This window comes from Clytia hemisphaerica, unplaced genomic scaffold (assembly GCF_902728285.1).
Source record: "Clytia hemisphaerica strain Z4C2 unplaced genomic scaffold, Clytia hemisphaerica genome assembly, whole genome shotgun sequence".
Classification (NCBI taxonomy): Eukaryota; Metazoa; Cnidaria; class Hydrozoa; order Leptothecata; family Clytiidae; genus Clytia; species Clytia hemisphaerica.
The window spans coordinates 789,971-851,037 of NW_027104594.1; the positions used below are offsets into that span (position 1 = coordinate 789,971).

The window sequence follows — 61,067 nt, forward strand, 5'->3', positions numbered from 1 at the left end:
TTATCCAACCCTTTGGGACAAGCGTGCAAAATTTAATCCTGCATAACACAAATGTAGACTTATTTGCTTTAAGCAATTATTACCCGTGTGTAGAAACGAGAGCTTGGCTAATAAATTTCACCTTTAGAATCATTGACCTTCATTGACTTTTTTTCAAGTGGAAAAAAACATTAAGTGAGAACCACAGAGAAACACTTTAAATTTTCTCTTTTAAACACAGGCATTTTCTATATTGTTTACATTTTTGTATATTCTCGAGTAGCCATCGCTTCACTGTTCACTGTCAAGAAAAGTTAATACCAACTACAATTGACGCACTCTAAGTCGATTTTCAAGGGGTATTAGATTTTCAAGGGGCATTGGATTTTCAAGGGGCATTGGATTTTCAAGGAATATGTGTAATAGAGCGTCGTTTAAGAGAGTTTCTTGCTGAACTTGGTTCACAGAGAAACGGGATGAGCTGGAGTTTTTACAAGATACTTCACTAATTGGTCATTTAAAGTGATAGAGATGATGCGTTCTTTAGAAAAAGTAATAAGATTCTTTTATTACATCTTAACGACCAACCAAATCAAATAAGAGCTTGTAAAAACTCCAGCTTGTCCCAGAGAAACCTGGTATATAGGAGTACTGAGTCCGAGTGTTATTATCATAAAAATTTCTTCTCAGCATTTCAGATATAAAAGAATCAAAAAATATGTATAAGATATTGACATTTATATTACTGGCTTTGGAAATTAGTTGTCAATGGATACCAGTGGAGAAAAACGAAGATTCGCCTTGCTACAACTATAAATGTCCTTTCGGTCAACGTTGCGTCATTATTAATAATCAACCTATTTGCAAGTGCAACCACAACTGTGATAAATCAGAGAAAACTGGACCAGTTTGTACGAAGAGTGGTCGCACTTACCCTAATTTGTGTAAATTAAAACAAGATGAATGCAAGAGAGGCGATTACATAATGGTAGACCATTTCGGTGCTTGCAAAACCGGAGGTTAGAAATTAAATTAAATTGTCACGCTTTAGCCTTTGACGCGCCCTAGCCTGCCCTTTGTGTGAGAAAAATTGATTAAATCTTTATCAGTTGAGCCAAGCCAAACAACTTTAAGTTAGAATTTGCCTCATATTATTCATCGTTAGTTAGTTTGGGTAGTCACTATCTTCTTTTTTCTTTCGGGTTAGAATTCCTCGTTTAACTTTACAAATGATATATTGGTTTTAACTTCGAAAGAAAGAATGGAATTTGATGTTTCTTGATGCTTTTTCTATGATGTGAAATTTCATCAAAAGGATTACAAAAGTGTAAGCCAAATAAGTATTTAAAACGCATTTAAAGCACTGTTTACATTGAACATAGATAATAATCAAGGGATGATCTCCTGAAAGTATAGTCAAAACATCGGTTGCAAAGAGAGGTATCACTAAATCACTAAGCAACGAGTTACGAAGCGAGTTTAAGATTATAATCAACAAAAGAAGAAAGTCTTTACACCATTTTTGGTCCAGTGATTCGAAATAGAAGGCCAAAAAAAAGCGGAATGAGGTCACAAAGAGACTTATAGTTATAATAACCAATAAGTTACAAGCTAAAAGATGTAGAATTTACGATTAGAATTAACGAAAGAAGAAAGCTTTTTTTACGCCTTTTGTGTTCCACAATTTGAAATGAAAGCCAACATAGTGGTATGAGTTCGAAATGAGAGCTACTGCTAAGCGTAAAAATAATTGAAAATAATGAAATAATTGGTGAAAGCACTTTTCATTCTGTTTATTTCAGCCGTCCGTTGTTATGACAACAAGAAAGAGAGTGAGTTGGGATTGTGTAAACAATGGAAAGAACACGGGGCATGTACCAAACACACCAATTTAATGAAACGGTTCTGTAGAGCAACGTGCGACATGTGTGGTAAGCCTTACTATTTGCTTTATTCGGGAAATAGTCCGTACCCCTATGTTGAGGAGGTGTGACGTACAGGGTAGTATGGAAAGTAAAAATTCTAGGGGCTCAGGTTTTTCACTTTTTCGTGTAAAAATTTACGATGGTCAATAAAATGAGATTTTAAATCCAGGCTAGTCAACAAAACGAGGTAGAAAATCAATGGTGGTCCAAAAATGAGAAAAGAATCATGGGGCTGCTAAAAAATTGAAAAATAAGTCCATGGGGTTCTCCTCAACAGGAGTACAAATATTTTCTGGAATAGCCCAATTTTTCTGATATCGTCCAAACAAAAACGAGATTTCAAGCATAAAAAATTTGCCGAATCATCAAATTTTTGAAACTTACTATATATGTCTTTTGTCTTTTTTCTATTCATTAGACGTGAAAGCATTGCCAGCTGCTTGCATGGAATCCAAGTTCGGATGTTGTCCTGGTAATAAAATACAAGCTTTAGGTCCTCGAAATAAAGGCTGTTTTAATGGTAAGTCAGCAAAATCCGTTTCGATCCCATTAATTTCCCATAATGCTTCTTGTTCTTTTTGTGAAAGCATCATTGGCACAAAAATAAAAACTTTTTAGAAAAGCAAATTATACCAAACTCTTGCGTTATCTGATATTCAGATGGCGGATTGGCGGCCGCCCTAGGCTAAAGCCGTAAAGGAGCGGGGCAATTTCCCATCAGAGAGGAATGATTGTCAACCTTTGATTTGCCGCATCCCCAGTCGGGTTCAACTACCCTTGCGCATAAAAATAAAAATCTTTCGGTTGGACCCGCCAATCCCCGAAAACGAGGGCTGGGTTGTCAGGCCTCCCACACAGATTTATAAAGCCCGAATGGCTAGATGTCGTGCTTTAAGCTATCGCAGGCAAAAAAAGTTAATATCGCAAGAAATATTGTTTCTATTGTTTCTGGAAATCCTCTAAGCTTCTGATTGGTCAAGCACTGAAATTCTATTATAATGTCACGTTACCTAGGTAGAATTTCCTACCTAACCACGGCACACTTTTCATCCAAAGCACAAAATCTAGCCCTTCGGGCTTTCTAATCTGTGCCTCCCTCTGCAAAATCATTGACGCGGTCTTTAAAAATTCCGTAAAGTAAACCTTCCAGATGTTGTAAATTTTCCCGACCTTCAGAGCTTTAGCGTGTCGGAATGAAAATTTCTGCATCTAAGTGCCACATAAACTCTTGCGTCAAGCCTGATGAGTTGCAAGAATACTCGGGTGAAACAAGGCATGTCCCAAATATATTTTGCGTGACGCACACCGCTTCCCATTATTCATTAACTTTCATATATAGCTCAAAAGAATCGTATCAACGAGAGGATTTCGAAAAGTGCTGGGTCAAAAATTTACATCAAGCCAATCTCAAGATATCGGCCAAAAACTGATTTTGACGTTATAAAATACATCGAAAAAACACGTCAAAAAGACAATTTAAATGACGTCATTATTGAAAAAAGGCGATAATTCCGATTTGCTTACTACAATCAAATCAAAATTTTGACTGCAGATGTAAATTAACGATTCTAAAATATTTCATGAAAAAAAAAATTGAAAATTCATGATGACGTCAGCATTTTTTGACGTATTTTAATTTTTCCCAACAACAAATGACGACATTCAAATTTTCTGAAAATTTTTGAACAAATATTTCAGAATCATTATTTTACAACTCCAGTCAAAATTTGGTGTTGATTGCATTAATAAAATTGAAGTTATCACTGTTTTTCAATAATGACGTCATTTGAATCTTACTTATGACGTGTTTTTTCGATGTATTTTATAACGTCAAAATTAATTTTTGACCGATATCTTGAGATTGGCTTAATGTAAATTTTTGACCCAGCACTTTTCGAAATTCGCTCGTTGATATGATTCTTTTGAGCTATATATGAACGTTAAGGAATAATTGGAAGCGGTGCGCGTCACGCAAAATATATTTGGGACATGCCTTGTTTCACCCGAGTATATGTATGCAAAGAAAAATGTTTTCATTCACCTTCTTGTTTGTTTGCATACGACAGGTTGCCGAGATGGTCGCTTGTGCCCATTCTTCCCAAACTTCTGTGGTGATGAAGCCAATAAAGAAACAATGAAGAAATTTTGTCCATACACATGTCGATATTGCGGTGAGTATGATAGTTCCCAACCACTCTGGAAAGAAAAAGGAAACTTACAATTAATAGATGATCTATAGAGAGCCAAGATGTTACTGAATACCTGAATAACCTTGCAATGTTTCATGAATGTTCTTAAATATTGAAGGCTTCGAAACCTCGTGTTGTTCTTGTAGAGCTAAAACATGCATTTGATGTCACATCCATATCAATAGCAATACCTGCCATAACGATTTATCCCCCGGGGAGGGGGGGGGTACTTAGGCAAATTGAGGGTACCGTATGTGTCATCCTTAAGGGTACCTTTTGTGGATTTCCAAAGTCCCGCTAAGGGTCGGAAGAATCAGAAAATCAAATTTTAGTCCTACTAAGGGTCGGTAAATTGGAAAACTTCAACTTTTTACCCCCCGGAAAAATAGAAATTTGGTTAAAATTGGTCAAATTTGTCCCAATAATTCACAAAATTTTCCTTTGTTTTCTCTTTTTTAGTCCCGGCAAGGGTCCAAGGGTCGAAAGTCGTGCGGCACCCCCCCACCCCCGTCAGCTCGCAGCCCTAGTACCCCCTCGTCTGGGGATTTATCTAAACTGAGCCCGACCCTGATTTGAACCCAAACAAATTAATTTCTAATTCCGTAGTACACTTCCTTTCCGGTCATAATTTATATTGGAAATGTCTTCCTCTGTTATAGTACCTGAAGGTAACGAGCGTGTGGAGATTCTAACTGAAGACAACTTGTAAACAAGCGATTATAAAAAAAGCACACAAAGAGACACGTTGGTTTGCTGGCTTAACCAACAATGATTACCTGTCTACCATCTTTAAAGGGAGATGGTTCTTCCTAAAGCAATACTTCGAAACAACCAAAACTAAATAAAGCTTTTTATTTCAAGTGAGGGGATATAGTGTTAATTATAAAAACTTTCTGAAACAGGAAAAGACTTTTTAAGATTCTAATTGAGGTATGTCATTAGAAATCCTTTCATATCTCAATCATCACATTGAAATACCGGGTGCACCAAAAAAAAGTATACAACTTTGTCGAGATATTGTAAGCTTCAAGATTTAAATTTTTTTTTGTTCATTCTTTTTTTATTGTATAGAGAATGCTCTAACTTGAATTTTGAGCTATCATACATTAAGTTTGAAAAAGTAGTTATTTCCAAAAAGCTGACTTTTGTCGAAATTTCAAAAAAGTACAACTTGAAATTTTGCACAAAGACAGTCTGTTAGTTTATGTTTCCCTAGTATAAAAATTTTAATAATTCAATGTCAATCATTTTTGGAAATTTGTATTAAAAATTTCCATTTTAGCGAGATTGTATACATACGTATGTTGTGTCAAAGTATAGCTTTAAGGAGAACATTCTCCCTTTAAAGAAAAGCAGCTAAGAAAATAATTGACAGCTCATGTTATGTTACAGCTAGCTTGCTTACACGTTTTTTTTTTTAAGAAACACACTTTTAAGAAACATGAGGCTCAGAATGCCTAAAAACTAAGAAACATCTAAGAAACATGCTGAGGCTGAGAATGAGAAAATAACATTTTTAACTCCGTTTTTTAGAACCTTCCAATCTTTGCATGAAAAATAGGCTGATTATTTCAAAAAGTTTAGAAACATCTAAGAAACATTTAAGGCTCAAAAGGCCAATCTTTTAAGAAACATTGAGGCTGCTTGGTAAAACTAGTTTCTTAAAAAAAAAAAACGTGTATTCGACTTTCCAATTGAGAACACATCTTTCCCACAGAATTTTTAGAAGTCGAAACAATTTGCTTTGGAGAACTTTGATCTGGTGTAGAAAATGCTGTAGTCGTGAAAATTCATGACTGTGTATGTTATACGGAGCGAAGATTTGGATGAAAAATAGAAGAACTACAATTTAATACAAAACAAATCGATATCAAGTAAAATAGGTAGCTTTGATATATTTTGTAAAATAATGATTTTATATAATTTTACCAAAAAAAAGTTGTTACAAAGTCAGTACAATAGTGAGAAAATCCGATTTTTACGGACAAAAATTTTTTTTCCGGGCATTGCAATTTTGTATCATTGTGCAAAAACTTAGATAAAACTGATGAGCAAATCCCAAGAGAAAAGCTGGTAACAGCAGACGAACGGACAAACATCGGTTAATTCATAGGACCTCCGGGGAAGGTCTTTCAAGGTGGGTGATATTCTTTGCTTCACAGATGTAAAAGGTGTACTCTTAGACCATGTTCAGACGTTACAGTTCCGTTTCGCTCCGATGTGATTTTCGTTACGGATCGAGAGTATTCATATTAGTTTCGGAACGTTTCGGAGAGAGAAAACAGAGCAGTTCCGTTCCGATGAAAAATAGTGGAGCGAAACCGTTTCGATCTGTTTTGCTTTGTAACGTCTTCTTTTTTGACGTTTCGAATTTTTACGTTCACACTTGTTTCGGAACCGTTTCGTTTCTGAACATGGTCTTAGGTTCCAAATAACCACCCCTGATTGTTAATTTTCGAAAATTTTTTGGAACCAAAGAGTATTTGTAATCTTTATAAACTCTTCACTTACTCTAAAAAGACGACGAAAACGCGATGCGTCCAAAATATCCAAAGGCGAAGTCAATCTAAGAGTAAGGTCAAGTAATTACTGTAATTACCATCGATCATTTAGGTTTAAATGGAGGTCTTAAATTGAAAAGTTGATTAAAGACGATAAATAATTCGATCGACTAATGCAAGGCTCCACCCATAAATACCATTTCTTCGAAATGGATAGTCTGTTTCAAATGTAGTTTACACTATTTACCGAGTATAAGATCAATTCATTACAAATCTTATTGCAACACTATCATTCGTAGTTATGTTCAATAAGACATGTTCAAATGCTGACTGATTGCCCACACTTGAAGATATATCCCTAAGTGGTCTTTTAAATGAATCTTTCCATCTACCTCCTTCATCTGTACTTCTTATCACAGTTTGAGCAATTTCAACTCCATTAAATATTAAAGTGAAAGTCAACGATTTCCAAGGCATTGGCCATTCTAGAGTTTCGTCATGAGGACTCACCTCATTCCTAAAGAAAACTGACACATAAGTGTTTTTGTTGTCTTGAATGGTCAGGGGAAACCTGGAGGAAATACATCCTTTATAACCATGCTTAGTAAAAAACATTGGCGAATTATAAAAAGACCATTTAGGAGCGTCAAAATTCTCTTTGAATTTTTCGATGGTCCATGTATAGTTACAAAGTGATGGTGGGCAGATAGTCGAATTTAATTCCTCTTTTACAGCGAAACCTCTAGCTGGTGCTTTAAAAAGGTCGTCTTTTTGATGCCGTTCTTTGACTTTTTCAACTTCCTGCTTAGTCAGCATAAATTCTTCTTTCAAATCAAAAAGAGATTCATCGGTTGTTTTCAACTTCGTCAACAATTTTTTCTCCAAGGACTTGATGGCGGTTTGGTTCATCTGAACTTTAATTTCCATTTCGTCGACCCCTTTCAATTTCTCTTCTGCAATTTTTAATCTCTCCGCTAATGCTTGAATCATTTTGTCTTTTACTTTCAAGTCTCCATCAAGTTTTACCCGGACTTTTCCGATTTCGTTATCCCTCATTTTCAACTGTTCAGTGAATTCATTTTCCATTTGTTGAGCTTCAAAATCTTTCGCTGTTAACTTTTGATCGAATTCTTTTTTCATTTTGAAAATCCCACTTTTCATTTCAAAAGACAAATGCATGTTGGCCGATTGCGCCATATGATTGTCCAGTTGTAATTTGGTGCCCTGAAACCCAACAATTTAGAAACTGTGTTAGCTTTTCAAACAATGTATCTGGCTTATTACCTATATACTTTACTGTACTTACTTAGATGACAAAAAACTGGATAGTGCTGCCGTACAGCTACTTTGAAAAATAAGACAAAATAAAGATACTGTAGCACATTATTCACGAAAGACTCAGTTAGCCAGCTTAGAAATTTTCATTTCATATTCCTTTGCAAATTGAAAAAAGCAGCTTCAACATAAGAAAAATTTACCTTAAAGTAGCATCCTGAGTCTTTGTATTCACAAGAGGAGACCATTGGACATACGGTATCCACGTGATTTGTTATCTAAAGAAGAATCCATAAGCTAAAATAATATGTCTACAATTGTAGAAGGAGAGTGCGTTGTGCACGTTCGACTGTTTTCAAAAACATACACCAAAAAGACTGGGTTAAAAGATTCCAGAAAACAAATTTTCATAACTCATATTTTCATAACAACCGAGTTAACTAACTCGAACGATCAAGGTAACCACAAACAAATCGAGTTATTATCATAAATCAAGTTATCTTCTAAAATGACGTCATTTCTCTCAAGTTATGACGTCACAAATAGGTAACTAGGGTTTGCCGAACTCCGGTTTTCAGGGCCTCACAAAAAGTTATCCCGAGTGTTTTCATGGTTTGTATTCACATATCGAGGTCTGAAACACCCGAGTTAAGAAAACCCGGGTTATGACGTCATAGCCTTTTTGAGGTCTTTTAACTCGTGTTTTCCAGGCCTCTCTGATATCTTACAAATGATAACAAATCGTTCTTACGTTTTTACGGAGGACGAATTCTCCACAATCTAATTCACAAGAAACGGTCACAAAACCGCAAGTTTTCAAGTGAACCTAAAACAATGATAAAGGATTGTTATTATTCATTGCAAAATGAAATTGACTCCCTAAATAAGAAAATTGGCCTAAAGCTTAGGTACGGAAGGGGGTTGCTCTTCCCCTTTTTAAAATTTTATTATAAATCAAAACCATTATAAATATCATCATGAACATATAAAAAACTGGACGTCTATCTTTTATTGTCTCTTTGAAGCGAGCCTCGTTGCCGTCTGTATTTCAAAATTGGTATGAAAAATCCGACAATATTCCGTCATAATTTTATTTCCTTGAATTATTTAGGTAAAAGGATTGATAGAGCTTGAACGTTACTCCTAATGTACAAAAAAATTATTTTCGAATTTTTTCACAAGTTTGCAATATATTTTATTAACATTTTCAACTCTAAAATGCAGAATTTCAACTGCGTGTATACTTTTGTATCCCTTTTGTCACTCAAATAATTTATTTTATGACTTGAAAAAAATAGCTTGCCAAAGTTGAGAGCCTGTTTCATAAGAAAATAGAAATTAGAATGTGACACTCTCTGAAATTATTAGACACTTTTAAGTCAAAATTTAGAAATATTAGTCGGAGTTTTGACAAGCTGACGATGATTTTGCCTCTGTTATCTTCGTTATGATATAGATAAACGACTTGAGAAGAGTAGAACAACAGAGACTTTTGTCGAAGTTTTGACGTTGTTAGCAAGGTATTCCCAAGCGGTATATCATCAAAATCTATTGTTTCATTTTATGCTTTTAACGAGGCGGCAACGAAGCTAACGGCCTTTTCTACAAAAAGACAAAAGAGATGGATGTCCAGTCGTTTACAGGGTGTCCCTAATTAAAGTATCGAGTTTGAACATGCGATTGAGTAGAAAGTTTTATGTGCGTGTTCACAAAATTGTATTTTAAGCTCTCCCTCTTTTTTCTTTGTCATTACGATTAATTTATATGTTGTAACCATTGAGTTTCAAGCCCGAAGGGCTAGAGGTCAATCTCCTTGGTAGGATTTGAAGCCAACAAATCCTACCAAAGTTGCGCGGCCTTGAGCGACCCGCCTGGTTTTTACACAAATGACAGATTGAAACCAAAATTTACCGCTTCATTTTGAAAAATATATCACTCGAAAACAAAGGAAGTGCTAGATTCAATCCGTCATCAAAAATACGGCGCATATTTTAAAGCTTCAATTTTTCTTGCCTGAGAAAGGTTAGAGATTGACCTCTAGCCCTTCGGGCTTGAAACTCAATGGTTGTAACTACCTTTTGTAATAAGCCTGTGTGATGGAGAACGTTCTTATATTTTAGCGATAACACACACAAACTTTTCTACTCAATCGCATGTTCAAACTCGATACTTTAATTAGGGACACCCTGTATATGTTGGTTTAACTACATAAATTGGCCCTAATGAGAGCCTGACTTAAAGTATCCAATTTAGTAAAATTTTGCGTAAAGTGGAGGGTCTTTAGGATTTTAACACAGCGCCAGATCACAAAATTGGAATTTGGAAAGAAAGATTAAATTACTACAGTGGAACCTCTAATTAGCGGACACCATCGGGGAAAGGGGATAGTGTCCGCTAATTAGAAGTGTCCGCCTTTTAGAAACTTTTGATCTCGGAGCTCCAAGTTTGAAATTAGGCCATCCCAGGGTGTCGAAAATACAAAATTGGGGTCTAAAGTACTTATCTGCAGACACTAGGCCATAGAAGAACAAGAGAAAGGTTATTAAAACGCAACAATTTAGTTTTTAACAAATAAAAGAAAATCTAGAAATATAACACCAAAATTGAAAATACAATTCGTTGAATGGGTCAAGGGAAAACTGGAAATTTGTAGAAATAATTTGAATAATAAGACTAATAAGTACTTGAAATAAAAATATCTAAAAAATCTTTTTTTGATTTTGGACGTCTGTGACCCGTTTGATATTCAATGTCCGCTAATTGGAGAGCTAAAATAGGGGTTTTGGCCATTTCATGCGAAAAAATTTGTCCGCTAATCAGAGGGTCCGCTAATTGAGTGTCCGCCTTTTAGAAACTTTTTTATGAGGAATTGACTAGGAAACGGCCGGGGAAAATGAAATTGTCCGCTAATCAGAGGTGTCCGCCTTTTAGAGTGTCCGTTAATTAGAGGTTTTACTGTATCCCCACCTTTGAAAACTTCTTCTTTCTGCGTACAGATGATCAAATGAAATAACGCCTACAAACCTCTTTCTCTCTGAGCTCATTTTGCCACGTACATCCATCAACAAAATTCAATTCCCTAAACAGGTTTAACAAGATCGAACGAACGAAACATTCGAAAATTCAGAGATTTGTAAACAAATATTAGAAAGTTTGAATGACTGTGTGTGGTCGGTGGTGTGTTGTGTCGTTTGTAAAATGTAAATTGATAATATTTTTGATAAAGATCTTGTGTATTTGAACATGTTTTTTAAAAGAATGTATTTGCAATATGATCGCGTATTGCACCACGATTTTGATCGTCTCCATCATAAGGTTCTGCCTCAAAGTCGTCTGGGTCTTCTTCATCGTCAAATGGGTCTTCATTTAACATAATAGCAATGTTATGAAGGATAAAGCATGTACCAATTATTTGACATGCTTTTATAGGGTCGACTCTCAAACCAAATCGTAACGCAGGAAATCGTGTTTTTAACAAACCAAAGCTTCTTTCGACTGAACTTCTAGCTCTCTTTTGGCATCGGTTGAATCGTCTTTCTCGTGGTGTTACAGGGTTATCATAGGGGGTCAAAAGGTAGCGTGATAAAGCATATCCAGAGTCTCCAATAACCAAGCCATCGTCTATCGAGTTGTTGTTATTATCCAAGTGATTTTTGACTGCAGAAACACGAAAAATAAAACTATCATGTGTGGACCCCGGCCATCTTACATCAACATCGAGGAAACGATAACTTGAACATTTATAGAATGATAATTTTTTCTGTTTACAAAGTCTTTTTCATCTTCATGGGGGCAAGAAATTCTTACATGTGTGCAATCGATACAAGCAATTGTGCTTGGAAAGCCAGCCATTCTATAAAAACCTTGCTTGATCTCTGTCTTTTGTTGGGCAGTGGTAGGGAATACAATGAATTGGTTTTTCTTGCGATTGAGAGCTTGACAAAATTGGGGAACAATCCTTGAAACAGTTGATTTATCCACAAAGAAGCATCTATCTCGTAAATTTTACTGGAAATTACTTTTAGAAGATCTTGTCTGAGAAGATTGGTTAAAAACACAATGCCTTGTCGTGAAAAGCGAAAGCGCATCCGAATGTCCTCATCTGAAAAAGTGTTGTTATGCATAAAATCTTTCAGTCTGTATGTTCTTGGACGTCTTCTTTGCAAATTTCCATATAAAATCATGTTCATCGCGGCCATTTCTCACTTTGTTTTAAGCTTAATCTTTCCTTAATCCACCTCCCGAGCAGGATTAAGTTTTGGGGTGTTTAAGTCTAAGTTAATCTCTTTTTTAATCGTGATATTATTTGAACAACAGACAAATTTTCGTTAATCGGCGCTAATCGCTATTTAATCCGGACTTAAGCTAATCGGCCGCTAATCCACTTTTGAACAACCGGGCCCTGATTAATTCATTGATGGAGGGTTTCTTCTCTATCGAAACCATACTGTACATCATCTGCATTTTGAATTATCAATCTAGAAACTTTCAAATACATCTCTAAAAAATCTGCAACTCTTCAAAACAAAACTTCTGGATCGAAAATGATCGAAAAATGTTTCTCTATTTGTTTTGTGTGAATATTTTTAGCGGGAAGTTATCGAATGTTATTTTGTTCGAATCTAACGTTCGAATTAGATTTTCGAATAAAAACATTCGAAAGTACACAGAAGCAGAAGAAGGCGGAAGTAAGTTTAAAAACAAAAAGAGGACAATTTTTTTGAGTCGACAATAAATTAGTTATCACATGACTTCTCGTGCAATACTCGATATTTTACTCGTTCCGAGATTTTACCGATATTTTTCCTCGCCTAAAGGCTCGGAAAAATATTACGGAAAAATCTCGGAACTCGTAAAATATTTCTCGTATTGCACTCGAAGTCATGCGATAACTAGTACAAAGTCAAGTAATTACCATCGATCATTCTGGTCTAAATTGAAAAGTTGATTAAATACGATAAAAATTCGATCGACTAATCCAAGGCTCCACCCATAAATACAATTTCTTCGAAATGGATAGTCCTTTTCAAATGTAGTTTACACCATTTACTGAGTATAAGATCAATTCATTACAAATCTTATTGCAACACTATCATTCATAGTTATGTCCTTGAATAATCCATGTTCAAATGCTGACGGGTTTCCCACATAGAAAGATGTATACGCAAGTGGTCTTTTAAATGAATCTTTCCATCTACCTCCTTCATCTGTACTTCTTCTCACAGTTTGAGCAATTTCAACTCCATTTAAGATTAGAGTGAAAGTCAACGATTTCCAAGGCATTGGCCATTCTAAAGTATCGTCATGAGGTCCCTCCTCATTCTTAAAGAAAACTGACACATAAGTGTTTTTGTTGTCTCGATTGGTCTCGCGAAAGCTGGAGAAAATAAATCCTTTATAACCATGCTTAGTAAAAAACATTGGTGAATCATAGCGTGTCAATTTCCAAGCAGTGTCAAATTTCCCTTTGAAATTTTCGATGGTCCATGTATAGTTACATAGTGATGGTGCGCAGATAGCCAAATTTAATTCCTCTTTTACAGCTCTACCCGATGCTTTAATAAGATCGTCTTTTTGATTCCGTTCTTTGACTTTTTCAACTTCCTGCTTAGTCAGCATAAATTCTTCTTTCAAATCAAAAAGAGATTTATCGGTTGTCTTCAACTTTGTCAGCAATTTTTTCTCCAACGACTTGATGGCGGTTTGGTTCATCTGAACTTTGATTTCCATTTCTTCGACCCCTTTCAATTTCTCTTCTGCAATTTTTAACCGCTCCGCTAATGCTTGATTCATTTTGTCTTTTGCTTTCAAGTCTCGATCAAGATCCAACCGGACTTTTCCGATTTCGTTATCCCTCATTTTCAACTGTTCAGCAAATTCATTTTTCATTTGTTGAGCTTCAAGACCTTTCGCTGTTAACCTTTGATCGAATTCTTTTTTCATTTTGAAAATCTCACTTTTCATTTCAAGAGACAAATGCATGTTGGCCGATTGTGCCATATGATTGTCCAGTTGTAATTTGGTGCCCTGAAACCAAACAGTTTAGAGACTCTTAGCTTTTTAAATAATATAACAGTTTTTTTACCTCCATACTTTACCGTACTTACTTAAAACAATCCAAATGTTCCCTGAACACTCAAACGCGCCAAAATGACAAAAATCCGGATAGTGCTGCGATACAGCTACTTTGAAAAATAAGACAAAATAAAGCTAGCACTTTATCCACGAAAGACTCCTTGCAGAGTCCTTTTTAGCCGTCCAGCTTAGTTCGTCTCTCGAATTATTCGGAAATTTTCATTTCATTCCTTTGGAAATTTAAAAAAGCAGCTTCAACATAAGAAAAATGTACCTTAAAGTAACATCCTGAGTCTTTGTATTCACAAGAGGAGATCATTGGACATACGGTATCCACGTGATTTGTTATCTAAAGAAGAATCCATAAACTAAAATATTAGTACTAGTAATAACATGGTTTAGAGGGTGATTTGGGATTAATAACCCCGAGGTTCATTGAAAACATTTCAAAATAGCCCAAACGTAGTGAGGGCTATTTTGAAGTGTTTTCAATGAAACGAGGGTTATTAATCCAAAGTCACCCGAGAATACCATGTTATTCCGCGTTAATTATATGGTCAAAAATAGAATTGAAGAACACTCAATCGCTATTCTTTTCGAAACTTATAAAAATATTCGAAACTATAAAAAAACATTCGACTGACACTCTTATTTTGATTGGCTTAAAAATTTCGTACAATATTTTGTTAACCAATCAAAATATCGTACGATACTTTTCTTTCAACCAATAGAAATTTTTGTTTACATCAGGGCGATTACAATCGTCCTTTACAAATCTAAGCTAAATGTAATCAACCATATAATTATGTCTGCAATTGTAGAATTATAAGATGTTATAAGATGGGATTTAATCCAAAAAATCCCTTGAAATACTAATCTTGTATCACGAATAGACGTCTCCCCCCCCCCGCTAATTGTTAAAAGAAAAAAAATCCATCCCCACGCTCTTATTGAGACCCCCCCCCCCCCCGCTAATTTAAATTCGAATAATTCAATATTTTATTACAGTGTAGATAGACCTTAAACTTAATAAAATTTTCCTTTTTGTTAGTAAGTTGGTTCTTATTTACGTGTTCATTTGTTAAAGTTTCTTTTTTGTTTTTGAAATTGATATCAGTTAAACAAAATTCAAATTAACCCCCTCTTATTCTCTTATTAGAATTTAGAAAATTTTCCTACCCCCTGCTTATTCGGACCCCTCCTCTGTCTATTCGGGAGACAAGAGTAAGTTATTTCCACTGTTGTCGTTATTGAAGCAAATGTTCGATTTGCGTAAGGGGTCACCTTTACAGATTTGTACTAAAATTCCCTCTTAGTAAGATATTTCGAGTTTTTCAACCTCGGGTCTTTCGGGCATCTTAAAAATCGGAGTCAATAACTCGAAGAAAAAAAATCATACACCAAAAAAACCAAGTTAAAAGATTCCAAAAAATAAATTTCATAACTAAAATTTTTTTTAGTTTCATAAATTTAATAAAACTTTCATAAACAAAAATACGAAAAATTAAGGGGCGCCTTAAAAATAAGAGTTTGCTAATTAGAAAAATTAAGCTTCATCATAATCAAACGAATTAATTAACTCGAACGATTAAGGTAACCACAAAAAAATCGAATTTTTATAAATCTTCTAAAATGACGTCATACCTCTCAAGTTAAGACGTCACAAATAGGTAACTAGGGTTTGCCGAACTCGGGTTTTTCTAACTCTAGTTTTCAGGGCCTCACAAAAAGTTATCCCGAAAGTTTTAATGGTTTGTATTCAAGGCCTAAAAATCCCGAGTTAAGAAAACCCGAGTTACGACGTCATAACTTTAAGGTTTTTTAAGGTCTTTTAACTCGTGTTTTCCAGGCCTCTCTGATATCTTACAAATGATAACAAATCGTTCTTACGTTTTTACGGAGCACGAATTCTCCACAATCTAATTCACAAGGAACGGTCACAAAACCGCAAGTTTTCAGGTGAACCTAAAACGATGATAAAGGATTGTTATTAAATCTATTGCAAAATGAAATTGAAAGGGGTTTACTACCTCAATTATAGATCAACCTCCTCTACCTCTAGGCTCTTCCCCTTTTTAAAATTTATTATAAATCAAAATTATTATGAATATCATCAAGTAGATTCTTCCCCCCTCCAAGGCGATATGGTTTCACTACATAAATTGGCCCTAATGAGAGCCTGACTTAAAGTATCCAATTTAGTAAAAGTTTGCGTAAAGTGGAGGGTCTTATGATTTTAACACAGTGCCAGATCCCAAAATTAGAATTTGGAAAGAAAGATTCAAAGTACTATCCCCCCACTTTTGAAAACTTCTTTATTCTGCGTACAGATGATATCAAATGAAAAAATGCCTACAAACCTCTTTCTCTCTGAGCTCATTTTGCCACGTACATCCATCAACAAAATTCGGACATCGAATTTTCAAACTGAGTATTTCTCTTTTTTTTCCCACATCTGGAAAAACTTGAATCTCTTGCCAATCTTTGGGGCATTTCCCCGGACTAGAATAAAATGATTAACATAAAAGATTCTCCAATGCAATTAATTTGAGTGCAGTAGATTCTTTGCTTAACGAAAAAATTCATAGAACACAAGAAAATGACGACTAACAAAAATATAGAAAATTTCGACGTGAACTGGCTACTGTTCACACTTACTTCTGAAGATGAAATTCCCCAATACATTTTTCACAAAATCGATGCCCGCATTTCACGGCTTGCACTGGTTCTCGCAAAACCAAAAGACATATTGCACAAGTGATATCGTCTCTGTTGATTTCTTTGGCGTTCTGTACAGAATTTTCTTCTGTTGTTTGAGATATTTCAGATTTTTCGTCTTCCCAAATGAACGTCACATCAAAACCATAGTCTTCTGGTTTACAAGCTGCCATATTTTTTAAAAATCTAACTTTAAGCGACCAAGATCGAGCTTTTCACAAATTATTACAGGATCAGATTAAAAAGAAATTTCCGTTTCTCTTCCCTCTCCAAAACTATAGCTTGCTACAGTAAGCTCATATCTCGATACTATCACTTTCAAAATACCTCTTGAACAAAAAATCTATCAAAAACAGATATAGACAAATCAATGGCCTTGACATTTAATGACACAGCATTCCTTAGAAAAATGAAACTACTTTGGTAAGATAGTTCTTTTTTTGGTTAGCATAATAACACTGTAGAACCTTTCGCCCTAAAAACACACGTTCTCTTCTCAAGAATTATCCTATAATACGGTATCATTTAGATCAGCAATTTGAGCATAAAATCGAAAAATCAGGAAACCATCATGTTTATTCCCTTAAGTTCTTTTTTGCGAATTGTTGATTCATTGTTCTTATGTACAGTTTCAAGAAGTTATTGTAATAAAATAGTGTAATTCAATCTTTTCATGTAACACAAGTGTTTGCATTCTATGTTGCCATGAAATGTTGCATGTTTGGTAAGTAAACAAGCAAGAACAAGCCTGTACAATGTTAACCTTTAGCAGCCGAGAGACGTACCACGTACGTCATATATACAGGCCGAGAGACGTACCACGTACGTTTTGATACTGGGGTCCTTTCAAAGTTTAATAAAATAAAGACCAGTTTGAATTTTTCTATTCTGTAAAATTTAGCAGACAGGATAGGGGTGAAGGTTCATTCATTCAAAATTTTACGGGTCCTGCTTTTATACATCTCGAGATATCGGAACTCAATGTCGGTGTATTTTTCAAATGTCAACAAAACATCGTTTTAGTGGTGGACAGAGGGTGTTTGATGGATTTTTGGACTGAAAAGTCATGTTTATGTCTGGTTTTTTCTTGGTTTCAGCATATGAATATCATTATATGAGATAGAGAACCTTTATTGGCAGTTTCTATGTGGTTTGAAGGGGTTTTAGGGGGTATTCCTGACATAACATGCCTATCTTATTTCCACATATACATATGCTTTTTTTTGATGTTTGGTTTTTTTCCCTTTTTTTTTTTTTTTTTTTTTTTTTTTTTTTTTTAAACTGCAGGGCTGTTTTGCCTCAGTTTTTCCACTATTCTGGTGTTTTATTGCTTGAATTTACATGATAGAGAGTCTGTTATGATTATTGTAGTAATTTTACAGGCTTAGGGTAAGTGCAGGGCCAATTTTAGAGCAACGGGACCACTTAATTTACCTGTTGTGGCCAGAGTGTCGATTTTGGTTGAAAAGTGTGCTTCACCGAAACTTAGATTCTGAGATGAAATGAGCTTCTTCAGCCCTGAAATTTCACACAATAGTGGCTTATAACATAAACTAAAACAAAATAATTTTTCTGGGACCAATCTTTACCTTGTACCCACTTTTTTCATTCAATTTGTCAAAAAAAAGAAAAAAAGTGAAAAAATCGTAAACATGGAATTTTTACTGTTTTGATTTGAGGCTGTGTAGTCAGGTTTAAAAGGGTGATGAGACCTCTTTTTGGTATTATCTGAAAAAATAGATCCTTAGCTTTTCAAAATGGGTTTACTTTTTACTTAAGCTTTAGCGGTTCAGATTTTATGACATTTTCCGCGAAACCTCCATTTTCATGAAAAAAACAGCGGCAGCAGCGCGCGCTGTTTTTAAAAACAGCGGTGTCTAAAGGTTAAGGATTTTCATTTTCCTTAACGATTCTCATCCAATATTTGACTGTGCCTTATTTTCCCTAATGTAAATTTCCAAGACTTTTTTCAAGCATTCTGGTGAGCTATTCAAAAAATATCATTTTGAGGAAGAAAAAAAACTTTTACTTTGCTTTCTTATTGCTGGAGTGCGTTTCATCGGACTCAGATGTTTATCGCGATTTCCATATTCCTTCACCATGTATTTGCCATATTTCCGAAAAACTTTCTTCGTTGAAATATCTATCAACTACGGGAATTTGGATTCTCTTCTAATGATTTCCAAACAGCAATGCTTTCCATGCTTCCGTCTACAAGTGCTCACGTATGCACGTCTCTATATCTCCACGTTCTTCTCCCATCATAAACTGTTATTGATATTTTTTCTCGTACTTTTTATTTTCAACTGAAATGAAAACAATTACAGTAAATTGTGAATAAAGTAAATGCAGCTGAAAACAGTTGAGAATTAGAAAAAGATTCATATTACAGGGTGTATTTCATACGTGCATCATAGCAATACAACGACTTCTTTTTTTCTTTGGTCATTGAATGAAAATTTATAATTATGAAAGCAACAACACAATGATTTTTTTTTCTTTGATTGGATGTGACGAAATTATGTAAATCCATGCATGGTTGCCCAAAATTTGGGATAACTCTCGGACGGGAATTTCATACACGATACGCATCCCCTATATCAAAATCAATTCTGGGGATGCGCACAGCCTAGATGTTGACCAGTTAGTGGTTACTAGAGTGAAAAAAAACTAAACTGAATATGGTCATTGCAGAGGAGGGGTCACGTAACGAGAGGCTCATTTTTGACTGGATACCACCAGTAGGCCCTAGGAGCACCATGAAGTATGCACCAAATAGTAGCACCAATAGAATCACCGACTGTGGTTGACGTTTTCTTTGAATGGCCTAAAACCATAGATTTATAAAGCTCGAAGGGCTAGATGACGTGCTTTAAGCTCTTCCCAGCAAAAAAAAGTGAATATGGTAAAAAATATTGCTGCTATTGTTTTCGAAAACCCGCGAAGCTTCTGATTGGTCAAGCGCTGAAATTCTATTGTAATGTCATGTGACTTAGGTAGGATTTCCTAAAACTCGTTTTTAGGGTGATTCTAGCAAAGATTTAATAAAGTTACAAATTCATGACTGATTACAATTATTGGTTGTTGATAAATAAAAAAATCTTAAAATCAGACCGTACAAAACAATCCCAAAAGATAAGCAATGCAGCGAGGTATATTAATCTAAAAACTATAAAAATTATAAAAATAAAACTGATTCAAACAAATTCAAAGGTTTGCTTCTTCCGAGCCGTTTCCGTAAGGTTGTTCCGTAAGGTTGTTCTGTAAGGTTGTTCTGTAAGACATTTTTGATTGAAATCTTTCACATTGCACACTTTCTTTACAAAAGCTAAAAAATCAGGCTAGAATTCGTCGGAAAATAAGAACACTTTAGGGAAAAGACGAGCATAACAAGTTGGTTCTTACGATGGCTTTTATAAATATGATACACACATCCTCATCCTCTTCTAACCAAGGTATTTGCCAAAAGTCTCGATAACACACTGAAACCCAGTCCACTAATATTGAATAAATACCATTACCAAATAGCCCCGTGGTCAAGTTTTAAACGATCACATATGGAGGTGAGCGCCACCAAATTAAACCGTAGCTCATTTACAAACCATGAACATTTGTTGAGTCATGTTGAGTCACAGAAATTAACCATGCCCATTTATATAGTTTATACGCGCTTATTGGAATAAATTTCACATGGATTAATTTCTGCGAAAATTAGTCCTCGCAAAAAGCCCACACGAAAATTTACCCATTTAAAAGATCACCATTACCACCAATCACCAGCCACCATCCATCATTTAGAAGAGAATCTTCAACTCAGACATATAGGACTTTATACCACATTTGCAATCAACTAATACAAGAGTGATCAAGTCTCGTACTGTATTTTGATTGGTTGTTTATTTCTCGGTTTTCGGACAGGTCTGTGTTTCTCATTGTTGACAGTCCAAGGACCAAGACTTTCGTTGGCGTAATAGTCCATGGGATAGACTGTTTTCCATGAGCATTCCTCCAGTGCGACAGCAAGCTAAATATTGAAACAAAATTGAAAGTCTACTTAGTAAGTACAGTGGAGACTCCGGGGAACATAAATTTGTTCGAATTAAGGAAATTTCGAGTTATGGAGTAAGGTTTATAAGGTATTGTTAAAGACCCACTAAGTATTTTATGGTTGGCGAACAAGGCGCACGGCTTAATTATTGCATGAATTACATAAATTAAGCCTTAAAAGGCTGTAGCTTTGAGCGCGAAAAGAGTTGAACCTTTTCAACTTTTTTCTTTTTTTACTTAGCCAATCAGAAGAGACGTTTAACTCTCTTGTACCGTGTGCAAGAAAATATCAACAATAGAAAAAAGAAAAAAATGTGCAGCATATTTATTTTAGATCAGTGGAATTGAGAAAAGCCTTCAGCGAAAAAGCGCCCGAGCCGTGCGCCTTGTTCGCCGAATATAAAATGTTGATTGGGTAGCGGCCTTTAACTGAAGGGACCATAAAACTTGTTCGAGTTACTTAAGGAGACATTTGAGTTATAAAGTTTCGGTTTAAAGAGATTCGCGTCTTATTTCAATTTAGTAGATCGTAGTATAATTAGAAGAAAATCATATCGATTAACGTCGTCTTTAAACTCGCAAAGAGTATTGATCTTCAATAAAGTTTTCAACAATTTTCCAGGTAAATTGGGAGATCCGATGTAGAATTCAGTACACCTTGACTGCTGTAAAGTCAGTTTTCCTAAAGTGAGCTAATAATTGGCCGGCGGTAAAAGAGTCAATAACTATCTTACGGAAAACAACATGTGGTCACTTGGCAGATACTTCAAGCCGAAGTATAACATTATACCGGGTGCGCCAAAAAAAAGTTTCTCTCTTTAAAGATTAACTTTCTTGAAATCCAAAAATTTTAAAGGAACCAATTCTTTATATTCGTCAATTTTTAACGTTTTTTTTTATTCAACTGCGCATGACTTTTGATTTAATGAACCAAATTTAATAAATGACCCATCAAAATTAAAGTTTATTATTCTCCTTTCCAATGAAAAAGGATTGGTTATTTTTTAATTTTTAGACGTCGAGAAAATTCACTTTAAAGAGAGAAACTTTTTTGTGGCGCACCCGGTACATATTTTCATAAGCATACCACTTACAAACATGTCTAGGCTCAGAAAAAATTTAAGCATATGCTAAGCATTATCTTTATCAAATTTTTCAATTTTAGCTGTTTTTAGCCAAAAAGGGTTTTAAAGGGTTTTCGGAATTTCCTTAAAATTTTGCTTAGCTCGATCTAAACATCTCCAAGCTAGTTTTCAGATTCCGATATACTTTTCGCTATCAACAGTCTTAACAAGAACAAAACCTTTGACCCCTACGAGATCAAGGCAGAACATTTCATTCACTGTACCAACGAAAAGGTTTTATCATACATAGCTAACCTTGTCAACATAATCCTAAACGCTCCCAGACTACCAACAATTCTCTCAACTTCTCACATTGTCCCAATTTTGAAATCACACCGCAAACCTATCAACGACCCAAACAACTACCGTATAGTGAGTCTAATTCCAATCCTAACTAAACTCATAGAAAAACTGATCATTCTTAAATGCCCTCAACTGAAAGAACATAAAGACACCCAATTTGGATTCACTTCAGACGCTTCCACTATACATGCTGAACTTTTGATACGTGACACCATCTCATTTTACAACTCTAAAGGCTCACCAGTTTACATCTGCAGCCTGGATGCTGAAAAGGCGTTCGATAGTTGCAACTGGTATGTCCTTTTCGAAAAATTGAAAAATCAAAGAAAGCTACCAGATGTGTTGTGTTTAGATTTTTAATAAAATTATACATAAATGGTGAGGCAGCTAGAAAATACAGAAACTTCATTACATCACCCTTTCGTCTTGCCCAGTCGTCAAGGCTCAATACTACCCCCATACTTGTATAACTTTTACACGGAAGACATCATTGATAATATTCAGAAATTCAATATCGGGACATATCTACCAGGTCAAATTAGCACATCGATCATAGTATTCGCTGACGATATCATCCTCTTTAAAAACTATGAGTTTGAAATTTGAGATTTCTGTTACGGCAAAATTATTTACTATCAAAATGAAAACATGCAAAGAGAGGAATTCCCTTTTTACTTTAGATGCGTACCACAAGTGATAAAGAGATCAAAACTGAAAAGAGTTTATGATTTGAAGCAGGTCACTACAATATGTATAGGCTTAGTCTAAAGGTTACTTCGTTTACTGAACTTTCAAAATTGGATTTGATACTCACCCCGACCTTCGACGCCGTCCTGTACATCTTGGAATAACTCATAACGACTATTATAGTTTCATACATTTCCGTTTTATTGCGTAAAGGAAAGAAAAACCGATTCTGTGAAGTGCAATTTTTTTTTGCGAAGTGACGTAAAAATTAATGGGAAATTAATGTTCTGATGACAAAGAAGGAACATTCAAACGTCTGCAACAACCAATTTTCTCAATTATCATTGAGAAAATCTAACTTTAAGTATCTTTCCGATATAAAACAACTATCTTTTGGCAAAATCTCACCATCCGACATACTGAATTCTCAGTAAGTGAGAAAAACTTTCAACAACAACAGTTTTCAAATTTTTGATTGAGCAGCGCGATTTACAGAAATCTAATCGCGCTTAGAGCTAATCGGGGTTTAATCTAATCGACTTTTGAACAACCGGGCCCTGGTGATCAAGCGCTAGTTTGGAGGCATTGGCGTCTAAGGGGATGACCCAACTGGGGATGTTGGCACGCCCGATGTTATCCTATATTTCCCTATGTTATCATAAACTTAACTGCTAGGACTATATTTTGTAAATCCAAAGAGTTGTTACTGTATACCATCTCTCTGGTAGGTCATGATTAGTTTTCCATATCAAACTATCATCGTCATAGTAACCTATAATTCTCATAATAGATTAATGTTTTATCAATATTTCGATTTTCCCTATTTGTTAAGAAGGAAATTCCCATTTGACTTTATTTTTGACAACAAGCGAAAAAAAACACAAAACAGAACAGATAGAACAGCTTTTGAATAGTTTAAAATATTGTATAGGCTCAGTCTAAAGGTTACTTCGTTTACTGAACTTTCAAAATATGATTTGATACTCACCCCGACCTTCGACGCCGTCCTGTACGTTTTGTTCGAGCCACTGAGCTCAATCAAAATTCTAGACTGTTTTTATTCGCCATCTTTGCTCGGAGTTAAAACTAGGGAGGTTCTCTATTGTGTAAAGACTAAGGTTTGGTAGGTCAAAAGGTCTAAGGTAGGCAAACGTACTGTAAATGGTGATGAGAAAAGTTTTTTCGAATTCACCCATTTACGTAATTTTTTTTCGCATTTTGCGCAATTTCTGTTCAAGCAATGTTTCCCATTCACGCATTCACGCAGTTTTTTGAAAATTTTCACGCATTCACGCAAACCGCTGGGGGACCCTTTCGACCCTTTTGACCTGGGCAGCAGACAAAGAGATTGCAACATTTTAGTAAACAAATTTCCTTACCTCGTAAGGTGAAAGCAACGGCTTTTGAAATGCTAAACCCCAATCAATTGAGAGTCGCGGACACGCTACTTGCACCCACCTAGAACAAAAAAAGAAGTACGCGTACTTAAATGCATCTAAGACGCAAGGCTTTATAAAAGTGCAATGAAAGTTTTTTGAGTAAAATTCGACTATTATAAAATCACCCGAAATCACCTTATAATTGACAAAAAATTAAAAAATTGTACCATAAAAGTATAATTTTCGCTATAAGTATAAATTGCTTAAATTTGGCCAAAATCTCATATACAACGGAAGGTCTTATTTTCACGACCTTAACACTCATTTTCGAATTGAGTACTCCTGGATGAAAGTCCATTCGAACCAGGTGTGTGAATAGCAAGAATACACCAGCTAGACAAAAAGTCTAAAACATCTACTTGAAGGTTGTGAGAATAACTTACGCATCTATCTCTTCAAATAATTTCAGTTTGCCAGGGAATATTTCTGACAATAACACAATAACGAACTTCTTTCCAGCCGCTGTTAATTTCACTTCTAAGCTCTATAGGAAAAAGAAACTGGATAAGAATTTAACTACAGTGGATTTTCCATAACTCGAATCTCTACAACTCGAATGTTTTCTGCTCCCTGTTGAACATTACTCTATAAAATTTACAAATTTCCAAATTTGCGTATCGTGCATGTTCGAGTTATAGAGCCTCCACTGTAATATTGAGAATTTTGATTTGATTACAAATTTCAGCCATTTCCGCGAAAAGAGGTTTTTGCGAAAATCTATCTATTACAGGTACCGAGATAAATGAATGGTAATAAATTTTATCAAACATTTATCAAACCTGCCTCCACAAAAGGATTGCGTTTGAGATTCAGTGCCGTAGGAGGCATTTCGATATTGGGGTCTCAGGTTTAGTGATACCATCGATACCACGAGGTTTAATATTTTTTTAGCCCAAGGGGGTAAGGTTCAAGGGGTTCAAAGAGTTAAATTTTATATGAAAAATAGAACGAAAAGTCGGTAATTTTTCAAAAAATTATCAACTGTTTTTCAAAAAACTATTGCTCTTTGCCCCACCCGGTAGCTACGGCAGCGAAGTTGCAATTACCAAATGATCACATATGAATCGTGAATACCTCTAATACTTTAGGGCTTCCTTGTCTACCCAGGGTACCGAGAATCAAGCCGAATGTTTGAGCTTTGGATGCAGTCTCGATAGCTCGTTTTCGGTTCCGTAGCATTTCTTCGTGTTGGTATTCTTCGCGACTAAATACTTTGGAGTATGGATCATACCTAGTGGTTAACAGTACATATTAATTTTTGTAATTCCCATCATAGCAGCTATTTATAAAAATATAATAAGGTACCAAGGAACTTAAATAAAAGAGTTTTATTAAAGTTTTATTAAAGTTCCTTGGTCGTACTGAATGTTGTCATAAGATTTTTGTATAAATTACGTAAAAGTTAAAATGAATTTGTAAATGAATTTAATGTTAAAGCCATTCCGCAGTCTTAAACCTGTACCCATTTTTAACGGTTCAATCTTTTAAAGAATGAAATGTAATTTTCACACCCAGGAGTTTACTCACTTTTTATTATGTTAGCTACTAATAGTTCCAATAACTACAATTAACGATTACCGAGAAAAAGAGAGCAGATAGAACCTTACATGTAAGCTGCCAGCTTTGGATTGTGGATCATGATGGATTCCAAGTGAAAGCGTCCATCTCCTAAATATCTGAAGAATGAGAGTAAGTTCCACAAAATGCAGCTTGAGAGCACAGATATGTCAGAATGGTATTTTCAGTTCTTGACAGAATGAACACTGCGAAAAACGGCACAGACAAAATATGTACAGGAATATAAACTAGGAAAATAAAACATGATTACATTGAGCACATTGGTAACAAAAACACAACACAGAAATACAGGTGATATAATTCAATATTGAATTCCAACTGAAAATAGAATTGGTGGATGGTCACACTAAACAATTGGCCTAAGCAATATAGGTAATCGTCTCAATTGATTTAAAACATTCCAAGAAAATGAGGTCTTAATTGTTCAAAATCTAAACCAAAAGCTTTGCAAAAAAGTGAGATTTAAAACGAAATGAGCGAATTCAACACCGCAAGAAGCCCATAATGGAAAAAATAAAGAGAAGAGTTGTAATAAGAACGTTTGTTTACATGATAGCATCTTGGTCAGGTAGTTTCGGTGATGTGCAACCCAAAATTTCTCCTGGTGATAGAGGTTTGGCTTGCGGTATGGTTATGTTAAAATCCGTCTCTAATTCTAGTTTGGCTGCCTGAAAAGAGCGGAAAAATTAAGAGATTATATCAATCATATCTGGGTTTAGGAACCTTCTAAAGTGGGTGGAAGGATGAACATAATCAACTAGTTGGGACCAATCGCCTGAGGGGAGATGCAGCTGACACATTGCTTTAATTACTTGAAAACAAAAAAAAAAACATCTCCCCAGGAGCAAAGGATATAAGCCCTTTATTAGGGGAATCGGACACTACATGTAATACAGTATAGAACCTATTAATTAGTCTACCGTGTGCTTTTTTCTTCTATTTTGCGGACTACAGGATTCGAATGTTTTAAAATTTATTTAAATGTTCAAAACCTGACGAGAAAAAGAGCTAAACAGGATACTTTGTACTTTACGAGTTGATAGCTTATCCATTATGTAAAAGGGTATCATAACTGTACAGTTAACAGTAACATTACCCAATCTTCATACCTGAAGTGATGTGATAAACTGCACAGTGCTAACGAGAGCCAGTTTGCTTCCATTAGCGAAGTTCAACTTAACAGTTTCAATAAAATGAATGATATCGATTTGTATGTCAACGAAAACATACAACATTTTGATACCCTCCGTTGCATTGATTGGCACTGAAAAAAAAATGAATAAAATGTTTTGATCCACGTTCCAGCCGAGGGGACCAATATTTTAGTTCAAATTACAGAAAGATTCGAATTTAGAGACTAAGAGAAAGTCGACTGTACATTTTAAGACCTGCATAAAATTGTCTGTATAGTTTTCCAAGGGAAAAGTTTAAACAGGGAGAAGAATCGGTTTTAAGAGGTAATCACTATGAATGATTTAACAAAAAACGGGGAAGAAGACAGCTACACACTTTGTACGCATCAAATGATGTCGAAGATGGTTCTTAGCTACCTTATTGGAACTAATTTTCGCGGGTTTTAATTTTAGCGTTTTTCGCGGTTTTTCGTCAAAATCGCGAAAATTTGATCCCGCGAAAAATTTTGAGAGTTGAAAACCGCGAAAATTAATTCCCACGGAATACAATTTTTTCCAATTTTATCGAAAAATTTGAAAAATCCCTAGGAAAATGAAAGAAATTTGACCAAAAAAGGACAAAACCGCGAAAATTAAAACCCGCGAAAATTCCAGAATGGAAAAAACTGCGAAAATTAAAACCCGCCAAATGCAATTTTTCGGATATTTTTTTTCGGCCGCGAAAATTAGTTCCCGCGAAAATTAGTTCCAATAAGGTAATAGTGCTCGGAGAGAAAACCACCTGGGTTTATATCGTATATGACATATACAAACGTTAATCGAGTCCAAGAGCCGCAACAACAACAACACTCTACTCGGCGGTTGCGACGCCGGGTGACGGCTAGTAAAAGTCTATTAACATTAAACAACAAATGATGAAAATATGTTACCAAGACAACTGTGACCATAATGCACCATAAAATCACATTCCAAAGCACGAGCTGAATAATCGTCAACACAGCACGCTCCATATGTCACATCTCCCATTATCACCGTTTCGGCTTCCGTAAATCTAGACACATTATAGAAAAGAAACCATTTAAACGAATACTTGTCACGATTTAAAGGACAGTGACTTTTGTCATTTGAAGGCTTTCGGTTTCGCCTGAATTACAGGCTAAAAGAAACAAGAATTTCTTAAATATCAGGTATTCCAGAATCAGCGTTGTTCTCAAACTGTCCTCATTTTTATAAGGCATTTCGTGGCCTTCTTTTTTCTCATAAAATTGTTCTTACAAAAAAAGTGTAGGAGACTAATGGTTCAGTCTCGCGCCTTATCGTCAACCTCCAAGAGACCGAATTATAGATGTAGAACGATAAACTCGGTATACATTCACTCACCATCTGGATAAGGCTATCACTGTGTCTCACTAACATTCTGCCGATTGGTAGTGTGAAGGTTTCGATCACAGACTTGTACCGCAACGGACTGTGTTCGAATCCCAAGAACTATCAGGCAGGGTGTTAGGGCAATATGGTGATAGACTCTCTCTCTACCTTCACTCGTATATCCAAGAGATTACTTACTCTTCCACAATATCTGCAATGGCGCATGCGTAAAGAAGTAATCCTTCAGGGAATTGTAGTGCAACTGGAAAGTAGAAATTTAAGGTCGTTTGTTTTGATTCATGAGCACAAACATCATAAGATAGATAGCTTACTGTAAACCGTAAAAACGATCGACGGCTAAAGATTTGGTATTCGCTCGATCTTAAGTGGGCGATTTGTGTGATGACTCCTCTTTTCGCTTAAAGTTACAGACTTCTTAAGAAAGATCTTTAGCAATCAATTCATCATAATTTAAAGTAACCGAACCTCGTTTTGATTCAGCTTGTTTCAGCTTCCAAATCGTCTTATGGATTTCAAAATTGTAATTACTTGGCAGCTACAATAAAAAAATAATTACAATGTAACGTGTCTAACACTTATTGATGGTTCTCATCAAGCTAATGAGCCCCAGAAGTCCCGAACTCATTCCTTTAAGAAATCTTAAGAGAGACATTCCCTTACAAAAGAAATTTCATAGAAAGAAACTTATGGGAATCTAAACCAAAAGATTTGATAAAACTTAAATCGGGATACAGATTTTGTGATGTATCTATCAAAGTCATAAAACAGAAAAACCTCCTTTAAATAGGAGGTTTAGAGTTTTACCTGTTTGATAGCATTATTTAGGAGTTGATTGTTCAGTATTTCAGCTGGAATCTGATTCAGTACACGTCTGTTGATGGTTTCTGAGCAATGATGAAGAAAAGGTTAGAATTAAACATCATGAGATTCTCATGATTTTCCGGTGGAGTTATAATGATAGTGATTGTAAACATTAAGGATCTGTAAGCACAAAGATTAAACACAAGAGGGAAAATTGTATAGGAAAAATGGTAATGGTGTTGTAAAAACCCTGACTTTTATATACCCTGGAACAAGCCATAGATTTTAGAAAAGTGGTGACCTAATAGTGGGTCAATTTGTAAAATTTTAAATTTATTCATCAACATTGAGTTGTGCTACCATTGGGTATCACTTTCAAAATTAAAGATTTAGCTTGGCCGGCGCCGAGAAAAAGTTTCCAAAAAGTCAGTGTTTTTACCACACCATGTAGCACTTTTTTGAGAACATACTTTTTGGCTTCTGTTCAGCAACGCATATGGTTTTTGAGTCACTACATTCCTCATTACATTTGACATCTGCCATTTTTTTTTCTTATTAATTCATTTGTTATTTTTATTGCTAGAAAAATGAAATGGAAGCTATTTGTGAGCTCAAAATTATACTCAAGCACATACTGTAATAAATATTTTTTTTCAACAGATTGAAATTTTTCACAAACATAAGTTTTATAGAATCTTAAGAAACGACGTTTAAGTATTTTCAATGAAAACTTATTAAGGATAAAAAATTTACAATTTAATAATTGTTTGGATTAAATTAATAAGCCAGCAAAATTATTGCAACATCAATCATCGTCAACATTTTGTATAAACATTTACCGAAATAAGCATCCCAGTTAAATTGATATAAACTTTTCTCGCAAACATTTTATTTCTTAGTACCAACTGATGTAAAGCCAAGCATTGGATTAACCTCAATTCCAGGATATATCAAAAACAACATAAGCACTTAATTGATATCAACTTTCTCTCTCAAAAATTTTGAAATTTCAGTACCCTGTGTTGTGATATAAAGCCAATAAACATTCCATCAGTTCCAGTACATATCAAAAACAACATAACCACTTAATTGATATCAACTTTCTCTCTCAAAAATTTTGAAATTTCAGTAATCTGTGATATAAAGCCAATAAGCATTCCATCAGTTCCAGTACATATCAAGAACCACAAAACCACTTTACCAAATAAAGAATCTCCATAAATCTTTCAATTTCTTTTACTTTTGGCATGATAAACAAGTCCCTTCATATTAGAAGGATCATCGTCTGGTACCGGAGGAGAATATTGCATTTTACGGGCACCATAACCTCCTGGTGACATCCTAATGCTGGCAGGTGGTGGAGACCTCCGGCCACTAATAGGTGACCTCCTTCCAGTAGCAGGAGACAGTCTTCCTCCATTAGAGGGTGAGATTCTACCATTTACAGGTGGGGACCTTCTACCACTAACTGGGGATAGCCTTCCAGTTGGGGAGCGTCTACTCTGTGTTGGTTCTTTGTTTTTACCATCGAGAAAATGTGCAACAAGTCCATATAATATCGGTAGTTGTTTTGATTTACGACTTTCATTAATATTCAGTTCAGCAGCTAAGAATTCACGGTCAATAGGGTCTTTCGGTTGACCCGACTCAGCCATCAAAACTGTACTTGTATATTTGTATTGGTTAAACTCTAAATAATCTCGTATTAATTCATTTATAAACATGTTTTCATTTGAAAGAACAGGTTTGGGTTCAGTTTGATCATCCAAAGCACTAAACACTTCAGCTCTGATCCGTGCTCGTATTTGGTTCAATGCACCTCTGTTATCCAAAGTCTCTTTTAACACATTCTTGAGATCATCTATTGATGCCATTGTCTTTAAGATTTTCTATTTTCTTAGTACCTTTCTACATTTTCTAAAGGAAATATTGGTAAGCACTTTATATATACAATGTTTAATCTGACGTTATCGTACTGATGAAAGAAAAAGTATCACAATGGAAAGGTATTTTGCTTGGAACCGGGAAACCAATATGTTAATGAGACATTCCAACACTACTGCCAACATTCATGATACTGGTACCAGGCCATATTTTAGAAAGGCAAGGCAGCGCCCGTTGGTAGCCAAAAAGGGCACTTTTCCAGTGTTTTTCCACTAAAAAGGAAAGGCTCTTTTACCAATATTTTAGTAGCTTCAAGAGGGGCAGCGTCTGATAACCGGACGCTTAAAGGGTATGAAAAATTGCCTGGGTACATGGTACTAGAGCATTAAAGACAAAGAAGACAGAAAAAAAGGAAAATGAAAATTTGTTCTTGTTATTATAAAATTTTACAATAGGTTCGTTTAGAGACGTATATTTACAAAAAAGTGTTTAAATGACAAACATTTTGGAATAATTACCAGGTTGTTTATCAATGTTGAAAAAATACCTCAACCCGATGTTATGTATTTGGGAGAGACTTTTGACAAAGTTTTGCAAGAAGTCCTGACATTTGTAATAATGATTGAACACCCTCCGCAATCCTCATGTGTGTGTAACCAATCTCCTATGGAATTTGATGGAAAGCTACATTAGTTTAGACATCTAATATACCCTGCGATAAATCGAGTAAACGGTTTTGGTCTCATTAAACCAATATTAAACAAACTTTAATAGCAAAAATGTACTATAAAAAAGACAGCTAGAAAAAAACTAAAGTTGACTAAACTTACCTTGATAAATTCTAGTTTCAAATATTCTGCCATGTCCAGATTCTTGCAAACACGGAATATATTTGAGATGATATCTACAGCAGAGTAACCCATCTTCCACAAGTGAGACATTATCTTATACGCTTCCTCAAAATTGGATTCAACACATAACGTGAGCATATTTTTGATTAATAGTGGATGTGGTTCATCACAAACCTACATTGAAAAATTGATAAACATGGATATTGATACACTTGAAACAGGAAATCAGAGGACGAAATGTGGCTTTTGCAGACTTTCCTGAAACTTATTGTCACTAGTTAAGTTTTTGTTAAGAAAGACATCATTCTCCTTTTCCGAAACTTTTCACATGAGTAAAGTTAAATGTTGAAAAATGTTTATTATATATGGTGTCATGAACGGTTTCATATCCCCTCACTAGAGGCTGAAAACTCTCATTTAGTCTTCTGCAACAAAACTTCTATCAAGATTCGTCAATTTAGAAATAAAAATTTTCTTTATTGGTTTATTTAGAAATTTGATTCATCTATTCACTACCAGTCAGGGCTTTATGATGCTGTGAGAGGAGCTATGAAAGAAAAGGATAATCCATTGAAAGAAACACAATATCTTTAAAAATACCTTGAAGACGTTATCTGAATTAACAAAACCAAATCCAGCACACGTTGATTGGAGGTTATTGATTCCCTAAAAAAGAAAAAAATGATGAGATGTGAGCCAAAAAAATGATAAACTAATAAAGAAAGATTTCTAGACTAAATGACAAAGAAATATGTCACGTATATTCTAAATGATCTTGAAGTGTCTTAGCATCTATAATATAAATTGGGTATAAATTATTCATCACCTGTCTCATGTCTCCTTGTGCAGTGAAAACAATAGCTTCTAGTCCAGCATCTGTTTTTGGAACCTTTTAAAAATATTATCTTTAACAATTAAATGAATGGATTCACAGATAAGATGATTCACAGAAAAGATGTCATAATAAAAACAAGAAAATAAAGGTTTGTTCAGGTTTGTCAAAAAATAATTCACAAAAAGTAGTTTAAGTTCAAAAATACATCTATTTTCATGAAATACCTTTTCTTTGTCACAAATATCAAGCAATCGCTCTAAAATTTGTGCATCAGTTAATTTGGTGTACCTCAACACTGCGCAACGTGATTGTATCGCCTCTGAGATGCAAACAACATTCAAAGTGATTAGTAAAATCCGATAGTTAGAATTGCTAGTATGTTGATTTTTTTAGCTTGCTTTGAAATGAAAATGATGAAAGTTTAAGATAAAACTGGGCCAGATTTGAAAACTAAGAATTATATACCTATGATTTTATCTGACTGATTACAAGCTAAAGCGAAACGAGTTGTTTTGGAAAATAACTCCATTGTTCTCCTGAGTGCCTGCTGTGCCCCAGAAGTCATACTGAAAAGACAATGAAAGTAAATTTCAAAATTCAGCCCTGTAATCAAAATTTTTACATCTGCCTGATATACCTTATCAGCCCTTAAGTTAATCAGCTGCTTTTTAATTTGGCGCTAACAAAAATACCATATTTCTTTGAATAAAGAGTGTTTATAAAACTTTTTGGTTCTTAAGAGGGGCGTCTATTTTAGGGGGTATTTATTGAATAGTTTATAACAAAGGTCACTTTAATAAAGTGATACTGGGATTACGCACCCGAGCCTTAAAATTTTCACGTTTCTTTATATATGCCTCATATATTTTTATGTGCCTTCAATTTTTATGCACCTTCATTTTTCATGCACCTTTATTCATTTTTGCTTTATTTTGTGAAAAAGGGAGTCTGCTAAATCACACACCTTATGCACCTCCGCGCCTTTGCACCCTCCTTTTTCTCTGTGTCTCCACACCCTACGCACCCTATGAGCCCTCATTTTTCTCTGTTGCGCCTTAATATTCCCCTGCGCCTTAATATTCCCCTGCGCCTTTAAATTTTCACGCATCTTCATTTTGTCAAAAGCCTTCATCTTTTAACCCGCCTTTGTTTTTAATGTGTTTTGAAAAATCTGGAAAATGTTCCAATCAATTATTATATTTGTTGGTATCATTTAGAATTACTCTCTGTAATTCAAATCTTTCTCTGGTCTTGTGAAGATTGAATTAGAGAGAATCAACTCAATCTTTCATTCTTAGAGCATCTTTCTTTCTTACAGCTCATAGGGCGCGGCACGTAAGACACGCAATTTAGCATGAAACAATGTAAATGAACTTAAACTAAAAAGACAAACAGCAACACAGACAGCAACATGCTAATGAAAGGCCTGGGCCAATAAAGAATACCTGTCTGCTTCGTCCAAAATAATAATTTTATGTCTGCCTTTAGGTAATGTCACTTTCTTTTGTGCAAACATTTTGATTTTATTTCGCACAACGTCAATTCCACTGAAATAAAACAAGGGTTATGTTTATTTATTCATCTTCTAGGATGCTTGTTCAGTTTTTCACAAAAAAACTTTTATCAGTGGATCAGTGCCGAAACTGTTGCAAAATAAATAGTTGTTTGTCTTCAATCCAAATAAAATAATCTTATAACGATTTCTCCCTACAAACAATACAGCCTAAATTAAAAAAAAATCAATTATAATAATACCGATCATTTGAAGCATTTAATTCCAGTACAGCATCTTTATAAGATGCACCAAGGAGTTGTCTGGCAAGACACAAAATACTTGTTGTTTTTCCAATGCCAGGTGAACCCTACAAAGACAATAGTGCATTAAAATTTACCTCAATATCAAAAGAAAAATTTCAACCAAAAGACAAGATCTTCCTTAGATGCTGTTTTTAATCAGTTTTGACAAATATCATTAGAAAGAAAGGTTGTTAAATAGTCTCATAGTCCTAATTTTTTCCATCATATTTTAAATCATTCCATCATAAAATCTCACCGCAATAATGATGTTTGGCAAGTTTCCTTGTTCAGCAAATACCTAAAAAATAATAAATTTTATCTTTACAAGTTCTAGGGAGAACGAACAGACATCAAAATAGTTCTGCAGGTATATAAATGTAATAATGCTCCATGATAGACACCAGAATGACATAAACTAATAATAAAGATACTCATATGTATAACACATGCACATAGATAGAAAAGAAGTTAGATGGATAAAGGCTTAAACCTGAAGTCTTTTGATTGTTTCTTCATTTCCAGTAACTTCGTTCAGTTTTGTGGGGCGATACTTTTCAACCCTAAAATTTGACAAGCAGGCTTTGTTTCGGCAATCAAGGTTATTTGAAGAAGGACAACTTTGAAAACTGAACTAAAATCTTAAGCTAAAGTATATAAAGAGGGTGTTGTGTACAAACAACGAAAACCAGTCTAAAGAACAGCCAGGACCAATCTAATGAGCACCCTTAACTGGTCAAAAAAGCAGCCATGTCATGAGCATCTACAAGCACCCAGGAACATCCAATATCAGATTTTAGATAAAGGTCTAAAGGCTGATCTAAAGTAAAACAAAAATTTGATAGCTACTTGACCACTTGCAATACCGTACCCAAGACCCATCCAATTTTCAGGTAATCTAAAAATAGCTTGGGGAGTCACATTTGTCAATCTTTTGTCTGACAGGATCGAATTTTGCTAATAATTAATTGGTTTCTGACAGTGTTTTTAACTCCAGCACCACTGCCCATTCATTCTTCTGATAAATGTTTAGCACAATAGTATCTACTAACTGAAAAAAGAATTGTCTCATTAGTCCTCATAGAAAAATCATAATGATTGATACTGTGAAGTCGGGTAACTTGCATCAGTGGAGGCTAACATGAATAGCCCTCAAACGAATGACCGATATGGTTAATAAAATGCAAAGTTAAATCAAAACAAAAATGGTAGAGCTGCGAGCTGAGTCATTTGTTTTGAAAATTTGCTGCTTTGATTGATCAGTCATTTGATGGCTATGCAAGTTTCCCTCCACTGATGCAAGTTACCCGACTTCACGGTAGAAGTTGTAAAAAATCTCATTTTCGGTCTTACAGATTTTGCCTCCAAAAATTTTTGTAAATACTTTTGTAAACAAAACTTTTTACTTGAACAAGCTATTTTTACGCGGTCTTTTGCGATCTTCTTTGAAAGCTACTTAAAGACTTCTCTTTATTTCCCGTCAAAACATCACAATTTGAAAAAGAAGTCAGGGACAGCAGTGCAGTCCTCTGGGAAATAACAAAGGGTATAAAGGGACCGCAGTGCGGTCCCCTGGGACTAAAAGGGTTAATCTGCCATGAAGTGTTATAAAATTCCTTATAAAAAGACACATTCTCCTACGAAGAGGCTTTGTAGAAAAAGGTTGTTATTAAAAAGTATGTCATTTTATCTTTCTTTTATCTTTATCATTTGTAAATCACGTCCAGTCTGGGCCTCCTTTCACTTTATCGATATTACGAAAACCGCAGTGTGCGCTAAATTATTTTGGTTTCGCTTTCGATTTCAAGCAAAGGTCTTAGCAACAGGGCGCGCGTACATAGCAACGGGGCTGGGTAGAAAAATCCAAACATAGAATTCAAAAAAAATACCAATCATCGTATAGAGCACTAAAGAATACCCCCTTTCTATGTTTAGATTGTTCTACCTTGGATTATAACTGAATATATCTTCAAATAACCTTTGTCCGCTATCAGCCCACGCGGTAATCTTTGCTCGCTTCAATTCTTAGATAATGAATAAGAGAGGTGCACTTAGCTAAGCCGTGCTCGGGGGCGATAAATTTATGTTTACTTATCTTGTATATTTTAGTGGTATTTATTTATCCAATGAAAAGGATGTTGACAAAATATGCACGGCGCTGACAAAATATGCACGGCATTGATTATGACATCATTAAATATGTCAATGTCGATTCAACGCCCGTTAAAGAAAATAATTTGTAAATAGTTCTTTTTATCGTGAAATTTAGAAATACGAACAATAAAAGAATCAAATTTAATATTTGTTTCCTATCTGGATTATATTAGCGTTAGAATACGGTAAATTTTCACGAAAAATATTTTGCGATGGCGGTACGCCCAATCGCGCCCACGGGAAAGTTCCAATTTTTAATTATCAGGGAAATCGGTTCACCACGTGGATAAAAAACGGACGGAATGAAACCTGACAGAAGGTTTTCAAGCAGATTTATTCAGATAAAGCTATAAGAGGTTCATTACTTGTGGATTTTAAAACCTACATAAGCAAAAACGAAAGTTGTTGGGAAGGAAAGAGTAAACGCAAGAGTTATGTTGATCAGGTATGTTTTTATTCTATCCGAACTAATGTTATAAAAGACCAAGGAGGCCCTGACTGACCACGTCACAGACACAGCCACGGCCAGACGATCTCAATCGAACGGAATTGACGATCGAACCAGTCCAACCAAATCGAACGCAATCGACTGATAGACCTTTTTTCAAGAGGCCACCCTGTTGAATAATTATGTAGTCCAGCAGAAAAACAATGATAAAACCATGCATAATTATTACAATATGCATGATACAGTAATTATGCATGGCTCTATCATTGTTTTTATGGCTGGACTACATAATTATTCAATAGGACGTCCTCTTTGAAAAAAGGTCTATTGAAATTCGATTTTCGAACGCAATCGAACGTCAAAATTCTGGGTAATATTCGATTGGTTCAATTGTTGTTCGACTGGTTCGATCGTCGATTCCGTTCGATTGAGACTGTCTGGCTTTATTCTTGCAGCTTCCCAACATCCAAGCTCTCAAGCATCACAAACCGAATGAAATTACTTTCGATTTCCCGTAGAAATTATGCGATGAACAATCCGGGGGTCAATGTACAATGAATCGACGATCGAGCGCAATCGAACATCAATCGAAGGCAATCGAATATCAATCGAATCTGAAAATTGCGGTAATATGCGATTGAGATTCGATTGCGTTCGACAATCGAATTTCAATCGGTCGATTGCGTTCGATTTGGTTCTACTGGTTCGATCGTCGATATTCCGTTTCGATTGAGATCGTCTGGCCACGGGGAGTGCTGACTTTTAGTTTTACAACAAGTTCTCGCTCGTTTGGTTTCCGTAATAAAAAGAAAGTCATTATTGTGAACTTTGAACATGCTTAAAATCGAGGTACTTCCACTAACGTCAAAAATTTAAAATCCAAACCCCTCTCCTCTGCTCTGGCCATAAACCAAGATTCTTTGGCAAAAATATGTTTTTGTGGAAATATATCCACTTGAGGAAGAAGAAGCTTACCATGGGAGCTCATAACTTTTCTTTTTGGGAGCTTCATCTACTTCCATTGCACTCATTTTGGTACAAAATCCAAATCTGGCTACTTTGACAAAAATTGACCAAATGATTTTCTTTCAGCCGACTTTTCCCGCTCGAAATGATTTTGGCACGTTGAATTTATCGGGGAAGTCGGGGAGAAATTCGGACTAAATGTGCGTAGAACGAAGAGCGATTTTTGTACCTCAATCTTTTCTCGAAGTCGAAGTTGCCGTGGATGAGGTGGAGCGCTGCTGGGTAGTAGGCGCTGGGATATATCGCTATCGTTTTGTGTAAGATTCCTATTTCTGCACTAAGATTCTTGTCACTTCTCCAGAAATTTTCCGCTACTTTTCCCGGGATAACTAGCATGAAATTGGAAAGGGTTTTTGTTTCAAGATACGGAAAATCTTGTGTTCACTCACGAAACGGAACTTTCCGAAGCTTATTTTTTTTTAACTATTCGAAGTCCTGGTTATTTTTCGCTAGAAAAGTGGCAAAGGAATCTTAGCGCGGAAAAGGAAATCTTATTCAAAATAAGGCTGGGATACACCAGGGGATTAAACGTTTTAACACCCACGGAAACACTACTTCTGAGATACTTAATTACTCATTCTATGCACACAACAGGGGTAGCCCTGCTTGCATATTTGCTCCTATTTTTCTATTCACAGTTCATATCTATCATGGGCCTCTGATCTATTCTTAGTCTGTAGAGTTTCATATACCTTAATGGGGTTCACTTTAGGTCGTTTGGAGGCAAGGCCGCTTCTTTATCTCTGGTAGGCCCTGATGATATCGCGGTCTCTTCTACATGACGAAGTGACCCAGGTTGTTTTAACATCGGGTGCTGTTATTTATGTATTTCTTTTCCAATAAAAACGAGAATTTTATTCTAAACAGTTTTTATTTAGTTGCAAATTTTTAAAAATTTGGATGTAGTATTATACCAAATCTAATGGTGATAAAAGAGATTTAAATAAAAAACTACTCTGTACCAGAGTTTATCTATCTCACGTTTCTTGTTTCTTAGTACGGCGGCAATAAATTTTGAAATCAGCAGTAGGGTAAATATCGGGCCAGACTACGGAAACACGGGTACAAGGTTGTTTTTTACTTTTATACTCAATTGCTGAACTTTGGCTTTGAGTTTCTCAAAAAAGTGCCCTCTAGGGGGGGGGGGGTACTGACCCATAGCCAGGTGGTGGTGTCTATTTTTGCATTTCTAAAAAGTTAGTACCCGGTACTACTTTGGGGGTGGGGGTGTGTATTTTTCACTCATCAAGCAAGTACAGGATACTATTTGGGTACTTTTTCACAGAATTTTGCTGTTTTTCAATAAAAAAAGTAGTTTGTTGTAATATTTTGACTTTTTACAAATATTTATTTTTTTGATTTGAAATCTTTTTAATCGACAATTTTTTTTTACTCTTTTGAGAAGTTTTTTGATTTTTTTGAAGACAAAACTTCCAAAATGGTCAAAAAGTGTGTGATGAAAATCAAAGGACAAAAGCTTCTGACTCCATCATTTCAGTCTGAAAAACTAATAATAGTGTACCCCTCTCTTGGTGTAATCTGTAAAATTTAAAATTTTAGGGGTGGTGTCCTTATTTTTTACAGCAAAAATGAAGTAGTACCGGGTACTAAATATGAGTGGGTGGTACTAAACAAAATTTTAGTAAAAAATTAAGTTAGTACCCTATGGGTTAGTACCCTGCCTCTGTACCCCCCCCTGTGCCCTCTGACCAACATCAGATCGTTGAACCTATTTTCTTGACGCACGAAAGACAACGAAATAAAAGCAGATGTCGATTTAAAGCTAGAGGAACTACAGAAAGTATACAGAAAACTAACCTTTAGATAAAACCTTAGTTCCTGTCAACTTGAAGTAACGAAATGGCAAAGAAAGTGCAGGTTCAAGACAAAGAATAATCTTGAAATCATTTAGTGATGGCTTGCGAGGTTACTGCTATCAGGGAATTTTTTTCAAGAGCGTGAAAATTAAGAAAATTCGTACTTATGTTTGTTCTGTATTCCGGTTAATTTCTTTATTGATGAATAAAACCACAATGGCAAGAAAATTAAGTGTTTGTATATGTTGGTAAAAAAAAATATAAAAAGTACACGGCTTGAAATATGCTATAATCCTTGGACATCCAGCTTTGAACATCTATTTAAGTTTAAAATAATCGGTTCTCATAGTTGGAAACCACTTGTTTTTCAAATATGTTCTTTCCAACAGCGATAGCGCGAAAACCACAAGCAAGTTTGAAAAGCCAAAATGGTGCACCAAAAAAAGTATACAGGTTTATCAAAAGATTTTCTATTGATTTTATTCTCGTTTTTTTTTAATTCTATAGAGGAAGGTTTAAATTAAGTTTTATCAAACTTTAACCCTTTCCGGACGCACGGGCCACTGGGTGGCCCATGAATCGTGTTCCTATATGACGCACGGGCCACCGGGTGGCCCATAGCTTTGTAAAAGATTATAACAGTTTTCGCGCCAAAATACAATAACATGGTTTTGAATAATGATTTTGAGATAAATTTCCCGTAACCTGCAAAAAACCGCTTTTCGATATCTTGTTTACAACTAGAATTATAAATGTTTAATGTTTGTTGTAAATTTACTCAGGCAAAATCTGTAAGGGAAAAATTGCTCAAAAATTTGGACAAAAAATCACTTTACTCAGATTCTTGGAAAGCTTATGACATGAAATTTTTTTACCCGGTCAGTAATTCAATTGCCTAATTCATATTCAAAGTTCAAGGCGTAAAACAAATGCCTTTTACTCTATTTCTTTATTCAAAGTCAAAAATTTTACCTTTCCGAAAAAAAATCTGCCGATTTTTCGGTCACGTGACAAGGTGTCAGCCATATTTCAAATTTTATTTGTGGTATTTCAAAACCCCTATTACATGTGAAAAAAATGAGGTATTACTTATCGTGATATCTTTTATCAATCACTTTCTATTGCAATTTTAGTGAAGCCAGTCAAAAATCAAATTTTTGTTTGCGTCATATAGCCGTGAAATCATGCGTCCGGAAAGGGTTAAATCGTATGCAGGTCTTTTTTTGGTTAACTCGGTAAATTCCGGCGTTCTAAAGTTTAACATTAAGGATTGGGGGCACGAGAATTTTTTTCGCGTTGGTGTAATGCAACATGCTCCATCCCACCAACACAAGAAAAAAAGTGCGGGAAATACCCAAAAGACACGCTGATTAAAATTTTGTTCCATTGTCCCAGGGGCAAAAGTGAGATTTCACCTTTATTGGTCGAAAGAAAAATAGGGCGGAGAGTCGAGAAGACTTTTTAGGTTGGTGAGATGGAGCATGTTGCATTGCACCAACGCGAAAAAAACTTCTTGTGTCCCCAAGCCTTTATTCCTGTAACTAATTACTATAAATTACAACAAATTGCTCGAGTTTTTGGGAGACATTTAAAAGAAAGTTAAAAAGGTTCGAATTGTAGAGGATGTGCTGTAAAATCATATATCTATAGCTACATTTAATAATGGGTGAAAATATATCACAATTTTCCCATTTTCCTAATTTTTGTAATAAATATAAGTTCTAATACAGGTTTAGAAACCAAGATGATCATAGTTTGTCATTTTCGATAGTCCCGATGACTGTCTTTATTGTTACTGTTCATACGAAGCAGTGTGAGGAACAGAGCTCGACAACCAAGAAAGAAAATGGCGTCAAATCTTCTGTTAATTGGTATTATTAAAGGTTTAATCGTGACTACAGTCCCTCTCTTTATGCAAGCCCAAATAATTCAACTGGTTTTATTTTTTTGTTTCTCCCATTGTTCTTCCGTCCATGTTTTCATCTCCAATGCGTGAATATTCGGTAAAAGGTCTTTCAAAATCTCATTTACTTTTCGTTGCCGTTTTAATAAAGGAGTACCCTCAAAAGCTTTAGAGACGATGATCAATGCAAACATTTGTCCACATCCTCCAGATTTGTCTTCGATCTCCTGAAAAAAAGATCCCAGACAGAGAGGTCAGACACATTTAATACTTTTTGCCAACTACTTTGGAAGGAAGAGACTTTCAAGGAAATTTTTTTTTGAGAATCTGCTTTTCAGAACATTTCGGAGAGTTCATTTCGAAGTTTCTACCCTGGTAGTGATTAATTTTCAAGAAAACAGCGAATGTATCATTATTTTCAATAGCTAGTGTACCATTGCTTACAACACTGAAAATATTGAAGTTTTCAAAATACCAGAGAGATGGTAATAATAAAGACGAGAAAATTGTTGTATTATGTTTACTTACGAAATGAATTGGATCAAGGTTCTCCAAAATCAGTTGTTGAATTTGTGAAGCTGCTGTCATTTTTTAACTTTTTTTATTTTCTCTAGTTTTACCTCACTGAAAATGAAGAAGAATAGAAATGAGAATTCATTTGAGACGGAATGTAGCTCTAGGCTGAACAATCGAAGAAAGTAACTACGGCCGTATTAAGTCCTACCGAGCTTGTTATGGCTAGATCATACGGTAGATTAAGTGCTTACTAGTTTCTATCCGCACAAGTATTGAAGACTTGAGGAAGCAATTATTAAAACTAGACCAGTTGATAAACAGAAATGGAACAGGAGTCATTTTAGCTGTAGCTGGAAAAATGAAGTATCAAGTTAGATCACAAAGTGCACAACAAGCAAAACAATTTTTTATTTCTACTATTACAACTTAAGTGCCACTAGCTGCATTTGTTATCTACATAATTCATTTTTAACTTATATAAAATTTGAAGCAAATATCACCATTAAAAATACTCCATCCATATGAAATAAAAATATCCCAAAAAGCACATAAAAAATAAAAATTACTGTATCACTAAATTGGCTAACATCAATAAAGTTAGTAAACGTGAGTGCCGAGTAGCAATATAGTAATAGCAATGTACTATAATGTACTATAATGTACTATAATTCAATATTGTTTTTTCTTGCACAATGTAGTAATAGCAAAAGCAATATTTAAATTTGCTAACATTCATGGCGTTCTAAATGCAGATTAAGAACGCCATGCTAACATAACATTTTGAATTTCAGAAACGATTTTGGCAGGACACTATCAGAGATTCTTTTAGTCGTGAAAACACAAAATAATCTACCCGATTCAAGAATTTCTTTTAATCCATTTTTTGACCTGAAGGAAACTCAGTCCAGAATTAAGTATATAGGAAAAATATCTGACCATAGCTATCAACTTAATTGACAAACAGGAACCTCCGGAGCTACAAAGCCATCTCCTTCACCTAGAGTGGGAACAAGGTCAGGTGTCCGCTCACACATCGGACAGTACTTATTTCGGACACTTGACGACCGCATCCAAATGATCAAATTGTACCTCTCTCCAGTCTCCAAGGGCATTGCACCATGCATTTGCCGACCTCTGTGGAATACACCGTGTGAAGGAGTATGGTCCACTCGCTTGTAATCGGTGTTTGTCGATTCCTGATAAAATAAATTCATGATATGCATCACTGCAATGACTTCACGCAATTATGCAACTCTTGTGTTTTTTTTCCACCCAATACGTCACTTTCAACCAATCAGCTAATTCATAATATGCAACATTGCAATGTCTTCTGACATTACATCACGAACCCCAATAGCTGATCGGTTGTAAGTGACGTAAAATTAGTTAATACGTCACTTTCAACCAACCTGTTGGGTTTGTGGAAGACATTGCAATGCAATGGTGTATATCATGAATTGTAAAAATGACGTAATGTCAGAAGACATTGCAGCATTGCAGTGAAGCATATCCTGAATTCATGATATGCACCACTGCAATGTCTTCTGACATTACGTCACGGAACCAATAGCTCATTGGTTGGAAGTGATGTAAAATCAGTCAATACGTCACTTTCAACCAATCAGCTATTGGGTGGAACGGAAGACATTGCAATGGTGCATATCATGAATAGGGCAGTTTTGTCATATTTGGTAAGTGGTAATTGCGGTTCCACCAGTTCATATTTTTACAGTATGTGTGTAAACGAGATGGCAAAATTTAGCTCATCCTTAATACACCAAAAAGTTGTCTCAACAAAAAGAATTTTCAATTAATCCTGAAGCACCAAACGGTGTTGAAAAAATGAAAAATAAAACAATACCTTCCACAATTTGCCGAAGAACAACTCTCCTCCTTCAAATCCACTGGACAACGATACGTTCAATGTGACCTCTGCATTATCGAAATGAAGCGCCAGATCTCTGGCATTGTCTTTAGAAACACCATCACAATTGTCATAAGAAACAATGAAAGCTCTTTGAGAATCTAGCCTACCTTCTCCAACCCAATCTGGATACAATATACGAGCTATTGGATTCAAATATTTCTCACGCAATGGATTCACCAAGTTTTGATAAAATCCCAACTCTTCAAGAAGTAACTGTAAACGGTTGGCAATATAATACAAAAATATCGAGTTAAAACTTGCCGCTTTTTCAATTGCGTTACATAAATTCTTTCAAAGCCTGTCAAAGCATCACTTTATAAAGATAACGTTTTCCCTTTTTTAGCACAAATAAGGAAGGCATTTTAGCTGAACATTTAGCAGTTTTTATCAGTTGTAAGTTGATACATGAGTTAATAAATAAGGTTTTGAATTATATCTATGGAAATACTTACGCCTGTCACATTCATGGTGTTAGGTCGCCCTTTAGGCATGTCACTTTTCTCAAAATTTTTCAATTCTTCGAGAAAGAGTTGACAAAATTCTTTAGTGAACACTTCCAATGAATAAACTTGATCGGCTAAAAGAAAAACAGGAATGAACTCTAAGTAAAAACACTTTTATAATTACATTATAGAACATGTTTTGATCCTATACTTGAACTATAACGAGATTACCTTAAGGGAACTAATTTTTGCGTTTTTGGGTGTCTATGCGAAATGTAATTTTTACTAAAAATCCTCAAAAACCCCTTAGAAATATGAAAGAATTTCGGCAAAAAGTAGGTGTCAACCGCGAAAATTAGTTCCGCGAATTGCTCCAATTTAGTACCCTCGCAGCGCGAAAATAAGTTCCCTTAAGGTATAGTTAAATCACTATAACGTATCTTTTCAGAACACATCTAGGGAAAGGGAACTGTGTGCAGAATGGCTGAAAATTTGGTATTATTAGATTAAGGAATAGAGGACGACTGTGAAGAAGGAATGTGAAAATTCTTAATAGGGGAGTAAACCTTTCCAAGATTTCAGTTGCTTAAGTACTTCTGTCTTCACTGCATTGTCTTGTTTACAATATTCCACAATGGATAAGAATGATGGTGATAAGTAGAATTCCTAAAATTAAAATGAATAAATTTAGAGAGATTGCAAAATATGATTGAACGGGAACTATGGTGTCTTCTCTGAGATCACAAGGAAACTAGCGAGTTTATGTACTTGGATTTTTGAAGACGAGGGAGTGACCGGAGTGATTAGGAAAAACCGGAAGTTTTGACCCGCAAAATCGAGGACGGTAAAATTGCTCATTTACCGTCGTCCTCAATTGATCTGGATCTAGAGAAAACAAAAGCTAACTGTTTTCGTCGCAGAAAAACACACATACATAAACTTGCTTCTTCACAAATGGCATTGAAAAGGTTGTACGTACTTTATGTAGTTTTAGAGCTAACCTTTAGAGAGTAGACACTCAAATGTAAAGGTTTGTAGCATCGTTCTATCTCTTGTTTGCGTTCAGATGATATTCTTCCATTTTCTTCGCGTCTTTTAATCTCTTTATGAACTTGTTCAATCATTGCAGATAGGTCTGTGCATCCTCTTTGATCGAGAGTCTGCCGATGAAAAGACGATGAAAGAAAGTCAGAAATATATAGTGAGACAAATAATATTACAATATATTAAAACCGGTTTGAAAAATATGAGTGAGACGTATATGTAGTCTCATTGGAAAAACTGCTGAATATAATTCTTACGAGATCTACAGATACCTGGGTGTGTTGTTGCTATTAATTTTAGGAAATATATTGGATTTAGCAGTATTATTTGTATAGCATTGTGTGAAATCAAGTGCGTATTACTTATAGGTAACGAATCAACGGATCCTGCACTAATGTACTTCCCAGTTTTCTCAAAGGTAACAAATCGAGTGGGAATTGAGCCCACGGCCTCTCGCTTGCTGGGCGATTGCTCTCCCAACTGCGCTATCGGTTCGTTGCTATTATACTAGTTCGTAGTAGACGAGGGGAGCGACGTGCTCAATGTTCACCATCCGGTACCTGAATTCTACGAATCAATGGAATTGCCACGAACTGAGACACAGCTAGTGTCCAATCTCCAGCCAACCCGCTAACTTTGAGAGAATTGTTAAGCTATGTACATTGGGGAGAGGCATTAGCCCAACGGAGCCCCGATTTCGGCCAACAAGTCCATCAACAGTCACTGTGTGAAATCATGACTTCATGACTTCAATGTACAGCATTGTTAACATTAAAATGGCAGTTTCAAATCAAACAACTCAATATAAAAACTAATGGACAAGCCAGCTCACCCTCTTGTAATCATCCTTGAATTGTTGCTCATCTCTGTAAGTGACATGTAATTTGTAGTCGTGTAGAAAGATATTCCTCTGGAAATAACACCTACAAATGTACTGCCTACTCCCCATCATCACAAGAAATCAATCAAATTTAGATAAATGAATGATGTCCAGCATAATCATATACAGAATCATTCTTTAGCCTCCAATTTGAAGTCATGTTTTTGTTATACTTTCGATGATTTTATATCATTTCCTGAAAGGGTAGGAAATAATATAGAAAACAAAACAAGATTAAATTTATCACCTTTCAGAATAAGGCGAGACCTGGGATCCAATGATCTACATTTTTCAACCTGAAGTTTTCCCTTTGGCGTCACATTTTTTATCATATAAATTTTTCTTGGGTCTCATGTTAAAGTTTGTGAAATACATATTACATTCGAATGGAAAAGTTTAGTTTATACCTATAAAAGATGTCACACTAGACCCCCTCCTAAAATAACCCAATTAAAAATCACCCAAAAAATTTGATTCAATCAAATGAAATGCTACATAAATTGGAAGAAAAGAATAAGAAAATTTCATTAACCCAAACCACGATGGGAATATTCTTTTTTAAACTATCTTGGGACTTAAATTATAAAAATACTAAAGATGTTAAAAAAGTTTTTTAAAAATCATGTTAGGATAAATTCAAACTTCATGTTTTCCTTCATTAAGTTCATTCTTTTTCTTCAGTTTCTTGAGCAATAGCCTCTTTGGAAGATTCGTCATTCGTAACATTTTCATCTTGCTTCACCTCAAGATCATCAGTTACCGTCACGGGCTGGTCATTTTCTGCTTTAGCCTCAATTTCAGCAATATCACTTTTAGACTCTGCTCCAGTTTCACTCTTTGAATCTATAGACTGAACGTTTTCCTCACTAGCCTTAGCTTCAGTCTCTACATTTTTAACATTATCCTCTCCAACATCAGCCTGATCTCCACCACCATTAGCCTCTTTATTCACTTTTTTAACAATAGCATCCAAATTATATTTAGAATACTGGTTCCATTTTCGTAAAATACCAAAACAACAGATATTGCCAATGATATTCATATCAATAACAACATCAGGGTCGATGTAACAGGCTTCATAATCACCTTCAAACTGTTTAATATATTCCAACAACTCTCCATAAACCTCGTCACGTTTTAAAGTATCATTGCACCTTACTTTCCATGTCATGCAGTAAGTTGAGAAAGGTGTTTGAGACTCTGCAAATAATGTTTTCAGGATAGGCTTAGCAGCTTCCACGATATGATTCAATTTGGCATAACAGGTATCAATCACCGGTAGCAAACGACAACAATGTCTAGTTTTTGCAACACCATTTGCTGACAAATCTTCAAAAATGTCCAAAGCTAACTGATTCGGATCTTCAACATCTGCTTTCACGAATAACACATTTTTGGCTTTGTTTTGGATGATTTGAAATCTGCGATCTTTATCTTTGGCGGCTTTGATGTTGGATACTTCCTGCTTCAAAGATGTTTCAATATCTTGCTCACTTTCATCCCCAGACTCCTTTCCAGCCTCATCCAATCGTTCAGGCCCATACCTCTTATCAGCATATTCGTTCAAAAGCCTGTAAGCTTCACCTCTAGCATTTTTCTCCTGCCCATTGACAGTGATGATAAACCCTTTGAGTTTTGGCCGTAAATCATTTTGGTATTTGCCTTTCTTTCCACCATATTTTCCTTTATAAAATGCCTTCTTTCTTTTTCTGTTTTCTGACATTGTGTTTTTTCTCTAAAAAATACAAATTTTAAAAGAATTTTTATAAGAATGAAGTTTGAGACTCGACAAGTATAATACATAAAGAGAGAATTTGAGCCAATACCACAATTAGGTTAATTTATACTTGAAGTAAAATTTTTGAAAGCCTAACTGTGAAAGAAATCTAAGTTTGTATTTCGAATTTTTATACAGATGCCAAAGTCTAATTCCATCTAGTCACAAAGTAATCTTAAAAACAACTAGCTATAGTAGCATAATATATAAAAAAGTACCACAGTAAAAATCAAAATATTACAATGATAAAATGAAAACTTAAATAAAAAGCAGTAGGGAAATTTTTGTTACAAGTAAATGCAAAAAAAAAGTTCATGTAAGTGCTTTACAAGTTGGTTTTAAAAAAGTTTCCTGATAAAAAATCCTAGAAATGTGAAATTTCGTTTTTGAAACAGATGATAGACAGCTATTTGCATGTTTTAAAATCGTTAGTGCCTCACAATACTTTCTCATTGACTTTTACTTCTGCTGCGACTGCGACTCCTGCTACGGCTACGGCTTAGACTACGACTTCTGCTTTTGCTTTTTTGTGGTGATCGACTTCTACTTCTGCTCTTGCTACGGCTTTTGCTACGGCTTGGGCTTCTGCTACTTTTCTTTGGTGACTTTGATCTTGAGCGTGATCGAGATCTTCTCCTTGGTGAGCGGCTTCTAAAAAGAATAATCATCTTTATTACATTTTTAAAAGAGATTAACTTTTTAAAGTTACTTACTTTTTTAATTAATACTTTAACACCGACATTGTGTCAACACCAACAAGTTTCCACTGACCTTGCTAGATAAACTTGAACATTGAAAATGGAAAATCGACTCAATTAATTAGGGATTGGTTTTTTAATTATTTCCCAACCTATTTGGCGATAGATAAAGATATAAATAGAAAAAGGAATATTTTCAAATTTATATTGTAAGCTTCAATGATGTAGACATTTTATTATTAGCTGACTGAGTGTGAGACTTTCTATAAAATGAATTTGCCTTTTTTGGCTGTCTATGAGAAGAAAACAACTTTGAAAACTTTGAAAACAACTATATTACAAAATTATTTTTACCTTCTTGGAGATCTGCTTCTGGTTCGAGATTTTGAAGATCGTGATTTGTCTTGTTTGATGCGAATGTATGAAGTTTCGTTCTGAAAATGAAATAAACAACGCTAAATTGCTAAAAGTTCCTAATGGCTACGAATTCTTCATAGTAAATTAACTACAGAATTTTAATTTCAAAATCATTGATTTAAAAAAAGGTAGTATGGCAACTATGTGTTTTAAAAAAAAGAAAATTTTAATTTGAGTTTGATCAATATAGAATCTTAAGACTTAAGAAGATCATATTTTCTAAATTTAAAAAATCAATGTTAAAAATATATAAAACAGTTTTACCAAGAAATGAAATATGGCTTTATCCTCCTGTGGATTTATCTTAAACTAATCCTATTTATTTATGTACAGTATCCAACTCCTGATGTTTTGGACTAGGTCTTCCTTATTTACAGCTAAATCCTTTTGGTCTTTGGAAGTATTTGCTCCTTTTTGATTAAGGGTTTTCTTTTTTGCCTTCTGGGATTTCCTTGGATTGATATTTGACCTCACATCTAGCATAAAGGTTTTCCTTTTTTCTGGCTTTTCACATGGTGTGTGCCTTTTACAGATTTGCTCATGGAGGGACAAGGGGTTTTCCTTTTATGACCATCTGGGTTGTGGTTTGTTTATTTGGCTTGCTCCTTGTAGGTCTTAGGGAATGATCCTGTGGAAATTTTCTCCTTTGTATCCTGTCTGGTTTATGTTTTATTATCCCAACATCAATGAGATGGATGGTTGTGTAACTGAGAGAGGTTCCCAGCTAGTAACAAAATAAAAAAGTTTTCTGTTTTAATTTGGAAAATAATAATAGTCTAGCTTGATTGTATCATCTATTACAGAATATGTCAGCCTAATTTATATTGTTCATCATCTTCACATGGTTTGGTTTGATAAACATGAATTTACTATAATGGATTTTCTAAAGTGTTTATAAAAGGTAAGTAAATTAAATGAGGAGGAATTTAAAGCCTAGGTAGTAAATACTTCTTTTATGAGAATGGAATGGAAACTAATGTAAGAACCAAAAAGAAAATGAGCTGATACAATCAATGTGTAAATACCTCATGTGATTTAAATTTTGTGTCGTCTAAGTTCTTGAGAGCCCATTTCATATCGCTAGAACTTTTGAATTCACAGACCGCAGTGCCATCCTTATAAACATCAGCATAAACAACTTCACCAGCTTCTCGCATGTGATCTTTTAAATCTTGCCAACTGCCTGATTTTGGTAATCCAGATACAATGATACGATGATCAGTTCTAGAGGGTGGACCTCTACCACCCCGACCTCCACGGCTTCCTCCAGGTGGACCTCGACCTCCACGGGAACTACCTCTTCCTCTGCCAGATGAATCTCTTGGAGTTCCTCTTGGAAATTGAACTTTTATTCTGTTTCCGTCAAACCTTTTGCCATCTTCTCCATATACTGCATCATCAGCATCCCTGAATAAAAAATATTCAGAATAAATAAATTTAGCAAAAGAGGATAAATTCCAAATGTTTTCTAAGAAAAAGAGCATGTCAATTTTGAAATAAAAGATGATCAGTATTTGAGCTTTGCAATAAGGTTGTTGTATTCCTTCGAAAAGGGTAACATCTTCAACAAAGTATAGTGTCCTCATTGAGTTGAACTACCCGGCCAATATTATTTAATCCCCTAGATTTTCTATGCAAATAGAGCTTGTTTATGTCACAATTAATCTTCTTTAATGACAGGCAGCTTGATGCTATGTAAGCCTATATCCCAGTATATCCATGTAATATTTAGCCCAATGTATTGCATGAAAGTAGTTTAAAAAACAGATTGCACAAACCAAAGCGAAAGCTCATGGAAAAAATGCACATTGAGGTAAATGAAATAATGCAAGTATTTCTTGTAAGCCTTGAGAGAGCAATATACTTACCGAGAATCTTCAAATTCAATGAAGGCGAAAGCGGGATCAAATCTGCTGTGTATATCAATACCCCTCACCTTACCATATCGATCAAAATGATCCTCCAAGTCTCTTTGTCGCACAAATTGTGGTAAATTACCAACATAGATTCTTGAATCTGAATTTGTGGTTCTTGAAAGTGATGACATTTTTTATTTTGCTAAGATAAAAATTTTAACAGTGAGATAATCACACTTTAAAGCATCACAACACAAAAGACATCAGTTTCCACTTTTTGCTTTATGTTGTACTGTCGTTCTGCATAAGATTCCACTTTCCCAAATAAGAAAATCTGATTTTTACAGCCAAAAAAAACAACTTTTAAATCAACCACTTTTTAGCGGCTAGTTCGAAACACGGGTCACGGGTTACGGGTCACAGGGCACGGGGCATACAATTTACAGACCGGAAAAAATATAACGATATCATGACGTATAATTCATAACACGAGTGTACTACATAACACATATAATAGTACTAATACTACTAGTATAGTATGTCTGAAACAATTATATACGAACAGTATTATCATGAAAATTTTTAAATAATATGTCACCCACAAATTTTGACAAAATGATATTGAATGACAAAAATATTGTCAAAATCATGAAATATAAGGCCTCTGAACCAATTTACAGCAAAATGTTTTTTCATACTCAATAGGATGCTAATCATGTGACTGGATATAGATTGACATGTTTTAAAACGATTAAATGCTGCAAGATAGTGGTTTTAGAGATATGAGTATAATTACGTCATTTTTATTAAAAATTCATAATGGTAGGTGCAAAAATATTGACACATTTATAAAATACCATCATTTCTACGTTATTATCCATTAAAATTATATTCATACTCAAGGTGATGGAGGGGATATAATGAGATATGATTTAACAATAGCCGTACTATCATTTTCTTGAGAAAGCTCGCTTTTCAGGCGATGGGAATTGTAATATGTATATTACTTACGTATAACATATAACATGCATATAACACTAAAAGTGTATTATTGATAATATAAGCTTATTATATGTATGTAATATGTTGCGGTGTTTTCTGGTCTGCATTATACACGATGCAAACTTCGAAAGCACGTGGAAAGGACGTGGTTAGGTTTTAGCGTTTTAAATAGTCATACGTGGATAAAATACCTCAAAATTGATTTTTTCGATAATTTTTAGTGTTTTTAAAACATTTTCTGTTTGAATTACTTCGATCTGAGCTGCCCTGTCACCCCGTGACCCGTGACCCGTGTTTCGAACAAGCTGACTTTTTAGAGGACCTTGCCCTTAATCTTTATGCAAAATCAGAAAAAAGAAGCTATTCAGGGTTCGAATTATAAATTTTAGGAGGTTCGCAATTATTTTGAGCGAAGCGAGGTAAATTAAAGGAGCGGCGCAGGCAAAAATTTTTTCTCTGTTTGCGAAGCACTTTGAGTATTTTGCGATGTTGTTTGGAATAAAATGCGAAAGTATCTTCAATGTATTTCTCTAGAAAAGCGAAGTAAGACTTAGACTGTTGTGCAAGATTGTAGACAAAGCGAAGTGGCGAGTTGATAAAGCAATAGATAAACGAATGAATGAAGTTGCGAGGTAGCAAGCTTATAAAGCAATGGATAAACAAATGAATTAAGTAGCGAAGTACGAGTTGATAAAGCAATAGATAAACGAGTAAATAAAGTTGCGATTTTTATAAAGCAATATCAACGAACGAATAAATTAGCGAAGTTGTGAGTTTATAAAGCAATCGTTAACCAAGTGAATAAAGTAGCAAGGTAGAGAGTTTATAATAGACAAACAAATAAATGAAGTTTAGCAAAATAGGTGTTTTCTTAAAAAATTTTAACTTAGCATTTTCTAGTTGAGAAATCTTTTTGGGTTGCTAAATCTAAAATTCACTTCGCATTTTGCGAAGTGCGAAGCTATAATTCGAACCCTGCTATTTCACACAAAGTCCAAAAAACCCCATTTTGAGGCAGTTTTTGGCCCAAATTTGTTCAAAAGATTGGGCTCTGTCACTTTCTGGGTACTGTCATTTTGCATCACTATGCAAAAAATCAGAAAATAATGGTCCAATCCCAAAAAAAGCTGGTAACAGACGGACAGAAGGAACGATCAAAGGTTATGGTAGGTAGGTCCAAAAATGAAGAAGAAAATGTGTCATCACAAGCGATTTGAAGTACAAATGAATTGGAACGTTCCATAGCGTTCCTGGAACGTTCTAGATTGTTCCAGAATGTTCAGGAACATTCCAGAACGCTCAGGAACATTCCAAAATACTCGAGAATGTTTTAGAACGCTAAGGAGTGTTCCAGAACGTTCCAGAACGCTCGCAAACGATCCTTTGCTTGCGAAAGTTAATATTTTAAGATTACCCAATAACAATGTCGGAAACGATTTGGAACGTACATGAATGTTTGCGAACGTTCTGCAATGTTTTAAAACACTCCTAAACCAGTAAATAAAAGGGAACGATCAGGAATGTTCTCTAGCATTCTACGTTTTGCTAGAACGTTCCATTTTATTTGTATTTAAAGTCGCTTGTGATGACACAAATAATGAACTTTCTATCCTTATTGAACTTGTCAAACCAATCAAACTCCATCGAACATGCATAGTTACGGGTATTGAGAAAAAATCATAACATCGAATTTAAAAAAGATTCACACCATCATATTCTGCATTACAAAACATACCTGTTCTATGTTGGGTTTTTTTCTTGGTGCTTTGTAGGCTTAAATATTATCGTAATACAAACTAAATAAAACCCTCTAGAAATCTTTAGGTCTTGATAAGCAAAATACTAAAGAATATATTGTTTACTTTTAGGTATTCATCCAATCAGAATTTACGTTCAGAAACTTTCAACCAATCAGAATTAGTTAGCAAGCGGTGTTGATCCAATCAGATTCGCGTAACACAAAAGCGATTTATTTTTCATAATTTTCTTTAGAAGTTTTACAGCGCATTCTTTTGCTTGCGAGTGAAGTAAATGATAAATCGCTTTCGAAGCATTAATCTTTGATACAAATTTTGGCGAGACGCCTGGGGACACTAGTGTGCATAACTGAAAGTAGCTGAGGAATTTTAAAACAATGACATTTAAAGTGAAACAAGTGATACTTTTATGGACCTACCTTGTTTATGCATTTAACACATATATAATTGATATCTACGTGAGCGTGACCATTAAACAATCATTCAGAACACAAATAGTGACGATCTATTAAAATTAGTCGTTTGTTTCTTATAAAAAAATGTTTAAAAACCAAAATTTCATGCTCTTGAAATATTCTTTCATATTCAAGACTTTGTGAGCAAAAAAACATCTATCTCATCAAATAAAATTGAGTAATTTGGCTAAGAACATTAATGTATGCTTATTAATAGTGGTTCTTATAGATAAACATGCGTTTTTTGAGCCAACAAAATTTTTTTGAAAAAATCTACTTGAGCCATCTATGATGTAGTAGGGTACCTATGATGGTACCCTACTTTCATGCAAAAAATCTGAAAAAGTTAATGATCCAATTTTTCCAAAAAACATGTTTTTTAGCCGTTTTTTGGCCCAAATTTGCCCAAAAAGTTTTTGTTTGAAAGTCAGGCTCCGTCACATTCGAGGGTTTATAGTTATGCATCTTTGTGCAAAAAATCATAACGAATCATAGAGCCAATTTTGAGAAAAGCTAATACCTAAGTAATTGATAATGTGCTTATAAATAAATATCGAATTTGGCCAGTTTTTCTATAAAAACACGCCAAGCAACCTAAATTTCATGTCTAAACACACACATTCTTCAAAAGTAAGCCCTCATGTGCAAAAAAAACATCTATCTCATAAAAAAATTAAGTAATTTAACTAAGAACATTGATGTATACTTATTAATAGTGATTCTTATGGATAAACATGCGTTTTTTGAGCCAACAAAATTTTTTTGAAAAATTCTGCTTGAGCCATCTTTTACCTGTGATGGTACCCTACTTTTATGCAAAAAATCATTTTTTAATGATCCAATTTTTCACAAAGTCCAAAAAACCTGTTTTTTAGCCGTTTTTGGCCCAAATTTGCCCCCAAATTTTTTTTTTCGAAAATCGGGCTCCGTCACATTTCGGCCACCACCATTTTGCACCTTTGTACCAAAAATCAAATGATTCCTATGATTCAATCTCGAGAAAAGCTGGTAACGAACGGACGGACGGACAGAGGTGAATTTATAGGACCTCTACCCCACCGGGGTAGGTCCAAAAAAAACCTAAAAACCTTGTCGTCCACAGGGGGTAATGGTTTTTTTCTGGAACTGCCCATTTGATGGCTATGCAAGTTTCCCTCCGTGCTCCACTGATGCAAGTTACCCGACTTCACAATATTCCTATTCTGAGAAAACAAACAAAACAAAAACTGGCTAAAGGCACTGACTGTCTAGTCTAGCTAATACAAAATAATTTCAAACTTGACTTCATTCTGGGTTTTGACAAAAAAAAAGTTTTGCGGTAGCTATAGAAACTTCTACTTTGAAACAGAGCTTTGTACTTTGAAGCTTCCTAATTTCAGCTATATAGTTAATTTTCCCTTAAAGTTCTTGCAATTGAGGTTATTATAGCGTCTGCTCTGCTCTGGAAGGTAGCTTGTTGTGGCCGAAAAAACCTGTTTTTTGATGTTTTTCTACTCTACAATCAATCATGGTTGTAATATTTGAGAAAAAGGGAAATCCACCGGGAAGTTTTGATTTGTAAGTGCTCTAAAGTAGGTTGGAAGGAAAAACGAGGAAATTAGCTTAATTCTCAATAGATTTCGACCATGAGTAAGTAAGTAAGTATTCATTTACCATTTAACACTACAAAAAAGATACAAGTGATGATATGCACAAAAAATATATGGAGGGAGACCGCCTTATTATAGTCTAGCTAATCAAAAAGATGCGGCCACCTAAGTACAGATTGCGTTTATAACACTTTGTAAATCATTTGTCTTTGAAAATGAAAAATGCTAAATTCTGCTCTGCTGGGGGTCCAATTTCAATCTGAAAGCACATTTTTGGGTTAAAAATATCCCTTTCTTCGAATTTACAGCCCAAAACTCAGAAAAAGTTCAAAATTTTCTGAAATATTGGCATTTTTGGATTTCTGTAAAAGTGATCTTTTCAAAAAGTGAAATATTCTCCCGCAGAGCAGAGATTGGCATTTTTCATTTCCAAAGACAAAAAAGGAAAATCCATTGCGAAGTTTTGAAACCAAAATTGATTTGTAAGTGCTCTAAAGTACCGTCAACTGCTCTAACTTGGGACTATCTGACAAAACATGGGACGGCAATTCGGCCACCATTTCACAAAACCTCCAAAGTCATTTGATTTGACTTAATGAACGGCATATTAAAAAATACACCAAAACAAATTTGTTGTCAAAGAGATTTAGGGCTGAGATCACAAATAACTTGTGTTCACGTCATTTTTGGCTCTAAAATATGGGTCGGTCGGTCGGCAATAAAAATGTCGGAAAAATACACTCTGGCCATAGGCTTGTTCAGGCAGCAAGAATCATCTAGCGCGGTCTGCAGTATGTTTATTGTTACATGTGAAGTGGCAAAATCAGTTATATAGCGCTCTAAAACGCAAAAAATCTTTGAAAAATTGCGAGTAGAAATTGTTTTGAACGCTTGATGATTAAAAACTAACTAGCGCCAAATCTGCAAATGTTCTTTGGAAAATATCACCTAAAAATTCGACAGATTCCCCGACCTTCCGACCAAAAACAATCAGATTTTTCAGATCAAAAGTGAGTTGGTCGGACGACGTGAACACAAGTTATTTGTAATCTCGGCCTTAACAGTAAGTGAAAATACAGACCAGATATCAACCAGTCCCATGTTTCGATCAATCGTCCCAAGTTAGAGCAGTTGACGGTAGGTTGGAAGGGTAGAGTTTTAACATGAGACTTTTAAGACTTTGGATAGACCTTTTTTCAAAGAGGACGTCCTGTTGAATAATTATGTAGTCCAGCCATAAAAACAATGATAGAGCCATGCATAATTACTGTATCATGCATATTGTAATAATTATGCATGGTTTTATCATTGTTTTTCTGCTGGACTACATAATTATTCAACTGGGTGGCCTCTTTGAAAAAGGTCTATCCTGAGGATCCAAAAGTTCAAATAAATGGTCCAATAAGGCTTATAATATACCGTGAGAGGTCCTAAAGGCGACGGCCCAGCCTAAAGGCGATGGGGTCTTTCAAAGATACAAACTAAAATAAAAACAAACCTTTCGCTGTGACGCAACGAAGATACCAAAGTGTCAACTAAACTGAGAGATTTGATACATTGAACCAATTGAACCAAATAACAATAATTGCTTCTTATAACAAAACATTTTTTTTCAAACCTCAAACAATGACCCATTTACATGTGCGTAATTGTTTTACTTTACCGTATAAACAAGGCCTTTAAAAAATCGAAGCGCTGTCTCGGGAATTGAATGGCAAATTTTAGCTGGTTGATTTTGGCTGCTGCACGTTTTATTTTGTTTCCAACTTTTAGTTTTAATTATTATTGTCTTGCGAACTTGATTCAGGTAACTCTCATCCTTGTTGTTGAAATGTATCCTGTAGATGACTGATGTTGTTTTTTCTGAAAGCTAGATTTCCTAGTGTGACTAACTGCCAGTTGTTTCGTATTTTTCCCGCACAAGTCACTTTTATTACAAAACTGTTATCGTTTTAAAGATGAGCAACTGATCCAGAATAAAAGGTAATTATTTTTACAACTCACACTTTTTAATTACATTAATTGACATCTTGACATTACAGCTATCTTGTTAGATGTTTTGTTTCGAGAGTTCTAGCAATAGTTTATCGTTCAACTTGGAGAGGGAATGTTTGTAAACATAGAATTATTTTTTCATAACAGTTATTTGGGGGGTCGGAATTAGGCTGGGCTGTCGGCTTTAGTAGGGTGCGCACTCGTCGGGATTTTTTGCGCGGAACGAGGAAGAATTTACAAAAATGAACTTCAATGCATTAGTACTTACCTTTGAATCATCCAAATCTGTTCATTCTTTTTTTTAAATCAATCAGGAATTATCAGGGAAACAAGTAAAAAAAACTGCATCCAGGTATCTATTTTCTTTCCAAAGATATTCATGTTTTTCGACGTCAAGGTGAAAACGCGATTTAGCGCTGACCACGGCACCGGAAAATTCTCGACCCACATTGAAACAAATGGCTGTCGCTATTGAGCTGGTTCATCTTTTCAATCGCGGTTTTTTTAGTAAACCCAGGGTAAGATTAGGCTACAATCTATCACATGCTGCTTTATTTGAAAACCTAAAGGCCGTCTGGAATTTTGAAAAAATAGAAGGAATTGCAATTTTTCAACAAGATTGCAGATTTTTTCATGTAAGCAGCATACACCATCTGAAAGCTGAGGATTTCAGCTTTCTAGTGGTGAAATTTGTTTTTAGCTATCATTTCCAGCTCATTAGCGATAAGCTAAAGTTTAACAGTCATCGGGCCGATTTTCAGACCGTACCGGCAAAACTCCCCACACCCCGCCACACGGAAGACTAGATTTCATCTGCCATTTTTGGCGCGATTTTGGTGCTTCCGAAAATTATTTCTTGCTGGCGTGGTGTAAGGAGGCGATTCTTTGAAAAGGTGGTTTTTTTGTGTTTTGAAAATGGAATAACTTTGGGAATACTTAACCAATTCTAATAAATGACCCCTCATTTTTCTCACAAAGGTAAGGACTTTCAAATAAAATTAGTTTGGTTTCTAAAAATTGAGGGGAAAATTTTGGCCTTGTCCACCCTAGCTTTAGGACCTTTCACGGTATATTATATAGCCTAGAAGTCTATAAACCTGGGGAAAATTGAAATATGCGATTAACTTTAAGAGATGGCCCAAACTCAACTTTCTCACCCAAACTCGACTTTCTGGCCAGCCCGCCCAAACTCCAAATTCCGAAAAACAAGGAAATTAGCTTAATTCTCAATAGATTTCGACCATGATTGTAGCAGACATCTTTTTTTAAGACCTTTAACTTTCTATGTAAGACTTTCCTCTATAGGCTTCTTGTGACTAAAAATTTAAGACTTGTAAAATGGTGAATATTTTTGGCCTAAAAATAGGCAAGAGAGCTGCCATGATGATGACCTTTATTTCGCTTAAAATTTCTCCGTCCAGACTGGCCAAGTGAACCGATTGAAGGATATCAAGGTAACCTTAAAAAAAGATGAGAAGACATACTTATTCATTTGGAGGATTTCATTCTTACTTACCTTGAAAGAAGGCCGTTCAATTCAAAAAAGTGTAGCAAAAGACTGACTCGACGGACTCGGCCAAAAATCACCGCCATTTTTGTAACTTGTTGCATGGAACTTTTCGCTAAAATCCGGAACGAAAGGTCATTCGGTATTTTACATCTCACCTCCTCGCTGCTTGGCTTACCGCCCCTTTATCTGGCACCCGATGTAGTAGATTCCAATTTTTTTTCGGACACTTTGGTGTGATTTTCGGACAAATATGACGGTTTCAGGCAAAAATCATAGGGTTAAAAATTAATGAAAATTTTAGCTCGAGAAAACGGAGACCTGTTGTATATTTTTGGAAAGCTCTCAAAAAATTAGGATTAGAGATATATTGCAAGTATAGGTGATTTGAGTACCTAACTCGAGATAAATGAGCTTCAAAAAGCGCAAAAACTGGACAAAATAGCTGTTTTTGGCTGAAAAACACGGTTTTCAAGGGTTAATATCTCGAGTTAGGTACAGAAATCACCTATACTTGCAATATATCTCTAATCTTAATTTTTTGAGAGCTTTCCAAAAATATACAACATGTCTCCGTTTTCTCGAGCTAAAATTTTCATTAATTTTTAACCCTATGATTTTTGCCTGAGACCGTCATATTTGTCCGAAAATCACACCAAAGTGTCCGAAAAAAAATTGGAAACATAGTAATTTCGATTCCCCTACCCCTTAGCTTTCCAAAAATGTATAACAAGTGCTTCTAACAAAACAGTCAAGCGATTCCAAAAAATCGAACAAAATTCCCCCTACTAATGTAGAAATTTTCTATCGACACGTTAAAGCTCTGAGGGTCGGGAAAATTTTCAACATCCGTACTTACTTATCTGATATTCTTCAAAGCTTTTGAGAGAAATTTGCACTTTTAAAAGTGTAAACTATGTTTAGGGGTATCAAATTAGTCTGGAGATTCATACTCTTTATAACCAAAACACTACTACCCAACAGTAGCGTGGTGAGTTGACTAAAGTAAAATTCAGGCTAACTGGAGAGGTAATTTTTGATCAACATAAAAGGGGTTGCGGAACGACCGTTCCGTTTTCGCAAAGCGAAGAAATTTCGACACTAACAAATTATTTTTATAAGTCAAACTTTTATTGATAATGTTTTCCAACTCAACTCTTTATTTTTTATAAGAATTTTAAGAATTTTATAAGAACAATACGAAGCTCAAAAATTAAATACACCGGGTTTTGAGCAATTCAAAAACAATTTCAGGCTCAAAGTGCAAAAAAGGACAGCCTAACCTTTAAAAAAATTTACTGGTTCTCATAAAAAAGAGTGCAAGTGACA

The 61,067-nt window shown here is 35.0% G+C and overlaps 9 protein-coding genes across 11 annotated transcripts; 1 reads left to right on the plus strand and 8 right to left on the minus strand.

Moving 5' to 3' along the window:
• Positions 1–673: 673 nt before the first annotated feature.
• On the plus strand, positions 674–5,109 carry LOC136824002 (follistatin-related protein 1-like). The gene is made up of 5 exons (XM_067080161.1): positions 674–998; positions 1,782–1,910; positions 2,323–2,424; positions 3,971–4,075; positions 4,753–5,109. Exons 1-5 carry the CDS (start codon positions 698–700, stop codon positions 4,800–4,802), a joined length of 687 nt encoding a protein of 228 aa, XP_066936262.1. The 5' UTR covers positions 674–697; the 3' UTR covers positions 4,803–5,109.
• A 1,429-nt stretch (positions 5,110–6,538) lies between these two features.
• Positions 6,539–11,721, minus strand: LOC136823888 (TNF receptor-associated factor 3-like). Its single transcript, XM_067080045.1, has 4 exons — positions 11,677–11,721; positions 8,621–8,695; positions 8,073–8,147; positions 6,539–7,818 (listed from the first exon to the last, which is right to left on the minus strand). Exons 1-4 carry the CDS (start codon positions 11,719–11,721, stop codon positions 6,853–6,855), a joined length of 1,161 nt encoding a protein of 386 aa, XP_066936146.1. The 3' UTR covers positions 6,539–6,852.
• A 721-nt stretch (positions 11,722–12,442) lies between these two features.
• LOC136824000 (TNF receptor-associated factor 3-like) lies at positions 12,443–16,990 on the minus strand. 2 transcript variants are annotated; one of them, XM_067080158.1, is made up of 5 exons: positions 16,603–16,990; positions 16,305–16,446; positions 15,835–15,909; positions 14,219–14,293; positions 12,443–13,896 (listed from the first exon to the last, which is right to left on the minus strand). In XM_067080158.1, exons 1-5 carry the CDS (start codon positions 16,833–16,835, stop codon positions 12,931–12,933), a joined length of 1,491 nt encoding a protein of 496 aa, XP_066936259.1. In that variant the 5' UTR covers positions 16,836–16,990; the 3' UTR covers positions 12,443–12,930. The 2 variants fall into 2 exon arrangements, with proteins under 2 accessions (XP_066936259.1, XP_066936260.1); XM_067080159.1 differs by lacking the exon at positions 14,219–14,293.
• Positions 16,991–20,114: 3,124 nt separating this feature from the next.
• On the minus strand, positions 20,115–29,744 carry LOC136823796 (2-(3-amino-3-carboxypropyl)histidine synthase subunit 1-like). The gene is made up of 12 exons (XM_067079968.1): positions 29,634–29,744; positions 29,167–29,246; positions 28,828–28,897; positions 28,540–28,603; positions 27,903–28,024; positions 26,950–27,104; positions 26,390–26,508; positions 25,870–25,938; positions 25,337–25,493; positions 24,646–24,746; positions 24,203–24,281; positions 20,115–20,686 (listed from the first exon to the last, which is right to left on the minus strand). Exons 1-12 carry the CDS (start codon positions 29,704–29,706, stop codon positions 20,528–20,530), a joined length of 1,248 nt encoding a protein of 415 aa, XP_066936069.1. The 5' UTR covers positions 29,707–29,744; the 3' UTR covers positions 20,115–20,527.
• A 115-nt stretch (positions 29,745–29,859) lies between these two features.
• Positions 29,860–31,080, minus strand: LOC136823767 (centrosomal protein 20-like). Its single transcript, XM_067079937.1, has one exon. It carries the CDS (start codon positions 31,035–31,037, stop codon positions 30,390–30,392), a length of 648 nt encoding a protein of 215 aa, XP_066936038.1. The 5' UTR covers positions 31,038–31,080; the 3' UTR covers positions 29,860–30,389.
• A 379-nt stretch (positions 31,081–31,459) lies between these two features.
• On the minus strand, positions 31,460–38,247 carry LOC136823768 (replication factor C subunit 2-like). The gene is made up of 11 exons (XM_067079938.1): positions 38,105–38,247; positions 35,021–35,090; positions 34,787–34,828; positions 34,489–34,595; positions 34,179–34,280; positions 33,199–33,299; positions 32,958–33,052; positions 32,725–32,787; positions 32,499–32,564; positions 31,878–32,072; positions 31,460–31,711 (listed from the first exon to the last, which is right to left on the minus strand). Exons 1-11 carry the CDS (start codon positions 38,158–38,160, stop codon positions 31,607–31,609), a joined length of 1,002 nt encoding a protein of 333 aa, XP_066936039.1. The 5' UTR covers positions 38,161–38,247; the 3' UTR covers positions 31,460–31,606.
• A 4,520-nt stretch (positions 38,248–42,767) lies between these two features.
• LOC136823870 (2-oxoglutarate and iron-dependent oxygenase domain-containing protein 2-like) lies at positions 42,768–46,883 on the minus strand. The gene is made up of 6 exons (XM_067080025.1): positions 46,638–46,883; positions 45,763–45,921; positions 45,328–45,427; positions 44,771–44,895; positions 44,253–44,531; positions 42,768–43,587 (listed from the first exon to the last, which is right to left on the minus strand). Exons 1-6 carry the CDS (start codon positions 46,755–46,757, stop codon positions 43,336–43,338), a joined length of 1,035 nt encoding a protein of 344 aa, XP_066936126.1. The 5' UTR covers positions 46,758–46,883; the 3' UTR covers positions 42,768–43,335.
• Positions 46,884–47,207: 324 nt separating this feature from the next.
• LOC136823869 (THUMP domain-containing protein 1-like) lies at positions 47,208–48,408 on the minus strand. The gene has a single exon (XM_067080024.1). The coding sequence runs from the start codon at positions 48,406–48,408 to the stop codon at positions 47,350–47,352; it is 1,059 nt and encodes a 352-aa protein (XP_066936125.1). The 3' UTR covers positions 47,208–47,349.
• Positions 47,208–51,644, minus strand: LOC136823871 (serine/arginine-rich splicing factor 1-like). Of its 2 annotated transcripts, XR_010849079.1 has the most exons (5): positions 51,446–51,644; positions 50,603–50,984; positions 49,842–50,301; positions 49,515–49,594; positions 48,560–49,113 (listed from the first exon to the last, which is right to left on the minus strand). XR_010849079.1 is itself a non-coding variant. In XM_067080026.1 (4 exons), exons 1-4 carry the CDS (start codon positions 51,622–51,624, stop codon positions 48,912–48,914), a joined length of 843 nt encoding a protein of 280 aa, XP_066936127.1. In that variant the 5' UTR covers positions 51,625–51,644; the 3' UTR covers positions 47,208–48,911. The 2 variants fall into 2 exon arrangements, 1 of the variants encoding a protein (XP_066936127.1); XM_067080026.1 differs by lacking the exon at positions 49,842–50,301 and having other exon boundaries at positions 47,208–49,113.
• Between the last annotated feature and the right edge of the window lie 9,423 nt (positions 51,645–61,067).

Coding starts and splice junctions, on each gene's coding strand:
- LOC136823768 (XM_067079938.1), bottom strand. CDS start 38,160: ATGAGTGCAATGGAAGTAGATGAAGCTCCCAAAAAGAAAAGTTATGAG. Junction 33,300..34,178: donor ATTTTGGACGAAGCAGACAG/GTATTCTTTATT, acceptor TTGTCTTTTCAG/TATGACTTCTGGGGCACAGC. Junction 33,053..33,198: donor TCAGTCAGATAAAATCATAG/GTATATAATTCT, acceptor TTTGCATCTCAG/AGGCGATACAATCACGTTGC.
- LOC136823870 (XM_067080025.1), bottom strand. CDS start 46,757: ATGATGGGGAGTAGGCAGTACATTTGTAGGTGTTATTTCCAGAGGAAT. Junction 45,428..45,762: donor TGAGTGTCTACTCTCTAAAG/GTTAGCTCTAAA, acceptor TTTTAATTTTAG/GAATTCTACTTATCACCATC. Junction 44,896..45,327: donor GCAACTGAAATCTTGGAAAG/GTTTACTCCCCT, acceptor TTTTTCTTTTAG/CCGATCAAGTTTATTCATTG.
- LOC136823871 (XM_067080026.1), bottom strand. CDS start 51,624: ATGTCATCACTTTCAAGAACCACAAATTCAGATTCAAGAATCTATGTT. Junction 49,595..50,602: donor CAAAATTTAAATCACATGAG/GTATTTACACAT, acceptor TTTCATTTTCAG/AACGAAACTTCATACATTCG. Junction 49,114..49,514: donor AGAAGCAGATCTCCAAGAAG/GTAAAAATAATT, acceptor TATTCTTTTTAG/AAGCCGCTCACCAAGGAGAA.
- LOC136823796 (XM_067079968.1), bottom strand. CDS start 29,706: ATGGCAGATGTCAAATGTAATGAGGAATGTAGTGACTCAAAAACCATA. Junction 29,247..29,633: donor TGCTGAACAGAAGCCAAAAA/GTATGTTCTCAA, acceptor ATCATTGCTCAG/AAACCATCAACAGACGTGTA. Junction 28,025..28,539: donor ATTGCAGATATTGTGGAAGA/GTAAGTAATCTC, acceptor TAATGTGTCTAG/ATTTACGGAAGCCGAAACGG.
- LOC136824002 (XM_067080161.1), top strand. CDS start 698: ATGTATAAGATATTGACATTTATATTACTGGCTTTGGAAATTAGTTGT. Junction 999..1,781: donor CGGTGCTTGCAAAACCGGAG/GTTAGAAATTAA, acceptor TGTTTATTTCAG/CCGTCCGTTGTTATGACAAC. Junction 1,911..2,322: donor AGCAACGTGCGACATGTGTG/GTAAGCCTTACT, acceptor TCTATTCATTAG/ACGTGAAAGCATTGCCAGCT.
- LOC136823869 (XM_067080024.1), bottom strand. CDS start 48,408: ATGTCAGAAAACAGAAAAAGAAAGAAGGCATTTTATAAAGGAAAATAT.
- LOC136823767 (XM_067079937.1), bottom strand. CDS start 31,037: ATGGCATCAATAGATGATCTCAAGAATGTGTTAAAAGAGACTTTGGAT.
- LOC136823888 (XM_067080045.1), bottom strand. CDS start 11,721: ATGGCTGGCTTTCCAAGCACAATTGCTTGTATCGATTGCACACAT. Junction 8,696..11,676: donor CTTGTATCGATTGCACACAT/GTAAGAATTTCT, acceptor TCATTGTTTTAG/GTTCACTTGAAAACTTGCGG. Junction 8,148..8,620: donor AATTCGTCCTCCGTAAAAAC/GTAAGAACGATT, acceptor ATTCTTCTTTAG/ATAACAAATCACGTGGATAC.
- LOC136824000 (XM_067080158.1), bottom strand. CDS start 16,835: ATGGCAGCTTGTAAACCAGAAGACTATGGTTTTGATGTGACGTTCATT. Junction 15,910..16,304: donor ATGAGCTCAGAGAGAAAGAG/GTTTGTAGGCAT, acceptor TCATCGTTTTAG/GTTCACCTGAAAACTTGCGG. Junction 14,294..15,834: donor AATTCGTGCTCCGTAAAAAC/GTAAGAACGATT, acceptor ATTCTTCTTTAG/ATAACAAATCACGTGGATAC.